The sequence below is a fragment of the Geotrypetes seraphini genome, chromosome 3 (genome assembly GCF_902459505.1).
Source record: "Geotrypetes seraphini chromosome 3, aGeoSer1.1, whole genome shotgun sequence".
Taxonomy (NCBI): Eukaryota; Metazoa; Chordata; class Amphibia; order Gymnophiona; family Dermophiidae; genus Geotrypetes; species Geotrypetes seraphini.
The window spans coordinates 95,088,585-95,160,673 of NC_047086.1; positions in this window are offsets into that span (position 1 = coordinate 95,088,585).

Sequence of the window (72,089 nt, forward strand, 5' to 3'; positions counted from 1 at the left end):
GATTGGGTGGAGAAGTTGAATGTCATCTGCATAGGCGAAAATAGTGAAACCAATAGATTGAGCTAGTGTGAGGAGAGGAGAAAGGAAAATATTAAATAGTAGTGGGGATAAAATAGATCCTTGTGGAACTCCGTAGGTCAGTGAGATAGGTTGAGAAATTTCATTTTTTACCTGTACTGAAAAACTACGTTCAGTAAAGTAAGAGATGAACCATTGATAAGCTGGACCTTTTACTAAGGCGCCCTAAATGCATCCATAGGATATAATGGGTGTGTTAGCATTTAGCGTAAGCATGCGCTAAATCAATTAGCGTGCCTTAGTAAAAGAGGAGGTAATTTTGTTTAAAGCAAGATGGTAAAAACACAGTAGCACCCTCATGATCCATCCAGTCTGCCCAACAAGGTGGCCAGAGCTGCACCAGCTACTCTGTGCAAGCTCCAGCCACCATGTTCAAGTGTTAGTTGTGAAGTCATTAATATTTTAATATGATAATCACATTTTATTGCTGATTTGATAGCTATAATTTTTGTAATGTACTTTGGGCTTCAAGGTTAAAGTGGAATATAAAATTCACAAATTAAATTATATTAAATTAACTATTAACATCAAGAGGTACAGCTAACTTCTTATCTATACTTTAGCTGTGGCACAGAAGTGACTTTGTGTCTGCATTAACTGCATTGCAGCCCTTCCCAGAATACCAAAAACTTCAAAAACAGTTTACACAGCGAATTTGCGATCACCACACATTAATGTTGGCAATTAATCTATGATAACTGTGAAACCTTAGTGCCCCTATACTAGCAAATGCTCAGAAACAGTATATCTTATATAGAATGGTCAAATTAAGGTTCTAGAAAAATCCTACAATGAAAGAAAGAGGGGAAAATGTTCATGATAGGCTGAGAATACTAACTGATGTGGAACTACAGGTTTTAATTTAGCCTGGTAAAGCTGAAGAGTAACTTATTTTTTGCTCTAAGCTAAGTGCAATCTCCTTCAGAAGTCAATTGCTTACACTCTTCATATAAGTAATAACAGAAGTAATATTAACTGTATTGGTAAGGCATTCCTCCTAGGTTTTATTGAATATACAGAACATGCATATTGCAAAATTTAACCTACTCCTAAATTGCTTTTCTTTAATGCCAGTTGAATTTGACATGCCATATGCCTCAAGTGTTCCAAAGCTATTCAATTTAATATCTACATGTACTGTATGTTAATGAGACTAACCCTCTTTCAGCAGATAATGTGATTCCTCATGGAAGGTGGAAGTGACTGTTTTACAGACAATCCACATGGCTGGTTCACACTTTTTGAATCCAAGTACAGCTCATTGTGTTTTGCTTTCAGCAAAACTACAGTCGTTCTGGTTACTTCTTTACTCACCCATATTATTATTGTATTACTCCTTGTGCATATGGCATAGCCAGATTTAGAAACAATGTTAAAGGCTGATTCAATTATAAGTTTTTTTTTAAATCTACCATGCTATTTAAATCTAACACATGGATTTAATAGACTTACTAGGTGGACATGATACCAGTAGTCATAGATTTAAAATGTTTTTGGTACAGGAAAGTTCATTCAGTACTCTTTAAAATTATGCTAGGCTTCATTTGGCTGATCAATGAGGCCTTCTTATAGGCCAGTTCTTAACTCAATCCTCAGGATACTTACAACCAGACAAGTTTTCAAGATATCCACAATGAATATACATGAGATAGATTTGCATACAATGGAGAATATGCATACAACATTATCTCATGCATATTTGGGTATCCTGAAAATTTGACTAGCTGGTGAGTCATGAGGACTGGGTTGAGAACCCCTGTTGTAGACCCTTGGCCATAACTTGGAATCCTCAAGGGCTACCAGCAGTTCAGATTTTCAGGATATCTTTAATTAATATGCAGGAAAGAGATTTGCATACAATGGAAGTAGTCGACATGGAAATCTCCTTCATGCATATTCAACAGGGATATCCTGAAATCCTGACCTATCAGCAGCCTTCAAGGACAGAGAATGAAGACCAAGGCCATAGACTCTTAGGGCCAAATTCTGCAAAGTGCACCTAAATTTGAACATAGTTTGGACATCCTCGTTAGGCTGAGCGGTGCTCAGCTTCAGGAGGATGTCCACCTTTTAAGATGTCCTTTACATAATCGGGAATGGCCTTAATGTTACAATTCTGATGTTATTAGAATGTAGAATTTATGCTATTTTTTATTATAATTGTAAAATGTTGGCACTATACCATGTTTAGTCTAATGTTTTCATTTATTTACTTTCTGTCAGAGGTACTGAGTTGGATTCGAACTACGAACATCAATGTAGAAGGCTGTAGCTTTAACCAGTGTGCTACAGAGGAAGATAACAAGCTGCATATCCAGGGCCAGATTAAAGGGTTGGGCCCAGTAGGCACGTGCCTAGGGCCTGAAATTGTCAGGGGGGCCTGCTGAAAGAGGACAAACAGATGACTCACCTTTCCAATTTTTTTGTCAAATGGCAATGGCGACGCCCCCTGGCATTGATGGCAACGCGGCCCCCCCCGGCATCAATGGCAACACGACCGCCTCTGCTCCAGAACAACTGATGTCAGAGGAGGGTGGATCGGAAGCCGCACTGAGGTGCAGGAAGGTCCCATGATGACTGCGTCTGCCAGCTCTTCTCGAAAGAAGTAAGTGACGTTGGAGGGGGATGGACCGGCAGATGCAGTCATTGCGGGACCATGCAGCAACTCCCCACGTTTGCTGGTCCACCCCCTCTGATGTCACTTACTTCTTCCAGAGCAGAACTGGTAGCTGCAATCATTATGGGACATTGCATAGCATTGGTTTAGAGGGTGAAAGAAAGGAGCATGGAAGGGTGGTGGAGGGAGAGAAAGGGGGCAGGGTGGTATGGAAAGATGGTGGAAGAAAAGAATGGGGGAAGATGCTGATGGAATTGGTGTGCAGGGAAAAGAGTGAAAAACATAAGGGGGAAGGATACTGGATGGAATTGGGTTGGAGGGAAAGAAAGGGGGCAGATGCTGATGGAAGTGGAGGGAAGGGAGAGGAAAGAGTGAAATGCAGGATCATGGGGGTGTGTGAGAGGGAAGGGAAGGAGAGGAGAGAGATGCAAGACCATTGGAGAAGGGAAGGGAAGAAGTTGGATGCCAGACCAATGGGGGTGAAGGGAGAGATGGAAGGGGGAGGCATACAGTTTCTAGAAGGGGCATAGAAGGAGAGAAGGTGCCATATAGAAGGGGCAGACCGTGGATGAAAGGAAGAGAGTGACAAGAAAATGAGGAATGCATAAACCATAAAAGACAAAAGTAGAAAAAAAATTATATTTATTTATTTTTTTGTTTTAGGGAACATGTGTCACTGTTTCTGTGGTGTTGCATTGTATGCAGAGTCCAGCTTCTTGGTGGTTCAGTTTAACCTTTCTCTACGTATTTCTAATTTATCCCCCCTTTTACAAAACCGTGGACTGTTTTTTAGCACTGGCTGTGGTGGAAACAGCTCCAATTCTCAGAATGTTATGAGCATCTGAGCTGTTAACACCATTGCTAAAAACTCCACTACAGTTTTGCAAAAGGGGGCAGGTTTAGTTTGTGATTACATATTCCATACTAGGCAAAGGTGTTTTCTGTATTCTGTGTGTTCGAAAGACATGGTTTTCTTATAGGGATTATAAGAAAGTATACTTTTGAGCATAGTTTGAGCTTTAGATAGACGTTAGTTTGATAGATGTGAGTTTCTGGATGGGACTTAGGCAGGCTTTGGATGTTTTCAATGCAATCTTGTAAATAGGGTTTAGGGATTCTATTTATGCTTTATTTAGCTCAAAATACATTTAATAAGCTGCACACCTCTATTTGCAATGAACTAGAAGCCATGCTAAGGTCTGTATCTCTTTTTTCTCTTTTGCAAATGAAGTTATCTATGCAATATATAAATTATTTTCAAGTGGTTTGCTTGCTGAATGTACCTGTTTCAAGAATCAGCTGATTGGAACACTTTTTGGTGAAATAATTACCCCCTTTTACAAAACCGCATTAACATTTTATAGCACAGGCTGGTGCGTTGAATGCTCTGTGCTGCTCCCAACACTCATAGAGTTCTTATGAGCGTCAGGAGCAGCGCAGAGTATTCAGCACGTCGGCCTGCGCTAAAAAATGCTATTGCGGTTTTGAAAAATAAGGGGGGTACATTAGGCCCCCTGATTGGCTAGGCATGCCGATCCAGGTGCCTAACTTTAAGTGTCATTTATAGAATCAGGACCTTACCGCACATGTACATTAGCGTGTGCTAAGAATTAGTAAAGGGGCCCCATAGTGAGTGTCTGGGGCTTTAGCAAAAGAGATTGCTTGGAGCTTCTATGAGGAACTCAGAGCAAGTGATTAAAGGGCTTCCTTTAATATGGGTTAGTTTACTATTAACCCCAGTTATTTTATTTTTTTAAGTTCAAAAAGTTTTATTTAAATGTTTTTATAACACAAACAAATACATAGTACAAGATCAGAGGATACAAACTGATGATGCATTGAATACAATGATCGATATGAACTACATATTGTCAGTTATAATGTAATAATAAGAGCAAAAGAGCAATGACCTTAAATAAAGAAAGAGGAAAAGAAGATAAATCTTGCAGAAGAGCAACATGGCCTAATAAAGAACTTTGGCATAAACAGTATATCAGAATTGGTAGCCATGAAAAAGCTAACAAAAAACAACATTAGCAGCTCAACCTGGATGTCAATAAAGTATACTAGCATTCTCATGAGTAAAAGAGAAAACCAAGCAGTTAAGTGGTTAAGATGATTAGTAAAACAACAATGTCAAAGGATAATTGTAGGTGACCAATCATACATCGCAGCCCGCAGACTAGTATGGAGATAGAGAGAATTCCAAAAGTGGAGACCACAATCTTTCAAAATGACGAAGTGCGTGAGATCTTTTAGCAGCCACTCGTTCATATTTGGCTATTAGACAAATAGTATTCCACCAAGTTCCATATTCTGCAGCAGCCAAATTTTTCCAATTAGAAAGGATTATTTTGATAGCTATTAAAAGAAACAAGTGTAGTAAATCATTTTCATCATCCGATCTCTTTATGTGACCCAGATCATCTCCAAATATAAGTATAGTGAAGGAGAATGGGTGCAATATATGTAGTATCGAGCAAACATCAAGCCATATTCTTCTCCAATACTCATGTAGTAAAGGTAAAAGTGTAGCATGTGACGCAGCGACCAGCATTGGTCTACCCCTTTGGGATTGAGTTTAGCTAGTCTTTGAGAAGTCCAGTAAGTTCTATGCATCAAAAAGAAAGATGTCTGTCTATAAGTGGCAGAACGACATATTTTTGATGTCCTAGATCAAAGGATTTGCCATATATCATCAGCGATATCCATGTCAACCTGTTTCCATCTATTTTCCAGTTCTACTAACCTCTGCGCTTTCTTCTGTCTAATTAATTTGTACCACTGTGATGCTTCTTTGTAGTGAAATGACATAGCTGAACAAACATTAAGAATGTCAGGGATTTCATCTTTCATCTTCATTTGTTTCAGCATCAATTGTAGTGAGTGACGTAATTGAAGCCATTGATATTGGCAACTAGATGGTAAGTTATATCTCATCGCCAAGGTGCTAAAAGGGATCCACTCAAGACCTTCCATTAATTGATTAACTCTCCATATGCCAGCATTCTGCCAAGTTTTCCAAGCGATGGTATTGTTCTGTATCCTGACATCATCATTGTGCCAGATGGGCGCGTGTAATGTGGTCCGCAAATGGACATGTAGTAGAGATTCAATTATCTGAATGACTTGTTTCATGAAAAAGAGTATGCGATCTGTAGCTCTTTCTGATTTAGCAATCGACATGAAGGGCAATAGGGGGAGAAAGAAAATCCCATATTTCCCCTCCTCAAATTTGTACCATGCAGTATTTAAATCTGGTAGTACTCCATTTAAGATCCATCGAACATCTTGTCTCATGAGGAAGGCACAATGGTAGTCAAAAAAATCTGGAAAGTTAACACTCCCTTCGGATTTAGCAATCTTCAGTTTTTTTAAGGCAATCCTTGGTAAACCTCGATGAGAGGCCTAGATGAGAGGAGAGAAGACACCCCTGCAAATTCAGAAAAAACTGAAGCTGAGGTAGGGGACGACCACACACCAGGAGGAAGTGGCCAACAGGATCTCCAGGATCATAGACAGTGCAGGGGGGAGAGGACACTGCTGTGCTTATCCACGTGGGAACCAACAATGTGAGCGGGCAGAAGTACGACAGGGAAGAGATGAAGGGCCAGCTCCGCTCACTCAGAAGAAAACTGAAGATCAGGGAGGTGAAGGTGGCTTTCTCCAAGATCCTCCCAGTACCAAGAGCAGACGGTAAGAGACAAGGGGAATTGCAAGCAATCAACGCCTGGATGAGATGATGGTGTGAAGAGGAAGGCTTTGATTTTGTGCGCAACTGGACGGTGTTCTGGGGAAGAAGCAAGTACTATATAAAGGATGGACTACACCTCAACAAGGAAGGAGCAAGAGTATTGGCAGGCAACATGAAGAAGGCCATTGAGAAGGCTTTAAACTAAAAGACAGGGGAAAGCCAACAGTCAATGGCCTGGGCGACAGGATGCTCCGAAGAAGGAACCACAGGCAACTACTCAGACACAGAAAGGGACGACCTCACAGCAAATAAGGGAGACAAGGCAGGAAGGGACAACTCAGATACTAGAGGGGACGACCACACAGCAAACAAGGGAGACAATGTAGGAGCAGAAAAGGATACCATGAAAGAAACAGTAGAGACAGCTAAGTGTAGAAAGTCCAAGAAGGTAACACAAATGTATGTATATGAATGCTAGAAGTCTGGGAAACAAAATGGGTGAATTAGAGACAATAGCAAGACACGATGAACTGGAAATCATTGACATAACAGAAAAATGGTAGAATGAAGAAAACAAATGGGACACAGTACTACAGGGATACAAACTATACAGAAGAGAGGTGGAGGTATAGCCCAATATGTTCAGGAAGGAGTAGAATCTGTTGCAGTGGTTACGGATCAAGATTCTTAGAAACAATGGCGCAGACACAAAAATTGGCCTTTACTATCGACCCCCAGGACAGACGGAGGAAACAGACTCAGAAATGATAGAGGAAATCAAACAAGAATGCAAGACAGGCAAGGTAATAATCTTGGGAGACTTCAATTTCTCGGGGATAGACTGGAAACTGGGAACCTCCAACTGCGGCAAGGAGGCCAAGGAGGCCAAGTTCCTGGAGGCGCTAGGGGATTGCTTCCTGGAACAAATGGTAAGAGAGCCAACAAGAGGCAACGCCACCTTGGACTTTGTCCTATATGGCCTCACGGGACCGACAAAAGAAGTGGAAGTCATGGTCCCGCTGGGGATGAGCGATCACAACATTATCAACTTTACACTTGACATCGGGAAAGGAAAACATACCAAAACCTTAACTACGACCTTAAACTTTAAAAAGAGTAAATACGAACGCATGAAAGCCATGGTAAAACAACGGCTCAAGAAAAAGATGGACAAAATTAAAACAGTAGATCAGGCATGGTCCCTACTGAAAAATACTATCAAGAAAGCACAAAATCTCTACATTCCGTGGATTTCCAAAGAAAGTAGAACTAATGGCAAAGGAGAACCGGCATGGCATACCAGACAGGTGAAGGAAGCCATAAAAGAAAAGAAGGACTCTTTCAAAAATGGAAACGCACAAAAACAACCGAAGCTTGGAACAAACGTAAAGATGATTAGAAGAACTGTCACAAGGTGGTGAGGGATGCCAAAAAGGACTATGAGGAGAAAATAGCGCAAGAGGTCAAAAACTTCAAGCCCTTCTTTAGATACGTAAAAGGGAAAAAACCCGCAAAAGAGGCGGTGGGACCGCTGGACGACCAGGGAAGAAAAGGGTACATCAAGGAAGACAAACAAATTGCAGACAGACTAAATTCCTTCTTTGCATCCGTCTTTACGAAAGAGGACACCGCAACAATACCAGAAGCAGTAGAAGTGTTTAAAGGAGTAATAGAAGACAGTCTCACCACAGTAGAAGTGGACCTGGACCATATATACTAGCAGATTGACAAACTTAAAAGTGACAAATCCCCTGGACTGGATGGAATTCACCCGAGAGTCCTAAAAGAATTGAAGGTTTAAATCGGAAAACTATTGCAAATATTTGCCAACCTAACAATTAGAACTGGACAGATACCAGATGACTGGAAGATAGCAAATATTACGCCAATTTTCAAAAAAGGATCGAGAGGAGAACCGGGCAACTACAGACCTGTGAGCCTTATGTCTGTCCCTGGAAAGATGGTTGAAGCACTGATTAAAGATAGCATAGTCCGGCACTTGGATACACATGACCTTATGAAAGCCAGTCAACATGGCTTCAGGAAACGGAAATCATGTTTAACAAATTTACTTCCATTTTTTGAGACCGTGAATGAACAAATTGATAGTGGAGAACCGGTGGACATAATATACTTAGACTTCCAGAAAGCGTTTTGACAAAGTTCCACACGAAAGACTTCTCAGGAAATTACAAAGCCATGGAATAGAGGGGGATATACAAAGATGGATAGGCAAATGGCTAGAGAACAGAAAACAGAGAGTGGGCATAAATGGGAAGTTCTCTGACTGGGAGAAAGTGACTAGCGGTGTGCCCCAGGGCTCGGTACTTGGGCTGATCTTATTTAATATTTATATCAATGACCAAGAAGAAGGAACATCCAGTGAAATCATCAAGTTTGTAGACGACACAAAGCTATGCCGGGCGATCAGATCACAGAAGGATAGCGAGGAACTCCAGAGCAACTTATGTCAGTTAGAGAAATGGGCAGAGAAATGGCAGATGAAGTTTAATGTGAAGAAATGCAAAGTAATGCATTTAGGCAGAAAAAATAAGGAATATAAGGTGCAACTCTGGGTAAGAGCGAACAAGAAAAGGACCTGGGTGTATTGATAGATAGGACCTTGAAACCATCAGCACAATGTGCGACGGCGGCAAAGAAAGCAAATAGAATGTTGGGCATGATAAAGAAGGGAATCACGAGTAGATCGGAGAGGGTCATAATGCCACTTTATAGAGCAATGGTCAGACCCCACTTGGAATACTGCATCCAACATTGGTCTCCCAGCCTAAAGAAGGATATAAAACTGCTAGAGAGGGTGCATAGATGAGCAACGAAGCTAGTACAAGGTATGGAGAAACTGGAATACAAGGATCGACTTAAGAAACTAGGATTGTTCTCCCTTGAGAAAAGGAGACTACGAGGGGATATGATCAAGACCTTCAAAATACTGAAAGGAATCGACAAAATAGAGCAGAAAAAATTATTTACATTGTCCAATTCGACAAGGACAAGAGGACATGGAATGAAGCTAAGGGGGGACAAGTTCAGGACAAATATCAGGAAGTTCTGCTTCACGCAGAGAGTGGTTAACACCTGGATTGCTCTCCCAGAGGAGGTTATTGCAGAATCGACCGTCCTAGGTTTCAAAAGCAAACTAGATGCACATCTCCTACGAGAGGCATAGAAGGATATGGGTGACAAATAATTATGCCAGGTGTACACCAGGCGGGGCCTCCGCATGTGCGGATCGCCGGACTTGATGGACCGAGGGTCTGATCCGGAGATGGCGCTTCTTATGTTCTTATGGTTTTTTTTCCAAAGATATTGGGATAGAGCCATGTCAACCCTTTGTAGAACGAAAGCGGCAAGAAGAACGGGAGCATACTCAGTGTATAGTTAATTTTAGGCGTGATTATCATCTTAATGGATTCAAGTCTCCCCCACCACGATAGATGTAGTGGAGACCATCGATGAGATAGAGAATAAATTAATTGCAAAATGTGCGTTGTGCATAAATCAGCAGTCTGATCAATAGTGTTGCCAAAATTCATGGCCCAAATATTTGAGTTTGTGTGGAGACCACTGAAAATTAAGATCCGCAACATCTGATTTCTGGACAAGGTTGTTTAAAGGCATAAGCTCTGTTTTGGACGTGTTGAGTTTGTAGACAGATTCTTTTGCATATACTGCTATTGTTGACAGCAGAGGTTGTAGAGAGGCAGGAGTGGTATATACGATAACATCATCAGCATAAGCCGAAAATTAGACTTCTGTGGAGCCACTCTTGATTCCTTCAATATCAGAATTAAGTTTTATGGAGAGTAGTAACGGTTCTAAAGCCAGATTAAAAAGTAATGGAGACAAGTGACAGCTCTGTCTCGTGCCCCTTGTGGGATGAAAAGGAGTAGAAGTCTTCCCGTTAATACGTACGTTGGTAGTAGGAGCTGTATATAAAACTCTAACCAGCTTTTGATGAAGTCTCAATTAAATCCAAACCAAGCAAGGGTATCAAACATAAAATCCCATTCCACTCTGTCAAAAGCTTTTTCCGCATTCAACGCCAAAGCTAATAGAGGTGAGTTACTTTGATTCATTTGTTCTATCACATTCGCAAATATTCTGGTATTGTCGCTTGACAGTCTACCAATCATAAACCCATTTTGTTCGATCCCAATTAATTTTGGTAGTATCGTCTGTAATCGAGAAACGAGAATCTTTGCGTATAACTTAGCATCCACATTGATCAATGATAAAAGCCTGTAGTTGGATACATATAGCGGATCTTTACCAGCTTTAGGGAGAACTATGATACTCGCTTCAGTGAAGGTGCCAGATATGTGACCAGATTCAATCATGAAGTTCTACAGCTCAAGTAGAGGAGAGATCAAGAGGTCTTGAAAAGTGCTGTAAAATTCCGATGTTAGACTATCGGGGCCTGGCATCTTCTTTTTTGCCATAGTCTGAACTGCAATCTGAATATCATTCACTGAAATAGAAGCAGAAAGAGTGCGATTATCTTCCTCAGTGAGGGTTGGATGAGGCAGCTAATCTTGTAAAATGTTTGACTTTTTGGTAGTCACCCTGTCCGAAGTGTAGAGGTGTTCACAAAACTGCTGACAGCATTGCAGAATCTTAGCCGGATCAGATGTTGGATGTCCTTCCTGATCAATAATAGTATGTATGTTGAGTCTCTCCTCCCATACACTTCTCCCTCGTTATTCGCGGGGGATACGGGCAGAGCCAGACTGCGAATGGCGAAAAACTGCGATTATCCGGCTCTGACCCACCCCCACCTCCCTGCCGCCTTCCCGGCCTTACCTGGTGGTCTAGAGGGCTTTTGGGGCAAGAGCGATCTTCCTACACTCCTGCCCCATGCAGATCGCCATGAGGAAATGGCTGCTATGAGTTCCCGTAGTCTCTCGAGACTACGACGGGAACTCCCTACAGCCATTTCCTCATGGCGATCTGCACGGGGCAGGAGCGTAGGAAGATCGCTCCTGCCCCGAAAGCCCGCTAGACCACCAGGTAAGGCCGGGAAGGCAGCAGGGAGGTAAAAAATATGTTTTTTTTAAATTTTCCCCTCCCCAGAAAAAAATCGCGATTATGTGAAATCGCGAGTGCAGAAACTGCGAATGGGGAGAGGGAAGTGTACTTTCAAATAATTGGCAAGAACATGTCCATTCTGATTATTGCCACAATAATAGCTAGCAGATTGTATGAAGATGTTCAGTCTTGCTTGGTGTAGTTGTTGCAGGACATGCATATCCGAAGGGTTAGTTTGATGACAAGATTCAAGGTCTTTGATTGATTTAACATGTTCTGATAGTTGTTTTTCCATTTCTTTTTTTTTTTTGCGGGCGTGGTAAGATATGGCGACTTCTCTGAAGTAGGCTTTGAACGCATCCCATATACACGTCTACTTCATATCTTCAGGTGTATTAAATAAGAAATATTCCTGTATAGCTTTGCAAGCATGTTGCATAAAAGAGGGATCAAGTAGAAGAGAGTTGTTAAATCTCCAAGTGTTGCTCTTCGTAGCGACAATCAGATCTGATAGAGTCAGTTCAATAGAAGCATGATCAGAAATTGATATTTCATTTATAACTGAATGCGACAGGTTGTTGTTAAAATTGTTGCTTATCAGAAAAAAGTCAATCCTATCATCCACATGCATTAGTCGCCACACGTCCACCAATTTTAATTGTGTAATCATGTTGTGCAAACTGTGCCAGGAATTCGTAGGCTTATGTGTCGCCTGTGATTTTCTGTCGCAAACAGGGTCCAACACCAGATTAAAGTCACCAACCACTATGTGCGTCTGAGATTTGTCTTCTAGTAAAGTAAGCAGGATCTCTTTAAAGAATTCTGGTTTATCTAGATTAGGCGCATATATATTCACAAGTGATAATGAGGTTTGACCTATCAGTAAATTAATTTTAATCCAGCGTCCCTCAGCGTTATTGGATTGTGACACTAGCTTTATACCTGGACCTAACCTTATCAGTATCGCTGTAACATTTATGGGTTTTTTTGAGAGCCGGAGAAAAAATGACTGGTGATAACCATTTAGTTTTCAATTTGGCTGATTCAGTTGCATTTAGATGTGTTTTTTGAAAGCATACTATGTCAGTAGATTTCTTTGATACATAGTCTAATATTTTTTTCCATTTTATAGGATTGTGAAAACCCTTGACATTTAATGATAGAATTTTTAGCATCTGAGTATGGAGTGATGTAGATTCTGGAAATGATACAGCAAAAGAATTTGAAAGTAGATGTCCAAAACTGCTTGGAAGTTATGATTTTGAAGCACACACATAAAGGGATTGAAATAAAGCATGACATCCAGGTGGACCATACAACTGACCAGTCTAAGCAATGACCGGTAACAGAAAAACCCCATGGGTGGAGGACGTTTGGAGCAACCGCTCAACCACTGCTCCAGCAAGTAACATGGAAGGTGTTTTACAATCAACAGTGTTAAACTATTGTATTGAAAGTGTTTGTAACAATATTGATATATATATATATATATTTTTTTTTTCCTTCTATTTTTACCACGTATAACAAAGCTTGTCACATATCATAGATTTGATACAAGAGAAGAGGGTACAGGTAAAATAAGAGAGGGCCCAATTAACAATTCGAACCAACAATCATATAGAAGCAGAAGTAGTAAGCAGAAAGTGATATCAATGACTATAAGTATTTATGAATGACCCATCCAAAAAAGGAGGGGATGGTATGATCAAACTCTAGAGCAGAGGTAATGTCATCGAAACCAATTGTTCTATATAACCAAACAAATATATGTGAAGGCCAAATATTCAAGCAAAAATTCAGAAATGCATAGACATAAGAACACAGTAATTCTATCCTATCAGACATACATTAAAGTGATTCAATTGATAGTTAATAATTTAAAAAAATTGATAGCATATACATATGAAAGAGGAACAAAAAAAAAGTAAAGGATATAAACACAGCATCAAATCATAACACAAAGTAGATAAATAAAGAGATGAAGCACAGCAGAGCATCGGAGCACCTAGGACACTTCATGTAAATAAGAAACAGAAGAGAAATAAAAATCAGTAGTGCAGTTCTTAAATATCACATATTGTGTGTCTATAATGAAATACATAAGGGAGATAGCACACAGAATGTACTCTAAGATAAGAAATTAATGACATTTCATTTAGCTGTTGGAGAGTAAAGGCATAAGAATAAACTAAAATCAGTAGTCTAAAGCACAAATCTATGAGCAGGTAAGGTAAAATAGAGATCTATTAATAAAACAATATGCAACAGGAAATCAGTAGAATGAAAGGTGATTCGAGAAGATGAAAACATAAGAATATAGTAAAGGTAATAATAATAAAACATAGTATACTAGTTAGTCCCAACCAATTAATGTGCTAAAGTTTGTGAAGACCAAATATGCAATCTGAAGTTCAAATATTCATAATAAGTAAGATACAATAAATTCATTTTATCATATATTTGATAGGGTTACTACAAGTATTAGACATTAGCCTAAAAAGGCAGCACCAGAATTATATTATGAGGGGATAAAAAGAAAGAGAGATGATCACAACATGGAAACAGACTACAAGACGAAGTGCAAACATAGGTACAAAGCATAACAATTCATTAGATCAAGGTATAGCATTACAATTCATCTGGGAGATAACCCAAACAGGACATCAAAACACATAAGGGGCATAGCATATATATTAGTACTAGAGGGAATATATGAGACATTAGTGCAGACCACAAAATTGCGTGCAGTGTGGCTGTAAGAGGAGGCAAAGGAGAAGTAGCAGCAGTGTGCACCCTGAGTTAATGAGTCGATACAAACACATTTAATAGCAGACGATTACAGATATCTGCTATGATCAATGATCTAGTGCATGAGTAGGGAGCAGGTAAAATAAATACAATCCATTAAAAAGAAAACCAAACTGCATACAACTGGAAGACCTAAGTGTAAAAATATAGAAGACAACTTATGAATAATAGCGAGATATGACGCTAAAGCAATACATAGGGAAAACTGAAGACACATAAAGGAAAGGGGAAAGAATATAGAGCTGAGAACAAAGAAAGATAACAAGTAGTCTGTCAGACAAATCCATAAGAGAAAATAGAGCAGGTATGGATTGAAATTCATAAAAAAAGAATGAGATAGTACTGGAGGGAAATAGTGATTGCACCTGAGAGAAGACTAAAATGTAGCAATATATTGTGCAGATATCTGCAGATAAAAAGGTAGTCAATTGCAGTTCTCATACTAAATAGACGTACAGTTCATACCAGTAGATGCCAGTAGATGTAGGGACAAATTAAATATTCATAAATACTAAGCGAGGAAATAAAAATATAGATGCATAAGTTAGCTGAGCTATAACTGTATACATATTATCTATCATGTTGTGTTATAACGCTAAAAGATTAATAGAAAGGAATGCAGATCAGTTCAAAAGTAGATAAGGTGAACCCGAAAAAACTAGAAGAAAGTCAGTGTTTTATATCCACAATTCATCCGAGAGAGGCAGCTTGAAAAGTTAGGCTAAGAAATACACAATCCGCAATGGCCGGCCACGTGGTAGAAGCAAGATATGGCGCCAGATTATTAAACAAGACAGCAACCAGAGCATGCAGTCAGACTCGATCAATACTAGTCGGAAGATGTTCTTCAAGAAATTCTGCCAGTTGCTTTGGATCCGTGAAATTTTTGGTGGCGTTATTGAAGGTTACCCGCATGGTGGCTGGGTATAGCATGCCAAACTGCGCTTTCAGTTCACGAAGCCGCGGGCGAAAGGCAATTAGCTGTTTACGTTGGTGAGCTGTGTATTTGCTCAAATCAGGCACGATGAGTATGTTGTGTGTTTCCAATTTGAGCGGAGCTTTTAGTTTCGCTTTCATCATAACCTCAGTGAGTTGACTATATCTTAAGAAGCGGACAATGATAGACCTGGGGTAACGTGTGTTCGCTGGTCGAAAAGACGGTACTCAGTGGGCTTTATCAAGCTCAAAGTCTCTCGCGAACTGTATATCCAGAAGCTTTGGAAGGAAGGATTCCATAAATTTAAGTGCATCCGACTCCTCCTTACCTTCCGGGACCCCGAGGATATGAAGATTATTTCTTCTAGATCATAAGTTTGCTTCTTCGAGTTCTTTTTCTAGCAATGCCACTCTTTTAATTTGATGTTGAAGTGTAGAGACGGAGGCTTGTGTTCCAGTGTGTTTTGCCTCCAATTCGTCCATGCGCAATCTGATCTGTGAGAAATCTGCTCTAAGCGATGCCAGGTCAGATCTCATTTCAACAACTTCATCTCTCATCTCGTTTAGTATGTCCTGCATGTTGCGTAGTTCAGACAGGACCGTATGGATGTTTTCGGCCTCCTCTTTGTCTTTGGATTTTTTGCCTGGAGAAGGTGGGTCGGGCTTATGTCTTTTATTTATTTTTGAAGTAAACATATTGATACAGCCATAGGAGCAGGAAAAATCAGTTAGAAGAAAGTTTAAACACCGATGATTTATCAATTTCATTTTAAGTTGCTGGAGCTCTGTGATTAAGCAGCCATGTATCTCTGCGCCCTCCAGTGCCCAACCCCAGTTATTAATAATTAGGTTTCATTTCAAAAATTGGAAACTGTGCTAAAATAGCATGAGTTAGTGGTACAATAACATATCTTTAAGGCAGTCCACGCTGATAACTATGCCCCTTTGTGTTGCTTCTACCAGGGACATGTATTTCTGAATTGATTGTGCTCTATTTCTGTTTATAACAGGGACGATTAATGATGTTGTTTTGACATGTCTATGTTATATGTGGTAATCACAGGATATTATGTATGCGATATGGAAACCGCATAGTTATATGCGGTATATAAATTTGTAAATAAATAAATAATTTTCATTCACTTCACTTTTAGATTTTTCAGACTTTTTCCTGATTTTTAATCATTTTTTTATTGGTTTATTTCATGCATTCATTTTAGTACAAAAAATATTGTAATGCACATTAGAGCTTTTTAATGCATGCAAATGTATGCATTTTTATTTCAACACATTTATAAACTGCACATCTGGCAAAAACTGATCTGACTGATAGATAAAACAGGCAGAGTAAAAAATAGACATAAGATTTCTTTAAAATCCAGATTTTTCTACCCAGGTGAACAACAGAAACCAACCCCAATTACAAAATATTATTCTTCAAAGGCCAGTAAAGTTGATGCTCCCCAAACTCAAAAATTATGTTGGGGGGAGGAGTTATGAGATAGTGAGTCTCCAAGATGGTCATCTAATCACCCAATCCTGACATTTTAAGTAAACTATCCCCACTTTTATGAAGCTGCATTAGGCTTTTTTATCACTGGCCACGGCGGTTATAGCTTCCACGCTCACAGACTTTCTATGAGCATCGGAGCTAATACTGCCATGCCCTGCGATAAAAAAAGCCTAATGCAGCTTCATTAAAGGGGGCCTATAATTCTCAAAAATTTATGGAAGATATGTGTTTGATTTCAAGTACTTTTTGAGATGGCTGGCAGAAAGATTTCTGACAACTGGAATAACAGGCACGAGAAAGTATTTGCAAAGAAGAGCATGAATATTTAGGGTGGAAAAAATAGCAGAGTGCTTGAAAGGATTTAAATTTTGGAGATCCATTTGGGGTCAAGTGAATGAAGTATTGGAAAATCCAGTGGCATTGATGTACGATACCGTGCTAATTGGCACGTTAATGAGGGCTAAAAGCCAAATATCTTCTCATAATAATAAACTTCTCTTTATTATGACAGGGGTTGCCATATAACTTATTTTAAGGAATGGGAAAAATTGGGATCGGTTAAATTATACTTTCTGGTGGGAATCTCTATGCCATACTTTTAAAATGGAACGTATGATGGCCATGTAACAGGGACATTATAGGAAATTTATGGATTTTGGGAGCCACTGACAAAATTCTGTAAGGAGTGATTGTTGATTTTGCTCTTGGATCATATACATCCAGAGTGCAATTGTTGGATATGTAGAAAGGGGGGATGATATATGTATTTGTCATAAAATAGAATTTGATAGAATTTAAGTGCTGTTAAAGTATAAAATGTCTGTATATGTTGCACTTATTTTTGGCTTTAAAATGAATAAAGACATTAAAAAAAAAAAAGAAAGTATTTGAAATGTCATATTATTTATAAAAAATGGAAGAAGATGTAGGTTTTGCTTTGAAGTCCCAAATAACACAAGATATGCAAAAGGGTCCATGCTTTATAAAGATATTCTTCTCTGTCTGAATATCTAGGCTGGAAGGTCTGTAAACTATGGCCATATAAATTGCTGTTTTTTTGAATAATTCATAGGTGCTAAAAATTACATGAAGAAATAATTGAATGCCAGATAGAGTTGACTGTTCCTCAGGACAGCCTAAATTATATGATGCATTAAGAAAAACTCTCGAATATCTACACATATTCAACCATTTGTTAGCTCTGAATTTTACCAAACCTATTATGCAGACATGCAATTACAGGTGATGTGATAACTTCTGTCTTACTATGTACATATTCCACATTGACCAACATCAAAATAGTTCCATATGGCACCTCTGGGGCTATTGTATCTGGAAATAAGGTAATGAAAATGGAAATAAGAATCTTTTATTGGAATAATTTTAATACATTTTTTACTAACTTTCAGAGACCAAAATCCCCTTCCTCAGGTCAGGACCGGATACCTTAACAATAGTATATTGTACTGACTTGAAGAAAGAGGTTTTGGCCTCTGAAATCTATTTATAAAATGGATTAGTCTAATAAAATGGTATTTTCTATTCTATTTTTTCTATTTCTATTTGCTAATGTGTAAAGTGGTGTTTGTTATGTGTCATTTATTTCAAACTTATATCTGCTATCTTTATATTTTGCACAGTCAGTGGATATGTGTCACTGTTTCTATGATGTTGCATTGTATGCAGAGTCTGGCTTTTAGGTGATCCAGTTTAACTTTTCTCTAATATTTCTATTTTTAGTTTATGATTATTTATTCTATACTGGGCAAGGGTATATCTGTGTTCTGTGTGTATAACAAGGACATGATTTTCTGTTAGCTTTGACTGTGCAGGATCAATCTGTACGTAATAACCTGGCTTGTTTAGTTTTACAATGGGTGTATTGATGTTCTAGTACTCATTACATTGCTTAAGATGGTACTTTTTCCAAGGTGCACCCTTGTTGTGCAACTCGTGAACTATTACTAAAAATATTTTGTATAAAGAAGAGGGGGTGTTAAAAAATTATCAGCCCCAAGTGTCAAATATACTAGGTATGCTACTTCACCTACTTTGTTTCATTTTTTATTGGATTCTCAGACAGTGATCAAACCCACTTTTACTAAGCTGTGGCAAGCATTAGGGCATACTTACTGCAGTGAAAAGTGCTTATTGTAGTGCACACTTATGTGTTATGTGGTAATTTTGTATTCTGTGCATGCTTTCCTTGCACTAAAAATTAAACTAAATTTTAGTGCTGGGGGATTTTCAGGATTTCCCCAATGAATATGCATTGAAAGCAGTGCATGCACATAGATCTCATGCATATTCACTGGGGAAATCCTGAAAACCCAACTGGATTGCGGCCCTCAAGGAGGGACTTTGAGATCCTTGTACTATTTATTACTAAATACATGGTATACAAAACACAAGGCAACATGAGGTAGTAGAGGAACTAAACATGTAATGTGCTTGGATATCTACATAAGATATATCAGGAAGCTGCATTAGGTGTATGGAAGGTAGAGTCCTGCAGCAGATGTAACAGCAGCTCATGAATAGGTTTGCAGACATGGGAATATCCACGGTGGGTGAGATGAAGGTAGTCATACATGTCGTTACCCTGGACATTTTTTTTAAAGGTTTGGTTATCCCTCCTGAGTGTCCAAGTTCTAAGCCTGTCTTAAGCCCACCCAAAACATACCTCTAATACACTCCCTTAAGATTTAAATGCACTGGAGACAAAGCAACCAAAAAGATGCCTAGAAAGTCTGTTTTGAGAATGCCCACTTGGACATTTTGACTAGTAAGATGGCCAAGTGCTGATTTATGCTGTCTTTTGTAAGTCTATCTTTTTATGAAAATGAGCCCTTTTGTATTGAACTTGCCAGAGCTTATGTTGCTTTTTTTTATTTTCAAAACAAACAAGGGGAAGACCCAACGAAGTCTGCTTTTTTAAATTTTCTTCATTCGGATCCTTTCCCCGTTCCTTGACAGATATTCTTTTGGCTATCATTTGCTCTTCTTTTCACCCTTGTTCAAACATGGAATACATCTGGAATGTTTTATCAAGTTCTCAAAAAACTTTTTTCTAAGCTTAGCAAAAGTGGCTTTACTTATCTTAAATATGTTCCCAAAATAGGGAGCTTCTTTCAACATGATATCATGTTTCATTAGTCTGCATTAGGATTGAGCCATCTCCCAAAAATGAGTAGAAATTCAATCTTCAAAACTTTCCTCAAAAATTCATAAGCACTAAAATTTACTTGACAAAGAATATTGCTAAGGCCAAGAGCAGTATGAAAAATACAGGTCCCGATATTCAGCCAGCGACAGGAAGTGCTTTTGTTGCCTGCTGTTGTCATTAAACCCAGATATTTAATGCAAGCAGTTTCCAGCAATCATCATTGAATATATGGGGGGTTTTAAGCATTAAACAATATTCAGCACTAATCAGTTAACTTATTTGACTGCTAAACTTATCTGATTAGGCACTGAATATCAGTACCTTGTCAGATAAGTTGTGCGATATAGCCTGTTATATACTAAGCTCTAACCACTAATATTAAGTAGGAAATAACCAGTTATCTCCTGCAGAATATTAACAGTTAGGCACTGGTATGCTACGTATCTGATCAGTGGCTGTGTACGGCCAGCTAAACAGCTCTAAATATCAGCAAGACAGTGACTAACTTGTGCAAACCCATATGGGTTTGATCGCTGAGGATCCAACCAAACATTAAACTAAGTAGGGAAGATTGTTGTTCTATGGTATTTTATAACATACACAGGTAAACCATCATTTTACCGATGATTTGCCCAATATCTGCCCTTCTGTAAGCCTAATTTACAGGAGCACAGTAGTTTGCACTAGGGGTACTTCTTTTTTTAAGTTCAAATTTTTTATTGAAAGATTTTTAGTTTAAAACAAAAGGCAAGTAGAATGAATCTGCAATGCGCACAGACAATAATAAGTGACAATCAGATCAAATATATGCGATCTTTGCAAAATGTATAATACCTAATATTGAATAGAGAAACATATATTCATCAGAGTGGGAAAAAAGGGAAAATCAAGAGAAGAAAAATGAGAAAGGAAAAGGATCTCTGCTATGATATGATATCAGAGGCAGCTGAATAGAACCTGTTAAGAAATTTCCAAGGTGAATTAGACAGTTTAGAAGATATGGTAGATATCTGACGTTTTTCATATATATATTGTTCATGTTTATTGTACAAACAAAGGGAGTTCCACCAAAAGGTGTAATCTAAATGAGAGGCTGATTTCCAATTTCTAAGAATATGCATAAGGGCAATAACAAACATGGCATCAATCAATTTTTGAGGACAGTCTGTAGTATCAAAACAAGGATGTTGAGAGCGAAGCATAATAATATCAAAGGAGATGTCGGATTGACAGGAGGTGATACATTTGATTGTTTTCCACACGTTAGACCAGAAGGGACGTATGCTAGTGCAGTGGAATAGCATGTGGTCCAAGGAGCCATCCGATCCCTGACAATGCCAGCAGGAAGGGTCCGGTCTTAATTTAGCTTTCCACATACGGTAAGGAGTCCATAGAGCTTGCCATATAATAAAGTACATAGATTGAGATATTCTTGATGACATTAATGGACGATTAGTTTTAGACCAATAAATGTTCCAGTTGATGTCAGAGAATGAGGACGGTAGCAGCTTTTGCCAGTGAGACTTAGCTTGTGGTGAGAAGAAGTATTTGTGGTCTCTCATAATTTTATAAAATAGAGATATCGCTTTGCCCTGGATATGAACTGATTCGCTCCAAGAGAGAAAGGAAGCTTTGGGGAAGGAAGATGATAGGGCGGGTAGCACCGCAGATATACTGGTGATCAGTGTCAACCATTGGGAGTGATAATTCTTTAAAGTAGGAAATTGAGCACTGAAAGACTTAAAAGGAATTATTTTATTATCACACATCAGCTGATCTACACGCCAAAGACCAGCCTTTTGCCATCTTTTCCAAAAAAACATCTTATTATTGTTTTTCAATTTTGGATTATTCCAAAGGGACATGTTAGCAGCATTGTAAAGTGATATTTCAGCCAGGAGATCCAGATGTCGTATGGCATGTTGCGTTGCACTCAGAAGACCAAACCTTTTCAACCGTAAGGGGAGTGTCATAGTACATAAAGCTGAAATGGGCCAAGGATGGCAAATATGTCTTTCCATTTCCAGCCAAGGTGGTATATCTTGAGCTGAGTATAATAAGGGCCAAGAAGCACCATATTTAGCCAAAGAGGCCAAATGGTAAAAATAGAAATCTGGGAAGTTTAAGCCCCCATTTACCTTAGAGGCACGTAATTTGGTCAAAGCAATACTGGGTTGTTTATTATTCCACAAAAAGGAGGTAAGCTTTTTGTCAATCCAAGAAAAGAACGAACATTTGCAAAGAAATGGCAGCATAGCCAGAATATATATTATTCGTGGCATTAGATTCATTTTGATGGAGGCAAGACGTCCCCACCAAGATAGAAATAAAGGGGACCAGTTGGATATGGTATTTTGAATAAGCATTTTTATTTTAGATTGGTTAGTTTCCATGACTTGATCAGAATCTTTATGTATCATTATGCCTAAGTATTTAACAGGTGCATTCGTCCAGAGAAAAGGTAAGTGGGATATATCTGCTTGGAAAATAAGATCATTTAACGGAAAAACTACTGATTTCTCCCAATTAACAGAGTAGCCAGATAAGTAGGAATATTTCTCAATAAGAGCAATAAGAATTGGGAGGGAGATTGTGGGGTTTCGAATGAAAAAGAGAATGTCATCCGCATATGCTGCTAATTTAATTTGACGTTGATCAGTAGGAATACCCTCAATATTTCCGGCCTGACGTACAGCAGTTAAAAGGGGTTCCAAAGCAATATTAAATAATAATGGGGAGAGGGGACATCCCTGACGAGATCCGCGGTGTAGAGTGAATCTGTTCGAGAGTGTATTGTTAATTAATATACGTGAAGTAGGATTCCAATATATTGTTTTAATCCAATTGATAAAATAGTCCCCAAAATTGTACCATTTTAGAACCTTCATCAAGTAAGGCCATTCAACCCGATCAAATGCTTTCTCTGCATCAATGGATAGTCCTACCACCGGTTCCGGAATAGATTTAGTATGTACATTTATGTGATGAAATAGTCTCAAATTATCCCCAATGTAGCGTTTTTTAATAAAGCCAATCTGGTCAGGATGAATCAGATCAGCAATAACAGTATTCAATCTTGTAGCAAGAATCTTGGTTAAGATTTTATAATCTAAATTTAATAACGATATGGGGCGATAGTTTTTAATCATGGTGGGGTCCCTATCTGGTTTTGGGAATACTACAATAGTAGCTTCTGCGAAATTGAATTGTTTGTGAGGCGAAGTATGTATGAAATTATAGTAATGGCAAGAATGTCATTGAATTTTTTGTAAAATTCATTTGTAATTCCATCTGGTCCGGGAGCTTTATTTTTAGCTAAAGATATCGTTGCAGAGACGATTTCTTTGATTGTGACAGGAGCTTCCAGAGAATTTCTAGCAGAGATTGTTAGTTGAGGGTGTTGCAAATCTTTTAAAAAGGAATCATAATCAGGGTCTGACGCATGAAGTTCAGAAGAGTATAATTTGGAGTAGAAAAGTTCAAATTGAGATTTAATAGAATCTGTAGACGAAACTATTTGTCCTGTAGGAGTACAGATGGAAGAGATGACCATTCGTTTAGATTTAGTTTTAAGGTAAGTAGCTAATGGTTTGCCAATCGTGTTATCGCCTACATAGTGACTGGAGGCAAGAATGAATAATTCCTGCCTAGCTTTGTAGGAGATCAGGGAATTATATTCATATTTGAGTCGTAGTATTTGATGGTAAATGGATGGGTCATGTATGTGATTGGACATATGTTGAAGTTCCAACTTTTTAATATCAGATTCTAGTTTTCTCTCCTTCTGTAAATATAGTTTCTTTTTCCAAGCAGATAATTTGATTAATTCTCCACGTAGCGTAGCTTTGTAAGCCTCCCATATGATGGACGGGCAGATTTCAGGATCTTTCGTGTTAATATCGAAAAATTCTGATGTGAATATTTTAATTTTTTCTATTACGTCATCATCAAGTAGAAGATGATTATTTAGTCTCCACGAGGGACGAGTTGTTGGAGGAGGAGAAACAAGTAGAGACATGGATATTAGAGCATGATCGGTAAGGCTAATAGAGTGTATTTTGGTATTGGATAGGAGTTGAGACATATGTGAGGACATAAGGAAAAAAATCAATTCTTGTATAAGTATTGTGAGGTGGCGAAAAATGTGTGAATTCTTTGCCTTTGGGATTAAAGAGTCTCCAAGGGTCCATTAGAGAAAAATTTCGTATGAGATTATGTAATTCTGTATAAGTCTTGGATTGAGTAGGCTTACATGAAGAGGATCTGTCAAGGATCAGATCTTGTATTTGATTAAAATCTCCACCTATGATGAGAGATTTGGTGGAAAATTCAAGGAGTATCGATTGTAGATGCCTGAAAAATTCCGGGTGGTCAGAGACTGGAGCGTAGAGATTTAAAAAAACATACTCAACTGAGTGCAATGCAACATGAGCCAAACACCACCTGCCCTCTGTGTCCGCTTTCTGTGAAATAATGTTTATAGGAATCCCATTTTTAAAGAGGATAGAAACACCATTTTGTTTTTTGTTTGGCGCAGGCGAAAATATATGGGATGAGTATCCCGGAAGAAAAAATTTGAGTGCAGGACCAGAGGGAAGGTGCGTCTCTTGGAGAAATACGACATCTGGATGTTTAGTGGATATATAATTAGCTATTTTTTTCCTTTTTATAGGGTGATTTAGCCCATTGACATTAAAGGATACAATATGGAGATCAGCCATAAAAGGGAAAAAATATCTCATATTGCCACAGAATCAGCTGCAGGACCTTAGGAGAGAAAATAGTTAAATGCATACCATACCACAGCAGAGTGAAAGGACAAAGAAAGCGGGAGAAAAGAAAAAGGGAAAGATAAGAATCAACATAGAACACACATGGCATTGCTGATTGCAAAAGCATGCACAAGTGAACAATAAAGGCAGCAATATGTGGGAGAACCAGTGTAACAGTGAGTGAACACAAGGAGTACCAAGCCCTCCTCGGCTAATATGAAAAATAAACTACTGTATGTCATTCCATCAGAAACAGTCAACATGAAGAAATCAAATGGCATATGACCTCTGTGAAGTTGCTGGTTCAGGTCATGGCATTATGTATGGAGTCCAGGAAGGATTTTAATTCCGCCGGTTCCAGATAAGATGTTGTATGGTTATTGTAAGTGATCTTCATTCTGGCCGGATACATGAGACCATATTTTGCTCCTAAATCTTTCAATTGTTGACGATATGAGAGGAATTCTTTCCATTTGAGTGCGGTGGTTTTGGCAAGGTCAGGCACAATGTAAAATTTCTTTCCTTGGTAGAGAAGTTGAGGATGAGATTTCGCCGCGTTGATGAGCTGCAAGGCATGTTGGAAACGCAGGATTTTCGCTACAATGGGTCTGGGCTTAGTAGACATCGTAGAGAGGTGAGAGGGAACCCGATGTGCCCGCTCGATTTCCAGCGGGGGGGTGAATGAGAGACCCAGCATTTTGGGGAGAAAATCAGTGAGGAAGGATATAGCATCAGAACCTTCAGCTGATTCAGAAATACCAATGATACGGATATTGCTTCTCCTACCTCTATTAGACAAATCCTCCAGGTCTCGTTGTAGCGCCATGATTTGTCTATCATGTGTCTCGAGTAGGGAGCATTTTTCAGTGAAGATTTGTGCTTTCTCTTCTAAGGCATCTAGACGATGCCTTGCGTCCACGAACTGGTCATTAATGTAATGTAATGTAATGTAATTTATTTCTTATATACTGCTACATCCGTTAGGTTCTAAGCGGTTTACAGAAAATATACATTAAGATTAGAAATAAGAAAGGTACTTGAAAAATTCCCTTACTGTCCCGAAGGCTCACAATCTAACTAAAGTACCTGGAGGGTAATAGAGAAGTGAAAAGTAGAGTTAGAGGAAAAATAAAAATAAATAAACATTTTAACAAGACAGCATTGATCTAAATACTTTGGAAGGTAGAAGAGAGGAGAGAAAGGAATAGAAGCAGAAGGGGGAGCCGTTGCACAGTAGAATTCTGGAGAAATTTAAATGATAGAAATAGAACAAAACAAAAACAAAAGGCAAAACAAAAAATTAAGAGCCTCAATTTCAGCCCGGACTGACTTGGTAGTGTCAACTTGTTCCTGCATTATGTGTCTGAAAGAGCGCATTTCTTTTACTAAGGTGTCGAGTGTTGATTCCTCGTGTTTGGCCGCCATTTTATCTGGGGAGCCAATATCTGTTTTGGGCCGCTTACCGCTAGGCTGTGACGCGGCGGTTTCATTTTTTTCAGTTTTCGGCGGCGGCATGAGGAAAGGAGAGAAGTGCCAGTATTTCAAAACCGGAGCTAGTAGGAATGACACCGATAATTCTTTTTAACGTGCCGGTGAAAAGGAGCTCTCACTCCATGCGTCCTCTCTCTACCCGAGCTGGCTCCGCCCCCCACTAGGGGTACTTCTAAGTTTGACCTACATTTATAACAGTGGTCTCAAACTCAAACCCTTAGTGGGGCCACATTTTGGATTTGTAGTTACTTGGAGGGCTACAGAAAAAATAGTTAATGTCTTATTAAAGAAATGACAACTTTGCATGAGGTAAAACTCTTTATAGTTTATAAATCTTTCCTTTAACAGTTAAAGGAAAGATTTATAAATTATAAAGAGTTTTACCTTATGCAAAATTGTCATTTTTTTTTAAATAAGACATTACCTATTTTTTCTGCCGCCCTCAAAGTACCCTATTTTTTCTGCAGCCCTCACATTTAAAAGTTTAATATCTTTCCTTTCTCAAAACTGACACATTTCAATCATTATATTGAAAATAAAACATTTTCCTACCTTTGCTGTCTGGTGATTGATTTCATGAGTCTCTGGTTGCGTTTCCTTCTGTCTGTGTATCCTTTCTTTCATTTCTTTCTTTCTGCACTTAGGCCCAAGAATTGTCCCTTTCTATTCCCTCCCTCTTTCCTTCCAATGTCCTTAGTGCCCCCGGTGCCTCCTTCCCATGTCTTTAGTGCCCCTGGTGCCTCCTTCCCATGTCCTTAGTGCCCCTTCCTGTCTTTAGTGTCCCCAGTGCCTCCTTCCCACGTCTTTAGTGCCCCAGTGCTTCCTTCCCATGTCCTTAGTGCCCCTTCCTGTCTTTAGTGCCCCCAGTGCCTCCTTCCCATGTCTTTAGTGCCCCAAGTGCCTCCTTCCCATGTCCCTCTCACTGCCTTCCACACTTTGTCCCACCCCCACCCCCGAAGCTTGCCTGCCTGCCTGTGCCTGTCTACCTTTCTCCCTCCCTAGCCAAAGCCAGCCTGCTGCCTCCCTGCTGCTCAAAAAAAAAAAAAAAAGCCTCCGTCCTTTTCCCCTTCTCTTACCGCCATGCTGCAGCTGCTAAAGCCGGAAGTCTTCTTTCCGACTCAATTCTGAAGTCGGAGAGGACGTTCTGGGCCAGCCAGGCAGTGATTGGCTGGCCCAGAACGTCCTCTCCGACGTCAGAATTGACGTCGGTAGACTTCCTGTCGGCTTTAGTAGCTACAACATGGCGGTAGGAGCAGGAGAAAAGGAGAGGCTTTTTTTTTTTCTTCGCGCAGACTGGCAGAAATTCAACCGGCGGTGCTCTTCCAATTCAAAGGTGAGGTGGAGGGAGGGAGGGAGATGGTGGTGACCGCGCGATCTTGATTGCCTTACTGCGGGGACAAGTCCATTCACCGCTCCACGAGGCGGTGAATGGCCTTGTCCCCGTCCCGCAGAGGCCACTATTTTTTCTTCCCCGTTTTGGCGGGTTACCCGCTGCTAAACACGGCTAGCCGCGGGTAACCGCCACCGTGTCATTCTCTAATGCAGAGTCCAACTTCTTGCTGGTTCAATTTAACCTTTGTCTATGTATTTCTATTTTATCCCCCCTTTTACAAAACTGTGGAGCGTTTTTTAGTGCCAGCCGTGGTGGTAGCAGCTCTGATGCTCAGAATTTTATGAGCGACAGAGCTGTTACCACCGTGGCTAAAATCCACACTACAGATTTGTAAAAGAGGGAGGGGTTAGTTTGTGATGACATATTCCATACTAGGCGAAGGTATTTTCTGTGTTCTGTGTGTTCGAAAGACATGGTTTTCTGTTAGGATTGATGGTGTAGGACTGATCTGTACTAGTCTGGCTTGTTTAGTTTTGCAATGGGTGTATTGATGTTGTACTGCATATGTAAAATGCTGCCTTTTCCTAGGTACTCATGTGTGACGTGTAGCTTGTTACTAAAAATCATGTTTTTCGTACAGATGGGGGGTGCCAAAAAATGATAGGCCCCGGATGTCACATATGCTAGGTACATATGCTATTCTAACATATGCTAGGTACACCACTGTCCATGTCTTACCTTCCCTTCTATTTCTCTCTTTTCTGTCCCTATTTCCATGGTCTGACATCTCTTTCTTTCCTTTCTCTCCCTCCCTCCTTCCTTCCTTTCCCCTGGTCAGGCATCTGTCTCCTTCCATCCACCAACTTTTTATTTCTTTCACCCTGCCCCCTTCTTTCTTTCTCTCTCTCTCCATGCCCCCTTTTTTTCTATATGTCTGTTTTTTTCTCTCTCTCCTTGCCCCCTTTCTTTCTTTTTTCTTTCTCCATGCCCACCCTTTCTTTCTGTTTCTCTCTCCATGCCCCTTTCTGTCTGTGTCCCGTCTCCTTTCTTTCTTTCTGTCTCCCTGTCCTCCCCCCTTTCTTTCTTTATTTCTCCCTGCCATCCCCCAAGCTACCACCATTGGGAAACAGGCCGCCACCGACGCAATCGGGGAACAGGCCAGCGCCGAGGTCTTAGCTCTCCCTGCTTATCTTCCCCAGTGCGGGACCGACCAATTCTCACCACCCGACGTCAATTCTAATGTCGGAGAGGAAGTTCCGGGCCAGCCAGGCAATCGCCAAGAACTTGGTCTCCCTAACGCTGCTGGAGGTGCCTAGGTTCCAGTCTATTCCTGGATAGTTGAAGTCACCCATGATAACTGCGTTGTCTCCCTTACAGTTGGGTTTAATCTCATCCATCATTTCTCCGTCAATTTCTTCGGACTGCCCTGGGGGTCGGTAGTAGATGCTGATCTTCATTTCCAGGCCATTTGTTCCTGGAATTTTGACCCATAGAGACTCTAACTTATCCATCAGTTGTGGCATGTTCTCTCCGGTAGATTCAATTCCCTCTTTGACATATATGGCAATGCCCCCACTTTTTTAGGCCACTATGTCTCTGCGGTATAGTTTGTATCACGGTAGCACAAACTACAGAACTCCTTGATGACCTCCTTGATGTCCTTCCGGAAAGCAGTAAAGACCCTTCTCTTCAACTGAAATTCCAACTGCATTAATCCCTTGACCCCCTTATATTCCTCCCTCCTTCCTGTACCCTCCTCGCCATTCCTGACCCATATTTAAGTTGCTGTATAGTCTTTGCACTATCCAAATGTATTCCACTATGAATGTTTGCATGTAACCCGTTCTGAGCTACTTGGAGGACGGGATAGAAATTGAATTAAATAAATTTGTTCTGTCCATCTGTCCTAATTAGATTGTAAGTTCTTCTGAGCAGAGATTATTTATTACATATGGAATATACAACGCTGAGTACTTCTTTCAGCACCTAAGAAATGATAAATAGTGTAACCGGCACTAGAACTTGGCCACGGGACTCCTCAGTGCCCGTAGTGGTTACAGTTTGAAAACTGCACCGGCGTGTGACCCAGTATGGAGTCACCCTGCAGACACTGTATTAATATGTGTAAAGCAAACAAAAACCAGAACCAATGCACACAGCTCTAGGGCTGGTTCTCCAAAAGAAAATTTAATTGTCAGAATGGTAAAATTCAAAACAAATAATGCAACTTGCAAAACACAAAGAAAAAATACCCAAAAGGAAAACTCTGGGTAAAGTTCAGGATTTTCTCCTCAGCAAAGTCAATAATGTTCCTTGTAGCTTAACTCTCCACAGAGCTTCTTGTAACAAGGCTTGTTCCTTAGCAGGTTGCAAAATATTTCAGTTGTCTGCTATGCTGCACCAAACACTCAAACAGTTTTTTAAATAGCAAAGCCTCCAGAATATCTTTTAACACTGCTGGGAATAGGGGAGTGCCTCAAGTTTCCCTTTCACAAGCACACAACAGCTTTAAAAAAAAATCCCGCCCAGTTGTTGGCAAACTTCTCCCCACAGAAAGGCATTCTCAGCTTCTTAAACAAACTGTGCAGAGAACAAAACAGTGCAGTAACAAAAACCCCACAGTTCAAAGTCAATGTCCCAGGCTGACAAAAAACACAAACTCAGCCCAAAATAGCAACCACAAAGAAAACTCACAGTTGTTCAGCACAGGCTTTGAAAAGGGTTGCTAAGCCTACTTCCATTGGCTCAGGAGCCACTCCCAAGTCCTCCATTGGTACCTCCTGGTCTGCTTCAAGCCACTTTGAAGTGGGACCAGCTTCTTCCACTTCCATTGGGTCACAGGTGTTACCCGTGCTTGAGACGGGGAGCTCTTCTTTAGGGAGAGACCTGAGCTTCCTCCCTAACCTGCCTAATAGCTTGTTAACCTCTACTGGTCTTTCAAGAGGGGAGCCACACCCTGCTCTAGCTGAGCTTGCTCTCACCTGGGCTTCTCTCTGGCTCCCCCGATGGACAGTAGAGCAATAGTCTAGAGGTCTGCACGGGAACGGGGATCGCGGGGATCTCGCGGGTTCCCCCCCTAGCCCACGGGACTCCCACGGGGACGCCCCCTGGCCCACGGGACTCCCACGGGGATGCCCCCCTGACCCACGGGACTCCCACGAGGCGCCCCCTGGCCCACGGGACTCCCACGGGGATGAAAACAGCCTACCTAAATTCTGGCGATGCAGGCATGCAGCTTACAAGTCCGGCGTCGCGGCGGGAAATAGCCATGCTGAGCAGTGAGCTCAGCACGTACACAGATGAAAGCCTTGCTTGCTGATTGGTCCGGCGGCACGGCAGGGCGGGGCCGCCGGACCAATCAGCAAGCAAGGCTTTCATCTGTGTACGTGCTGAGCTCACTGCTCAGCATGGCTATTTCCCGCCGCGACGCCGGACTTGTAAGCTGCACGCCTGAAAAATAAATCATCCTGGCCGGGGTCAGTGTCATGCTCCGGAGCTTCTACAGCCTTCCTATCTCCCTCTCCCTTCTACCTGCTTCCGGCCACACCCCCTGCTCCGCGGCTCTCTTCGGCAACTCAGCAGCAGCGATCGACACAAGCTTTTGACGTCGGGGCCTACCCTCTGCGAGTCCCGCTTGTTTCAACTTCCTTTTTCCACAAAGGCGGGACTCATAGAGGGAAGGCCTCGATGTCGGCAGCTTGTCTTGATCACCGCTGCTGATGAGTTGCTGAAGAGAGCCGTGGAGCAGGAGGGTGTTGCCAGGTGCAGGTAGAAGGGAGAGGGAGGAGAAGAGAGAGAGAGAGGGGAGGGAAACAAAAGGAAATATTTCATACTGGGCTGGGCCGGAGTGGAGGGAGGGTGGAAAGATTCTGGCTACTGGGTGCAGTATCAAAGGAAAAGGGGGGAAAGCTGAAAATGGAGATAGTAACACAAAGAAGAGAAAGGGTAAGCAGGACCTACTGAATAAGGATAGAGATACAGAGGGGACATGAAGAGGAGGTGAAATAGAGACATAGAAGTAATGCTGAAAAAGTGTGGGGGGGGGAGATAAAGACATTGAAAGGGCAAATGGTGAACATGGGGTAAAGACAAGGACAGAGACAAATGAAGATTCTGAAAAAGTGGTGAGATAGGGATATAGGTGAGATGGACACAAAGAAGGGTGATGCTGGAAAATAGGTGGAATGGTAATTCTGACAAACACAGAAGGGAAATGCTGGATCAAGGAGAGATGGGGCTCAGGCTGGATGGAATGAGGAGAAATGCCTTGTTGGCCCGGAACTTCCTCTCCTACGTCAGAATTGACGTCAGGGAGCGGAATGCTGGTCAGCGCGACGCTTCTGCAGGGAAAGCTTGGGACAGCGGTGGCTTGGGGGCTATTCCCCGATGGCGGTGGCAGCAAACCGAGTGGCTTGGGGGAGGGCATGGAGAAAGAAAGAAAGGGGGCAGACAGGGAGTCAGAAAGAAGGGGGAACAGGGAGACAGAAAGAAAAAGTTGGGGGAGAGAATGAGGTCTGGAGGAGAGGAAACATACAGGAGGCTGAAAGAAAGGAAGAAAGATTGGATGCACATTCAGAAGAAGAAAGTGCAACCAGAGACTCATGAAATCACCAAACAGCAAAGGTAGGAAAAATGATTTTATTTTCAATTTAGTGATCAAAATGTGTCTGTTTTGAGAATTTATATCTGCTGTCTATATTTTGCACTATGGCTCCCTTTTACTAAACCGCAATACCGTTTTTTAGCGCAGGGAGCCTATGAGCATTGAGAGCAGCGCGAGGCATTCAGTGTAACTCCCTGTGCTAAAACCTACTATTGTGTTTTAGTAAAAAGGGAGGGGGTGTATTTGTCTATTTTTGTATTTTGTTACCGAGGTGACATTGCATAGAGTCATCTGCCATGACCTCTTTGAAAAAACCCGGAATATGAATAATTAACATTTTCTCTGCCTTTCATTGTGCTTTGTGTTTTTTTAAATTTTTATTGTTGGTAGATCATTTTGACTTAGTCATTATAAAAGTAGCTCGCAAACCCATAAAGTGTGGGCACCCCTGCTCTAAGTCTTCTTACTCTGGGGCACCAGACCTCCCTCATACAAAGGCCGGGAATGCAGAGTTGGTTCCATTCTCGGTAGGGGATGCCTTGGTAGGCTCACTGCTCAGCCACTGGAAACCCAGATTCGGTCCTGTTCTGGGTGGAGGACACTTGTGGGGTAGGGTGGGGTGGGGGGCTAGTTTGCGCCATCGTGCAGGCTCACCACTCTGCCTCTGCTGGCAAAAGCACACTGTCCCAATCTAGGGGGAGAAAACCTAGCAGGGACCATGCTGCACCACAGTACTGGCTTCTAGAAAGCACAATGGACTGGGGGGTAGTCTAGCAGTGTGTGGCACCATTTGGACTCATGTAGACTTGCACGGCCATTCAGATGCTGACCTGAGGTCCCTTTCCATCCACCATCTGCCCCTCCTCCTCTTTCCATCCAGCATCTGCCCCTCTGTCTGCTGCTTCTGCCCAGCATCTGATCTGTCTCCTCTCTTCCTCCTTTCTGCCCCTTCTGTCATCCCATCCATCATCCACCCTTCTTTCTCTCCCTTCCATCCAGCATATGCCCATCTTTCCCCCCTTTCAGCCCAGCATCTGCTTCATTTCTCTTTCTCCCCTTCTATTCAGTGCCTGCCCCATCTTTCTCTTTCCTCCCTTCCATCCGTATCCTCCCCTTCTCCTCCTTTCCATTCAATGTCTTCCTCCCCTCTCCTTTTCTTTACATCCATCATCTGTCTTTTTCTCTCTCCCCAGGCATTCCAGCTTGTCTTATCTTTCCCTTTTCATCCAGTGTGTCTGATCCCTCCCTATTTCTATCTACAGTCTGTCTCCTCTCACCTCCTACATCTAGTATCTACCCCCTCCCACCTGACACCTCAGCCACCGCCAGATGCAAAGCCTTCCCTCCGATGTCAGCTCTGACTTCGGGGGAAGACTTCTGGGTCAGCTACATATGGCTTGCTGTAGGCTGCCTCCAACCCCTGCTGTTATCTGGACTCGAATGAAGTGGTGGAAGGGAGTGCATTTTTGGACACAGAAGTCATGAACTGGGGAGAGAGGAAGGGAGGGAAAGAGATGCTGAGGTGGGGGAGGGAATAGAAAGAGAAAATTGGGTGTGGGTGTGTCAATGAGCGGGAAAGAGAGATGGTTGCGTACACACGGCAAATGGAAGAAAGAGGAGAATTTTTGGTCGTAGGGAGGAAGGTACAGAATGTGATAGGGAAGAAAAAGATGAGAGTGAGAAATGTGGCAAGGGAACAATGGGACAGATTGAAAGGGATGCAAGAGGGAGGAATATTGGACAGTGGTGAAAGGAATGGAGGGAGAGATGTGGCATAGTGTTGGAGAGGGCTGATAGAAGGAGAAATGTTGGGCATGGGGCTGGTGGGCAGGCATGAAAGATGAGAAAGAGATAAATGCTGGACCATGGTAGGGGGAACCAATGGACAGCAACAGAAGAATTTACAGAAGATGGGAAAGTGGAAAAAAGAAACTGGGACCAACTTTATGGAAAAATAAGTCTCCAGACAACAAAGGTAAAAAACGGAATTTATTGACTAAAATATGTTAGCTTTGGGAAAATGTATATGGCAGATGTCTTTGTTTTGTGTTCAAAAGAAAAGGAAATGCATTTCTGGTTTTATTTCTACAGTGTTGAAGTACTTGTTGACCCTTGCTGTGACTGGTGGGGATCCCCAAGCACCGCCAGCAGAGGACCTCCTCTAGAGATGGCCAGAATTCCCCTCCACCAAGCGCAGCAGTCGCTAGCAGCATCCATGAGCCACTGAGGTGCCAGCATCTGTGACTCAGGGACGCTACTGCTGCCTGCCAAGCTTGGCAAAAGGGACTCCCGGCCAACTGCAAAGGAAGTCCTCAGCTGACAGTTTGTGGGTTCTCATCAGCTGAGTATTTATATTTTATATTTACATTAGAGGTTCTGGTAGAAACCCATTTACAAAGTATGTATTCTTCCCAATTAATATTTCCAAATTAATAAAGTCTCTTTGCTTATTTGTAAATGGGTCTCTACCAGAGCCTTTAATTCAGTAGCATGATTAAATAAAATAACAATTTCTGAAGTTTATAGGGAAAGATGGTGACGGAGGGGATTCCTCACGGGGACGGGTGGGGACGGAGGGGATTCCTCACGGGGACGGGTGGGGACGGAGGGATTCCTCACGGGGACGGGTGGGGACGGGTGAGATTTTGGCGGGGACGGGTGGGATTTCTGTCCCCGCGCAACTCTCTACAATAGTCTTCCTCACTTTTCTTAGGACTAGGTTTAAAGTCTATGTTCCTAGCCCTCATGTGAGGATGGTAATCATTGTGTAGGGTTTCCTCTCCCCCTCCCCCCCCCCCCCCCCATTCTAGGTCAGTGGCATCCTCAAGCGGGGCAGATTGGTACTGGGAGCTAGCCTTGGCAATCCCCTTTTTGGGCTTCTTGACACCCTTTCTTCCCGCTTTCATAGTGACCTTGGCAGGCCCGAAGCCTGACTGGTCACAATAGTAGTATCCCTATGTTATTTTCATCACACTTGGAGCCAGTATTTAAAGCATATATAATAATTAACTCAACTAGATTCCATGAAGCAAGCAATATTTTGTTTCTGACGAGGGCTGAACCAATCACCAGGACAAAGATTTATAAATCCACTCTAGTGAATCATTTGAATACTTACACATGTTAGGAAAATTTATATTATATTATATTAATTTTATTTTAGGTTTTGGGGGTGGTGGTAGTATTTCTTGTTAATAGTAACCTATGTGTATTGTCTTTATTATGCACACTTTCTGGTTTATTTATCAATTCACCAGGCATAAATACATGAGATCTGGTTCACTACCAGGGGGCCATCAACTTTTTGTGTCAGGCCAGTTTTTGTTCCCAGTCCGACACTGCGTGCTTGGCCTAGCTTCAGTTGGTAAAAGGTTCTGTCATAAATCCATTACGGAGAACTGGCACTGTCATCAATAATAAGCCATTGCTTGTGGCCTGCTCTGAACCCCTGCTGGATCACCCACAAACCACATCCTGCAGCTAAGAGTGGCTTTATTTTTCTTTTGTCAGTGTTCCTTTTTAGATAATAATACTATTCTATGATTTCAAGGCATCATGGTCACCTCATAACGGCACAGCAGATATTAAACACGGGCTAGAATAAATGTTATTTAGAAACCAAAAGAGCTTATACTTTTATGTCCTGTATTGCTGTTAGTACCAAACTGCAAATTTCCAGTTTGCTTAAAGGGATATGCTCAGTCCTGAAGAGAAACCACTTTCTCTGAATATATCCTTCATTAACCTCATCTGAATTCACTATTTAATGTCACATTCATCAATTTGTTAGTCCTGTTAAATCTCCATAGGACTACAATTCCCTGTTTTCTCTATAAGCGGCTGCTGATAAGTTCTCAGCCCGACCAACAAAGCCGGAGCAGTCTCCATCGAAGGTTATACAGTGATTTTCATAGAAACATGATGGCAGATAAAGGCCAAACAGCCCATCCAGTCTGCCCATCCGCACTAACCATTATCTCTTCCTCTCTCTAAGAAATCCCACGAGCAGGGACTGTTTTCTTATTCTTTGTGACTCTGTGCAGCACTGCGTACATCTGGTAGCGCTATAAAAATAATTAATAGTAGTAGTATCCCATGCTTTCTTGATTTCAGACACAGTCTCTGTCTCCACGCATCTATCACCCTTTCTGTAAAAAAGTATTTCCTTAGATTACTATGGAGCTATCACCTCTTAACTTCATCCTTATATAAGGTGACCATACATCCCGTTTTGAATGGGACCGTCCCGTTTTTAGATCCCCTGTCCCGTTGTCCCCACACACAGCTTCGGGACGCCAAAATGTCCCGTTTTCAGGGACAGCGTCCCGAAGCTGTACGCGGGGACAATCGCTTCCTTTCCCTCCATGCCGCGCATAAAAAAAGAGCCTCCCTCCAGGCCCGATTTAAAAAAAAAACCGTTCCGCCACTGCCGCTGCTGTCCTTACCTCCCTGCTGCTGCTAATCGCTGCTCAGAAGCCTTCTTCCCAACGTCAATTCTGACGTCGGAGAGGACGTTCCGGGCCAGCCAATCGCTGCCTGGCTGGCCCGGAACATCCTCTCCGACATTAGAATTGACATCGGGAAGAAGGCTTCTGGGCGGCGATTAGCAGCAGCAGGGAGGTAAGGACTGCAGCAGCGGTGGTGGACTGGGAGTGGGGGGGGGTTAAATCGGGCCTGGAGGGAGGCTTTTTTTTTTTTTTTGCGTGGTAGGGAGGGAGGTAGGTAGGTTGGCAGGCAGGCTGGCAGGCTTCGGGGGTGGGACAAAGTCTGGAAGGCAGTGGGGACATAGGAAGGAGGCAGTGGGGATACTAAGGACATAGGAAGGGGCACTAAGGACATAGAAAGGAGGCACTAGGGGCACTAAGGACATAGGAAGGGCCACTAAGGACACTAAGGACATGGGAAGGAGGCACTGGGGGGCACTAAGGACATAGAAAGGAGGCACTGGGGGCTCAAGGACATAGGAAGGAAGGAAGGAGGGAATAGAAAGGGACAATTGTTGAGCCTGAGTGTAGAAAGAAAGAAAGGATACACAGTGAGAAGGAAGCGCAACCTGAGACTCATGAAATCACCAGACAGCAAAGGTAGGAAAAATGATTTTATTTTCAATTTAGTGATCAAAATGTCAGTTTTGATAATTTATATCTGCTGTCTATATTTTGCACTATATTTGTCTATATTTCTATAGTTACTGAAGTGACATTGCATATTTTAAAGTCATCTGCCTTGACATCTTTGAAACCCCCCAAATATAAATAATTAACATTTTCTCTGCATATAGTGTGCTTTGTAGTTTTTTTTTATTTTATGGTTACCATTATGAATTAATAAGATATTATGTGAACATGAAAAATGAATGGAAGAAATTGGGGACAGGATTGGGGCATGCCTAGGGCAGGATTGGGGGGCGGGAATGACAATTAATAGATGCCCCCTTTTGATGAAAAAAATAAATGGTCACGTTATCCTTATACCCTCTCATTCCAGAGCTTCCTTTCACATGAAAGAGACTCGACTTATGAAATGAAAAAAGTGGAAAATCACTGGACTAAGGCTCTCTTTTACAAAGGCGCACTAAGCGTTTTAGCGTGGATTTAGCGCACACTAAATCAACGCGTGTGCTAACCGCTAACGTGTCCATATGATAACATGCATATGTTAGCGTTTAGTGCATGTTTAGCGCATACTAATATGTAGCACGCGCTAAAAAGCTTAGCACACCTTTGTTATAGAAGTATATAGCCCTTGATGGAAACTGCCCCAACTTTGTTGGCTGGGCTGACAACTTTTCAGCAGTCCTTTGTACTGCTTCCGTTCTGGGGTTTTTTGTTTGTTTGTTTGTTTGTTTCCACAATTCTTTTTGGGACAGATTCTCTAACCAGCACCATTGTTGGAGGCTGCCTTAAAAGCGGCCACCAATCGCATGTCAATCATGTGATAGCGATGGTTACAGAATTGCGCCTCTGGCAAAGGGAGGTGCAGGAAATGTGGGCCAGGGTTTTCCAGGCCTACATTTATAGTGTCTGCCTTTGATGTGACTCACGCCTCCGTAGGGGCTTTAGGCCGCCTAATGCCATTTCTGTTGATATCCTCTTCAGACACTTAGTGATTTTAGTAAATTCAAAATGATCAATACACTATCTCAGAGATATAGCAATTCTGATTTATTATATATGGGATGTCAGATTGACCTTATGAGTTTACTAACTCGTCGGGTCTGTCAATTCTTCATTCATCTCTATTTACTAGAGTCTTCATTTCATCTTATTATCTTACTTCATCTATATATATAAAATCGGATGTATGTATGTATGTGCCGCGATCACGCAAAAACGGCTTGCCCGATTTGAACAAAACTTGGTATGCCGATCCCTCACTACCTGGGGTGATATGTTCTGGGGGTCTCACGGCCCACCTGCACATGTGGGCGGAGCTACAAACATAAAATCAGATTTCACCCATTCATGTCAATGGAAAAAATGTAAAACAGCTGCCTCCGCAAAACCGGCTTGCCCGATTTGAACGAAACTTGGTATGCGGATCCCTCACTACCCGGGATGATATGTTCTGGGGGTCTCGTGGCCCAACTGCACACGTGGGCGGAGCTACAAACATAACTTCAGATTTCACCCATTCAAGTCAATGGGAAAAATGTAAAAAGCTGTGGGACCGATTTGAACTAAACTTGGCATGCTGATCCCTCACTACCTGGGGTGATATGTTCTGGGGGTCTCGCGGCCCACCTGCACACATGGGCGGAGCTACAAACAGAAAATCAGATTTCACCCATTCATGTCAATGGAAAAAATGTAAAAAACTGCCATTCTCACAGTAATTCCAACTACCTGGGGTGATATGTTCTGGGGGTCTCGCGGCCCACCTGCACACGTGGGCGGAGCTACAAACAGAAAATCAGATTTCACCCATTCAAGTCAATGGAAAAAATGTAAGAAGCTGTGGGACCGATTTGAAAGAAACTTGATATGCAGATCCCTCACTACCTGGGGTGATATGTTCTGGGGGTCTCGCGGCCCACCTGCACACGTGGGAAGGGTGGGTTCACCCAAGAATGTATATGTTCTTGTTCCTGGAGGTGAAACTAAAAATGTTGTTTATAATCAATTTTTGTGTTAGTTGAATTGTATTCATTTTGTCAAATATTTCACATTATACTTTGAATATTTTACTTTTTATAAAGCTGTAACAAAATTATTTCATTCACCACTATAAAGTATCTTTATTTAAATCCATTTACAGTGTTATTGCTATAATTAAATACCCGTGCAACGCCGGGGCATCAGCTAGTTTGCAATATTAGTTATAAATAATTTAGATTCAAACAGTTTTATTGATGCAAACATCATCAAATACAACAAATACAGCATCATAGCACATCAATAATGCATCAATTTTATAATATAATATACATAACTAGTATTTTAGCCCGTTACACTAACGGGTGCTAGAATATATGTCTGTCTGTCTTTATTTCCGTCTCTCTCTCTCAGTCCTGCTGTCTGTCTTTCTTTCAGTCTGTCTCTCTCCCTGGCCCCCTTTGTCTGTCTGTCTTTCTGTGTTTCTCCCTGTCCCTGTATCTTTCTTCTTTTCTTTCTGTCTCCCTTCCTCCCGCTGGTGGTAGAATATATGTCTGTCTTTCTTTCTGTCTCTCTCCCTCCCTGGCCCCCTTTGTCTGTCTGTCTTTCTGTCTCTCTCCCTGCCCCTGTGTCTTTCTTCCTATTTCCTTCCCTACTTCCCTGTCCAGCAGCCGTAGCATTCCCTTTCCCTCCATTTACCGCGGGAGACCTTGAATGGTGAGACCTTAGCTAGAACTTCAACAGAACGAGACTTGGGAGTGATCATCAGCGCAGACATAAAAACTGCTGCTCATGTGGAGAAGGCTTCATCTAAGGCAAGACAGTTGTTAGGTTGCATCCGCAGGAGTTTTGTCAGCCGGAAGCCTGAAGTCATAATGCCATTATACAGAACCATGGTGAGACCTCATTTGGAATACTGTGTGCAATTCTGGAGGCCACACTACCGAAAAGATGTGCTGAGAATAGAGTCGGTGCAACGGATGGCCACCAGGATGGTCTCGGGGCTCAAAGATCTATCGTACGAGGAAAGGCTGAAAAATTTGCGGCTGTTCTCACTCGAGGAACGTAGGGAGAGAGGAGACATAATCAAGACGTGTAAGTATATTACCGCCGTATCAAGATGGAAGAAGATATTCTCTTTCTCAAAGGACCCTCAGCCACAAGAGGGCATCCGCTCAAACTCAGGGGCGGGAAATTTCATGGCGACACCAGGAAATATTTCTTCACTGAGAGAGTGGTTGATCCTTGGAACGAGCTCCCGGTGCAGGTGATCTAGGCAAACAGCGTGCAAGAATTTAAGAGCAAATGGGATGCCCATGTGGGATCCCTTAGAGGGTTAAGCCAAGGGAACCTGTCACCAGGATGCCTTGGATAGTAGACTTTGGGGTGGGTCAATAGAGTGGGCAGACCTGATGGGCTATGGCCCTTATCTGCCGTCATCTTCTATTTTTCTGTGTTTCTATATGGGGTATAAGTGTAGACGTCTTGAGGGTGTACTTGTAGATGTAGTGGTTGGCTGGGCCTTTAAACAGCTGAAGGTAGATGCAGGCCATAATCAAAACAAGGACGTTTGTTTTGGTTATGGACACTTTCCCTGCTTCTGCTTTCAACGTTTAAGGCCTTAGGCCAAAAAAGAGACTTAGACGTTTTTTTTTATTATGCCCTTCCATGTTTACAAATCCTCTAAAGTCTAATATTTGAAAATGACTTACCTTAAATAAGACTACATCGCTGTCTGTTATGCCGCCGGCAACCAAAAGATGGCTGCGGCATCCTTGCAACCCACTGAAATATACACCACCTCTGACGTCATATCCGGGACCCCAAAATCAGCTGAGTGGGTCCACTCAGAGTTAAACATAAAACATAGAAACATAGAAACATAGAAGATGACGGCAGAAAAGGGCTATAGCCCATCAAGTCTGCCCACTCTGCTTACCCACCCCCTGTCTATGCCCTAATGACCCAATTTCCTTATCTTGACCCTCATAGGGATCCCACATGGGTATCCCATTTATTCTTAAAGTCTGGCATGCTGTCTGCCTCGATCACCTGCACTGGAAGCTAGTTCCAATGATCAACCACTCTCTCTGTGAAGAAATACTTTCTGGTGTCGCCATGAAATTTTCCGCCCCTGAGTTTGAGTGGGTGCCCTCTTGTGGCCGAGGGTCCCTTGGAATGAGGAATGAGGAATTTAAACAAATTAAGGAAAAACTAAGTCACTGATCAACCTGGGTTAGCCAGTCTGACGTTTCATTTAGCCCTTCCGGAACCATAGATTTCAGCATAAACATCCACCGCAATTCTTTTAAATTAAGGCTTCGCTCAATATTACCTTCCTCCCACCCTACTGTAACTACATCTAATACTTTACACTTAAGGTCATATAATATTTGATCACAAAGCTTCCAGTCACGTACCAAAGGGGAAGCTTCATTTTGGGTGTTCACACGAGATTTATGTTCGGTCAAACGTGTTTTAATTGATCTTAGCGTTCGTCCCATGTATAATTTTGGGCACGGGCATTGAATGATTAGAGTTACAATTAGTCACCGATCTAGAGCGATATACATCTCCTGTTGGGTGAATCCATATTTCGTCAGACATGGTAAAAGGACACCACTGACAGTATCTACAAGGTGAGTGATAACCTACAGCTCTAGTAGTGGAATCCCTGAGAATACTATGATTTACATATTCTCCTATATTTTTCTTTCTTTTGTAGGAGAAAATTGGTCGATCTTCCAGGGTGGGGTTGGCTAACTTCGCTACATGCCAATGTTTTACAATTATTTCAGTAATATTATGTGCTAGAATTGAATATTGTTGAATGAAAGCAATCCCCTCATTGGAGTTGAAATTCTTTTGCTTCTCTTGTATCAGCCATTCCCGATGGGCAGTGGCGTACCTAGCATATGTGACACCCGGGGCCCATCATTTTTTGACACCCTCCCCCCCATCTATATGAAAAATATGATTTTTAGTAACAATCCACATATCGCACAAGAACGTACCTACGAAAAGGCAGCATCTTAAACACTGCAGTGAGCACTAGAACACCAACACATACATTGTAAAACTAAACAAGCCAGATCCTGTACAGTCAATTGATCTTGTACAGTCAATGCTATCAGAAAGCCATGTCCCTTTCATACACACAGACAGATACACCCTTGCCCAATATGGAATAATCACAAACTAAAAATAGAAATATGTAGACAAAAGTTATACTGAACCACCAAGAAACCAGACTCTGCATACAATGCAACACTACAACTCCACAAAAACAGATACATGTCCTCTAATACTGTGCAAAATATAAAGACAATAGATTTAAATTTGAAAAAACTGATACATAACAATCACCACTTTACAAATTAACAAATAAAAATAAAACAAATAATGAGAAATAAGAAAATACCATTTTATTGGACTAATCCCCATAAGCTCAGTCTCCATCCCCGCAAACCACCCGATTCCATCCACACAAGCCTTGAATTGTTTTATATTGAACTTATTATATTAAAGTATAAAAATAAATAATATTCTGTAGAATTGTCAATTTATAAATCAGCGTCTTCTCCCCACTCTCTCTTCCCCATTTCCCTTCAGCGTCCTCAGCCCACTCTCTCTCCACTTTCCTTCAGTGCACACACATAAACACAAGCAAGTAATTTTATATCATTTTCATTCTATTCATTTATAGAAATTAAAGTCTAAATAATGCCAGTCACATAACAAAACATGATTTTACAAAAATAATTCCCTGCACAGTCAAGCCTGCAAGGATTACTAGATGTCTTTCAGCAGCTCCCCTCCCTCCCTTCCGCTTACCTTTGTGGCCAAGTCAAAATTATCTACCAACAATAAAATTTTAAAAACACAAAGCACACTATACGCAGAGAAAATGTTAATTATCATTTATATTCCGCGGGTTTTCAAAGAGGTCAAATCAGATGACTTTATGCAATGTCACCTCAGTAACAACTATACAAAAATAGACAAATATACCTCCTCCCTTTTTACTAAACCGCGATAGCGGTTTTTAGTGCAGGGAGCTGCGCTGAATGCCCCACACTGCTCTCAATGCTCATAGGCTCCCTGCACTAAAAACCACTATTGTGGTTTAGTAAAAGGGGGCATAGTGCAAGATATAGATAGCATATAAAAATTCTCAAAACGGACACATTTTGATCACTAAATTGAAAATAAAATCATTTTTCCTACCTTTGTTTGGTAATTTCATCAGTCTCTGGTTGCACTTCTTCTGACTGTGCATCCAATATTTCTTCCCTTCGTTCAGCCTCCTGTATGCTTCCTCTCCTCCAGACCTCATTCCCTCCCCCAACTTTTTCTTTCTTTCATCCTGCCCCCTTATTTCTTTCTCTCTCCATGCCCCCTTTCTTTCTGTATGTCTGTCTTTCTCTCTCTCTCTTCGTGCCCCATTTCTTTCTTTGTTTCACCCTGCCTCTTCTTTCTTTCTTTCTCTCTCCATGCCCTCTTTCTTACTCTCTGTCTGTCTTTCTCTCTCTCTCTCTCTCTGTGCTCCATTTTTTTCTTTTTTTTTGTTTCACCCTGCCCCCTTTCTTTCTGGCTCCCTGTCCCCTCCCCCCCCATTTCTTTATTTCTCCCTCTCCTCCCCTATGCCACCACCATTGGGAAAATGCTGCCACTGCTGCTTGGGAATAAGCTGCCACTGCCGCAATCGGGAACAGGCCGGCTCTGAGTACGCCCTGCTTCTCTTCTCCGCAGGGCCGACCAACTTTTTGCTGCCCGACGTCAATTCTAAAGTAGAAGAGGACATTCCGGGCCAGCCAGACAGCGATTGGCTGGCCCATAAAGTCCTGTCTGACATCAGAATTGACGTCGGGTGGCGAAAGTTGGTCAGCCCTGCAGGAAAGAAAAGAAGGAAGAACTCAACCAGCTTGTTCCCGATGACGACAGTGGAAGCCTTTCCACGGTGGCAGCCTATTTCCCGGTGGGTGGCCAGCTGTGCACCCCCTTGGGGCGTGCACCCAGAGAAGACCGTCCCCCCCGCCCTCCCTTGGTGCGCCACTGCCGATGGGCATACTTTGCCTGAGTGTATGCTCTTTTCACCACCTCTCGAGGATATCCACGTTGGTAGAACCTTCATTTAAAGAATGTTTTAAAAGCTTCTAAGTGCTAAAAAGGTGCCCAAACTGACCAGGTGACCACAGGAGGGATTAATGCATGACCCCCCCCTTTACTCTCACAGTGGTCACTGACCCCCCTCTCACCATGTAAAGATGTGGAAAAAAAACAAGTACTGTCCAGCCTGTATGACAGATTCACATGGCTCACATACATTGGCACAGCAGAGCAGAAGGGCACTCTCAGGATTACCACAGTGAATGTCATATTAAAAATCCTAGGTACTAGGACTATAACTTGCTTACATTGTCTGGTGAGCCCTCCAAAATGTGCTGTACCTACATAAAGATGACACCTTCAGGCATAAGGGCTATGGCTGTGGTGTACAGGTGGGCTCAGTAAGTTTTGGATGGGTTTTCATACATGAGAGAAGCCTTAGGCATCTGAGCCAATTAGGGCCTTGGGCCCCTCCCCATGCATCCTAGGATGCACCAGGAAGTAGAAGGCTCACCATTTTGGAGTGGCTAGCCTACAAGCAGGTGGGACTGGGCATTCCTCCTGTTGTCATCTTAATGTACAGGTACGGGTGTAGTTCAGGAGGTATGGGGTGTGGTTTCCCTCCTTCCAAGTTTTTGTAAAGTGGGGATGGGGAGAGGAGGGGTCAGTGTGAGGGATTCTGGTGGGGGGTGAGTTTGGTGGGGGGTTTTATGGTGGCAGGATGGAGTGGGCATTCCTGTATGTTTCTATGTTTCCTCGTATTGAAGTACGAGAGGGGGGTCTTAGCAGGAAGAAGAGGTGTGGTTCAGCGGCACCAGGAAGGGGGGGCATGTGGCAGTAGGAGGAAGTGGGCATTCCTCCTGCCTCTATTTTTGTTCCAGGAGTCATGGGGGGGAGGCAGCTCAACTTTTTTTTTAATGTACCAGATGCATGTGTTACACGCATACACTTCAATTTCCATAGGTAAAAAAAACAGGCAGACCTGTCGGTAACACAGTTACCTAAACCTGTTGGTTTTTTCAGTTGGTATTTGTGGTCCGCTTATGGCACTGCAAATGTTAGGTCATCAATCGTATGGCTCATTTTAATATTAATGACCTTATTTTAAAAGTAACGAGGTCATTTGCATGCCAGAGTCGGACTTTTGTACGACCACACGGAAAACCACGCAGCGAGCTGTTTTTCATCATCAGGCTGGCAAATTCCAACAGTCGCTAAACCCGATTGGAGCATTTAGTGCATCTAGTCCTTTGTTCTTTATCTTATTTTCTTTTAAAGCAGGTCTAAATCTGGGTGTTTGCAGACACCCAAACCACCCTTTGTTATCCATTATGGTGGTAGGACACACATTCCCTGATGCCGCCCATGTCACACCCATGAAACACCCACTTTGAACGCGTCTTGATTTTGGTGACTAGTGCTATGAGACTTCTTCGATGTGGGGGGGGTGGGAGTTTTTATTTTATGCTTTACATGCTTTGTGGCCAGATATGTGTTAATCTGTCCATTGTGGAGCGTGGCCTAATGGTTAGATCAGCTGCCTCAACCCCCTGAGCTTGTGGGTTCAATTCCTGCTACAGCTCCTTGTGACACTTAATTGTCCCATCTAAACCACACAAAAAAAGCAGTATATCAAGTCCCATACCCTTTATTTGGATTTTTTTTTTTTAATGAGCCTCTTTGTGTGAATTTTCATAGCATATATTCAAACTTAAAATTTGTAGATTTTTTTTGCATTTTACATAAAGGATAAGCTCCATAATTGTAGACTACCTGCTATTTAACAAATCCCAAGATATATAGTGCGATGTTCATTTTACCGCCTGTGAGCACTCTGAGCTCTTTTTTTTTTTTTAAAGACCCACTTTCACATCACTGTGCTAGCTATCAGGAATTCCATTAATGTACAATTACCAAATAAAGTGCTAATTTAAAATAAAGAAAACCATTAGAGTAGGGTTGTTGAAAAGAAAAAGAAAACACTTTACATTCAGTCTCCTAATTTTCTAGTGAATCTGATCTAGCTCTTTTGGCTGATTAAGATAAGTGATTCATTCTATAGTCCCCCTCATGCTGAAAGGAATCTTTGCCTAGCAATCATAAGACTATTTCTGCTTTCCTTTTCGCTGCTTTCTAAACCAAAATAATTTTTCCCAGTTACGTGATTTATCTGAAACCTGCCCCCATGCGATCGCCATACAGCAAATACAAATTCAGTGCTGACAGAGACTAGTAGCACAGTTTAAATTATGCACAGACCAAAGTACGTGAGCTGGAGTGCAAAACTCGGTCTAACAGTTGTTCCATTCAGTGGTTTATTCTTCAAAAATGGTGACTTTGAAAAATACCCTGTGAAGCTATTAGCTCAAGCCTGTTTTGGTCAATATTCAGTGTTTGCTCAAGGCCTCAGTTTAGGGATTTAGACACCCCCCCCCCCCCTTTTATCAAGTCGCATTAGGGTTTTTTTTATTGCAGGCTGCAGCGGTAAAAGCTCTGACGCTCATAGAATACCTATGAGCTTCGGAGCTTTTACTGCAGTGACCCGTGATAAAAACCCTAATGCAACTTGATAAAAGGGGGCCATAGTTATTAATGTGGGCTGCACTTTACCTATAATGTGTGTTATTTTATAGGACCCATTTTATGCAGTGAGACATAGTTACAGATAAGTAGGGGTGGCAGTAATTAAAAGAAATGCCTTAATGGCAGCCCACATTGATAATTTCCTCCCTTATGCATCTAACCCCCTCTTTTACTAAGAAGACTTGAGGCGGTCCAGAGGAGGGCGACGAAAATGATAGGAGGCTTGCGCCAGAAGACGTATGAGGAGAGACTGGAAGCCCTGAATATGTATACCCTAGAGGAAAGGAGAGACAGGGGAGATATGATTCAGACGTTCAAATACTTGAAGAGTATTAACGTAGAACAAAATCTTTTCCAGAGAAAGGAAAATGGTAAAACCAGAGGACATAATTTGAGGTTGAGGGGTGGTAGATTCAGGGGCAATGTTAGGAAATTCTACTTTACGGAGAGGGTAGTGGATGCCTGGAATGCGCTCCCGAGAGAGGTGGTGGAGAGTAAAACTGTGACTGAGTTCAAAGAAGCGTGGGATGAACACAGAAGATTTAGAATCAGAAAATAATATTAAATATTGAATTAGGCCAGTTACTGGGCAGACTTGCACGGTCTGTGTCTGTGTATGGCCGTTTGGTGGAGGATGGGCTGGGGAGGGCTTCAGTGGCTGGGAGGGTGTAGATGGGCTGGAGTAGGTTTTAACGGAGATTTTGGCAGTTGGAACCCAAGCACAGTACCGGGTAAAGCTTTGGATTCTCGCCCAGAAATAGCTAAGAAGAAAAAAAAAAAAAAATTTAAATTGAATCAGGTTGGGCAGACTGGATGGACCATTCGGGTCTTTATCTGCCGTCATCTACTATGTTACTATGTTACTAAGGCGTGCTAGCAAATTTAGCACATGCTAAATGCTAATGCCCCCATTATATCCTACAGACACATTAACATTTAGCGCACACTAATTTTTAGCGCTTGCTAAATCGGCTAGCGCGCCTTATTAAAAGACCCCCTTGAGTTAGGTCTATAAGAAACCTATTTTTAATCAGTCTTAGGTTCTTTAGAATAGGGCTACAACTAGACATAAGAACATAAGAATAACCATACTGGGTCATACCAATGGTCCATCTAGCCCAGTATCCTGTTTCCAATCCAGTTGGCAATTCAAGTCATCACCCAAGTCTTGTATTTCAAACATTCATATAACTTTAGCTTTCACTATCCCCCTCTTTTATGAAACTGCGATAGCAGTTTCTAGCACGGGGAGCCGCGCTGAATGGCCCGCGCTGCTCCCGATGCTAAGAAGTGAGTTGCTAATATTGTTTGTGTTGCAATCTTTACTACTATTACATTTTGTCTTTTGCTGGGGATGGTCTCTATAATTATCCTTCATACATATGCCACCCCCACCTAATTTAAATGCCTAGAAACATTTATGTATATTCCTTTTCTATGGCTTTCAATTTACACATTGTCTGACATGCACATAAGATGGTGAGTTATGATTCTCGTGTAGAAATTTCCATTTTAAGTGTATACCTTTTGTTCAATATTTTAAAAGTTTTTATTTGATATTTTTAACCTTTCAATTCATACATTGATTTTAAATCCATTTTTGACCATTTATTTTGTATAGATCTTTTATCCTTTCTTACTGAGAATGTTGGTTCTGTTAAGATATTTTTACTTTTAGTTTTTATTACATCTCTTTTGTTTATCCATTGTTGCTTATTTCTTAAGATATCCCTAGAGACACCATTTTCATTCATACTAGTACGGTACTCATAATCATCATATATCCAATGTTCGGGTATGTTATATTTCCTTCTCCTTATGTTCGTCTCCCCTCCTAATGTAGTTATCCTTATATCTTGAATTTGATACAGATTGTAACCTTTAAAGAACTTTCCTATTGTTTCTATATTGTTTGTGTTTGAAATATTGAAATATTTTTTGTCTATGTAATAATTTACCTATGTTTTTATATATTTGTACTATTTTGTACATCGCCTAGAATATAGATTAGGCGATTAATCAAATCGTATAATAAACTTGGTATAAACTTGGTATAAAGTCAGTATTATTTTTATTGCACTTTGGCATGTTCTCAGACTACTCATGTTCATGTTCCTTTAGGTCTCTCACTTTTGCATATATTTCCACTTCTTTATCAAAACAGCATGCACATGGTACAGTCTAAAATTTTTCACATTTTTTTCACCATATTTCATTTTCACGACTTTTCCAAATTATTCACATTCACAGTTGTTCTTTAGTACCCACATATTTACTCAATATGCATGACACCACAAACACAATTTAATACATTTAGATTTATATTTTCTACTTCCTAGGACCCCTGAGGAATGCTATCACAGCCAAAACACAGACCATGTCACTTCATGTGGAAGAACTTGCATTTCACAGATATCCAATAAACGTTTTTGAAATCATTTCTTCATTTGGATGAGTGTATAATTTCTAAGAACTCATCTTACACTCGCATCAAGAACATCCATTCCACAGTCTTTCAACTGATGAAACCCACCTTCTCAGATGGCAGCATGTGATTGTTGTGACATGTGCACTGGTGCTTTGTCGTGAAGAAGCAGCACACCTGCTGTGAACTTTCCTCATCATTTCTCCTTGATTCATTCCCGCAAAGTAATCATTGTGTTGACCTCCCCGGTTATGGTTGTTTTGTGTGGCACGAACTCCAGAAGCAAAAGTCCTTCATCATCCCAGAAGACAGTTGCCATGACTTTGCCTCCAGAGTTTTCTTTTTGAACTATTTTGGGGTAGGGGATGACATGTGCTTCCACTCTATTGACTCCATTTTGGACTCAGGATCTCTGTGATAGGCCCAAGTCTCATCTCCAGTCACCAAATGATGAAAAAAAAAAAAATCACTTGGTTTTCACGGAGCATCTCCAAGTTCTCCTGACAGCACCAGAGCCTCATGGCCTTCTGACATGGCGTAAGTATTCTTGGAACCAATCTTGCACTAACCTTGAACATGCCCAACTTTCCATGAGTTATTTTCTAAACTATACCTACCAAAATGCCCATTTCTTCAGCTATTTGGGACACCTTAATTTGTCTGTCTGACAAAAATTAAATCCTCAATTTTCTTGCACATTTCTGTGGAAGTTGCTTCCACAGGTCATCCAGTGAGAGGGTCATCTTCAATGGACTCTCTACCCCACTTAAACTGTTTGATCCAAAATTTTACTTTGTAGGATGATGGGGCAGACTCACCAATAACTGCAGTGGTTAAAGCTACAGCCTCAGCACCCTGAGGTTGTGGGTTCAAACCCACGCTGCTCCTTGTGACCCTGGGCAAGTCACTTAATCCCCCCATTGCCCCAGTCATATCAGATAGATTGTGAGCCCTGCTGGGACAGACATGGAAAAATGCTTGCACACCTGATTAAATTCATATAAATCGTTCTGATCTCTTCTGGGAGAATGGTATAGAAAATCGAATTAATACATTTTGTGAGAAATTTTATTACGGAATGGTGCTCCAAATCTAGCAGTTTCTTACTTGACTTGCATGAGGATTCTCCTGACATCCTGTCTTTTGAAATGTTAGACTCACACTGAGCCACAACTGTGCATGAGTAACCTTGAGACATGTCACACAACATGCACAGATTTGTTTCAACACACTTGCTGCATTCTCAGATGGTTAAATTATTGAACATCGCTTGTACAGTAGGTGCTTCTTTTTCTTTATAGAGCATTGGTATAAGTGGCATTGAATTTCTGTTCAGTTTAGGGAACACTTGATTTGAAGAAACCGAGAAACACTGGTATACAGGCTGTAATGGGATGACAGAAATTTTTTTTGCTATATATTCATCTGCACACTGTCTTTTCTTGTTTTGCGTGAGATTGTATTTCTATAAAGAGTCCACAAACAATACACTAAAGTGATATTTCCCCTTGCTGTTTAAATATTGATGCATTTACTATGTCAGATGTGTTTTAATACAAAAATATAGTGAAATGGGCATAAAAGTAAAAATACAGTTAATCTCTGTTGTAGCAAGAACATTAGAAGTTTCTGTCATAAAGGCAGAAACTTTTTGCAGTGACTCATTCAAATTGCTTCCTGTAATGTACATAACATAAATACTGCTCTCCACAATGGCATTGTTAAACCTGTCACCACCACTGCCTGACCATAATTTATCAAAGGCTTTTTTTTCCCATAAGTGAAGAACAAGGAAGAAAATACTTCATAAATGTGCTTAATAGTCTTAAATTATAGAGATCATATATATAGCTACTGGGTAGTATTGATGAACATCTGCTCTGACTGCAGTGACACTTTCAGGTTAGTCAAACCAAAAACTGGGAAACTGAGCTTCAAAATTAACAAATCTTAATAACAAACAAAAACCCAAAGCAACAATTGTGTATACCTTGATAGGGTGAAGCAGTGTTACTATACATTGGAATTAAATGTGCTCAAAGTTGTTGATTGTTGCAATTGTCCGTGTCTCACTGCATTGACCTTTCAGCCATCATGCTGTGACCTGCTGTGACCGTTGGTCATAAATATGAATTTTGGTGGGAAAAACAAATTTGAATTTTGGTGGGAAAGGCCATTGGTCACAACTTTAAATTCTGACAGGAAAGAGATTGGAAAATTAATTGGAACAGTTTTGATTATGGGGAGGGGAAGATTTTCTGAGGTCATATTTTAAAACTTTGAGAGGGAGGAAGAAGGCGTTTATCCTAGTCCCCAATCCTTTTTGTGCTAAATTTCTTTTAGATCAGTGGTTGCCATGCTTTTTTGGAGAGCCCTTTATCTCCACCGAAGTTATTGGGTATCTTACTATCTCTGTTGCCTCTTTGATTCTTCTCAGCCACCAGTAGTCTTCTTTCTCCAGGACTTTTGTGTTCTCAAATCTAATCATATGACTAGTTTCCCTGCTATGGAGGGCCAAAGCTGATTTTTCTGTGTTGCACAGCTTGTGATGTCTCTTGTGCTTTTTTAGCCTTCCCTCTACAGCAGTGTCTTACAAACTTTCAGGCCGGCGGCACACTAAATCCAGTGCCCTGGCTAGAAGGCACCCAAAAGTGCACCGATGTCAACGTGATGATGTCACATGCATGCATGATGTCATCATGCCAATGTCCATGCATGTGTGGAGGCCCATCTGTCCGCAACCCGCTTCGGTGGAGGGATCCAGGAGGTGCAAGGAGAGGAAGAGATACACCAGCCAGGAGGAGAGTCATTTGCACTGGCTGACTTCCTACAGGACGCACCTCTCACTGCGAGAGGCACGTTCTGTAGGCAGTCAGCCGGCATGGACGACTCTCTTCCTGGCCAGTGTGTCATGGCACACCTGAAATCTCAGGAGGCACACTGGTGTGCCGCAGCATACAATATGCGATACACCGCTCTACAGTGTGTCCAGTTTCACCAATGTAGGATTGGCCACAGCTGCATGGGATTTCATACACCCCAGGGGTTTGGAGCAGAAGTAACCCTTTTTTCACATGTGTGAGTGTAGATGTGAGTTTCTGTGTTGCACTGTAGGCTGTTTTGTTATTATTTTTACTTAGTAGTTTCCCTATGCGATTTGTTACATAGAGAAGAGTGATGGCTGAAATGTCAAGTTCTACCTACCCAGACGTGGAGAGACTCAGAAAACAGCAAAAAAATGACACCAGCTGCAGAAGCCTAAAAGAATATGCACAGACTTGTTTCAACACATTTGATAAGAACATAAGAATATAAGAATAGCCTTACTGGGTCAGACCAATGGTCCATCAAGCCCAATAGCCCATTCTCACGGTGGCCAATCTAGGTCACTAGTACCTGGCCAAAACCCAAGGTATAGCAATATTCCATGCTATAGATACAGGGCAAGCAGTAGTGCTGCCCGATTCACAATTCGAATCAGGTGAATCGATTCGAATCGATTCAATTAAAAAAAATTGGCCTCACGATTCAATGGCTGACTCTTCCCCCGTGCCTTCCTAAAGCAGGAGCTGCTGGCCATCCGCTGCTGCTCCTGCTTGAGGGGGGAGGGTCGGCCAGAAAGGCCTCCCCCAGCATGCCCGCTCTTGCCTCCCCGCTCTTACCTCCCCCAGCTTACCCGCTCTTACCTCCTTTATGCTAATAAGGCAGCTTGCAGGCTCGCTGGTGTTAGAGCAATCTATGCAGCTACCCATGGTCCTCAGCAGCACGTTCTCTCTGCCGTGATCCTGCCCTTGACGTCAGAGCAGGGGCAGGACGTAGAAGGAAAAATGTACCGCTGAGGACCACAGGCAGCTGCAGGGATTGCTATAACACCATCAAGCCTGCAAGCTGCCCTATTAGTGGTAAGGGCTATAAAGGGCTCTCCCTATTAGCAGTAAGGAGGTGGGGAAGGTGCAGGCTTGCAGGAGGAGCAGCGTTCGTTCCCGGCGGGGGAAGGGGAGGAGAAAATGTGCCTTCGTGGCAGGGGGGAGCAGCGTTCATTCCCGGCGGGGGGGGAGAAGAAAATGTGCCTTCGGGGCAGGGGGGAGCAGTGTTCGTTCCCGGCGGGGGGGGGAAGCAGGTCTTCTCAGCGGGGAGGAGGAGAGAAAGTGCCTTCCTGGGGAAAGTAGGCCTTCATGGGGGGGGGGAACAGGTCTTCGTGGCAGGGAGCAGGCCTGTGCAGAGGGAGGAGTAGGATGAGTTCCTTTGGCGGTTCATAGTCTTAACTGCGCGAGACAGACGCGGGCCAACAATTCAGCGCGCTGCAGAAAAACCTTGTTTTAAAGGGCTCCGATGGGGGGTGTTGGTGGGGAACCCCCTCCACACACACACACTTTACTTAATAGTGATCGCGCTGGCATTGGGGGGGATTTGGGGGGTTGTAACCCCACATTATACTGGAAACTTAACTTTTTCTCTTTTTTAGGGAAAAAGTTAAGTTGTCAGTATAATGTGTGGGGTTACACCCCACACACCTCCCAACATGGCAGCATGATCCCTATTAAGTAGAGTGGGGGTTCCTCACCAACACCCCCCGTCGGAGACCTTTAAAAGAAGGTTTTTCTGTGGAGCGCTGAAGTGTTGTACTGAATTGTCGGCACTCGTTGTCGACACGCATTTGTCTCGCACGCTTAAGACCCATCACCCCTTTGGCAGCGGGGAGGCAGGCCTGTGCAGAGGGAGGAAGAGGAAGGAGTAAGAGAGGGGAGGGGAGATGCCAGACCTGGGGTGAAGTGAAGGGAAGAGAGAGACCAAAAAGAGGTGGAGGAAAGCAAAGGAGAGATGCTGGACTAATGGAGAGAGGGAAGGGAGAGAGAAATGCAAGACCACAATGGGAAGGTACAAGAGGGACAGATACTGCTCCAAAGTAGGTGGGCAAGGTGTAGGATGGCAGGAGCAATAGTAGGAGAAAGCCTGTACCTGGGGAAGGGGATACAGGAGGTAAGGAAGAGAGAAAGAAGAAGCTGGATATGTGGAGATAAGATGCTGGGCATGGAGGGAGCATAGGAACAGGGACACAGAAGAGAGATGCTGGATGAAAGGATAGATGAGAAAAGGAGAGATGGTGGATCTGTGGATGGTGGGGTCCATCGCTGAAGCTGCGGGGCGATGGAAATGAAAAAAAGGAAAGATGCCAGACCTCCGGGAGAGGAAAGGGAAATAGAAGGGGAGGTCAAAGATGGAAGATGGATGGTTAACACGGAGAAAGAAGAAAGAAGGAGAGCCTGATCAGAAGACAACCAGAACAACATGGGACCAACAAGATTTGAAAAATGACCAAACCACAAAAGGTAGGAAAAAATAATTGTATTTTCTGTTTTGTGATTACAATATGTCAGATTTGAAATGTGTTTCCTTCCAGAGCTGGTGTTGGACCGCAAACGTGAGCTAGGATTTAATAGAGAGAGGAAAAGTCTTTTATGTTTGTTTATTTTGTTTACACCACAGGACCAGTGTGGGTAGGAAAAATGGAAAGCCTACTACTCCAAAATGATAGGCACGGAAACCCTAGACACAAAAAAGCTATTCAATCTGGTAAAGAATCTCACCAACACCAAACCTCACCTAGCTACACAAGGAAACTACCCACCGACAGCTATCCAACTATCAGACCATTTCAAAAATAAGATCACCAAGATCAGAACCGCATTCAACAATACCCACAATACCAACAATACCCACCTTGACAAGATAACAACTAACCCTTCAACAGGAGAAGCCATCGCCGCAGACAGAAGCTGGACATTCTTTCTCATATTACATTGGTCGGATATTAATCGACTCTACAAAAAATACAGCCAAGCTTCTTGTGACCTAAATAACTGCCCCACCTACCTGTTATCAAACTCCTCCACCACATTCAGAGCCAACCTCATGCTATAGATTCAAACCACATTAACAGAAGGTGAATTCCCTCAAGACCTTGGAGAGATCATAATCACCCCAATCATGAAAGACCACAAAGGCCCAATAGATAACCCCTCCAACTACAGACCAATCTCTTCAATACCAATATACGTTAAAATAATAGAAGGTCTAGTTGCACAATACCTCACCAACTACCTGGAAGACCATAACCTACTTCACCCCTCACAATCAGGATTTCGAACCAACCACAGCATGGAAACACTACTTGTAACACTACTAGACACAGCTCAATAGCAAATTAGCAAAGGCAAAAAGATGATGCTAATCCAACTTGACCTTTTCGCAGCATTTGACCTGGTCGACCACTCCATACTGCTACAGATACTTGACGCCATTGGGATCTCAGGCAAGGTCTACAATTGGTTCCAAGGATTCCTCAAATCAAGAACCTAAAGGGTAAAGTCCAATAATATCAAATCAGAACCATGGTCCAACCCATGCGGAGTTCCACAAGGATCACCTCTATCACCTACGCTCTTCAACCTCTTTATTTCCTCCCTTGGAGCCACTTTAGATAACTTAAATATTACATCCTTCAGCTACGCAGACGACATCACCATACTCCTCCCCTTCGACCCATCAGAGCCCACCACTACAGCAAAACTGGAAATAACCCTAGATGCAGTGGAAAAATGGATGGTAGACCACAAACTGAAACTAAACTCAGATAAAACAAAATTCCTTCTGCTCGAAAAGGCCCAAACTCCCACCATTACAGAACTGAAAATTAAAAATACCGAATACCCAATACAGCCCGAACTCAAACTCCTAGGAGTAACGATAGACAGATGCTGCACAATGCAGTCCCAAATCAATAAAACATCCCAGAAAGCTTTTTTAATTATGAGAAATCTACGTAAAATAAGAAAATTCTTTGACCCAGCACAATTCAGGCTAATTGTCCAATCCCTAGTCTTAGGTCTACTGGACTATTGCAATTCCCTCTATCTACCTTGTCCTGCCAACATGATAAAACAACTTCAGACTATACAAAACACTGCCCTCAGACTGATCTACTCCCTGAGAAAATATGATCATATTACAACTGCCTTCCTAGACTCTCACTGGCTACCTATGCAAGCACGAATTCAATTCAAATTCTACTGTCTATTATTCAAAGCATTAAACGGCTCCACCCCCCTTATCTAAACAACCACCTAAACCAGATCCTCACCTCAAGACAAAGAAGAACTCCGAACCCTTTTGCCTTCCCTCCACTCAAGGGCACTCAGCGCAAAAAGATTTTTGATAACCTTTTGGCGACGAGATGAGAGTGTCTTATTGATTGGTTTATTAGTACGATTACTATATAAAACAGGAATAGTAGATGGATAGTTCTCCATATTTAAGAGTCTTAGAATTATTTAGAGAAACAAATAAATAATCGCTATAATGAAGAAACTGATGGTAGGCAAAGAGAGAGCTGAGGGTAAATAGAATAATTAAAAAAAGTTTAGTAAAAAACTTACTTGGAAAATTATTATGATTTGTTCTGCCGTTCGAGAGTCGCGCACAAAGGAGCGCAATAAGGAGCATAAACTGCTCCTTAAGCGTGCTCCTTTGCGGCGTGCGCCGCAAAGGGAAAGAATTTAAAGAGCATGTACTGGCTGTAAAAGAGGGCGGAGTCCAAACGCGCCACCGCACAGCGGCGGCAGAGAGATTGCAGGTAACAGCTGTAAAAGAGGGCGGAGTTCAAATGCGCCGCTGTGCGGCGGCGCATTTGGACTCCACCCTCTTTTACAGCCGGTACATGCTCTTTAAATTCTTTCCCTTTGCGGCAACGCCACAAAGGAGCGCGCTTAAGGAGCAGTTTATGCTCCTTATTGCGCTCCTTTGTGCGCGACTCTCGAACGGCAGAACAAATCATAATAATTTTCCAAGTAAGTTTTTTACTAAACTTTTTTTAATTATTCTATTTACCCTCAGCTCTCTCTTTGCCTACCATCAGTTTCTTCATTATAGCGATTATTTATTTGTTTCTCTAAATAATTCTAACAGACTCTTAAATATGGAGAACTATCCATCTACTATTCCTGTTTTATATAGTAATCGTACTAATAAACCAATCAATAAGACACTCTCATCTCAGGTTAGAGAATGTTACAATATCCCGTTATTTCCTAAACAACATGACTCTACTAAACTTGACAATCCAGTCCGCCTAAATCACAAACGAATCAAAATTGGTCTACTTAATACCCGTTCTCTAAAGACCAAATATCATTTAATTAAAGACCTTATTATTCAATCTTCCTATAATGTTCTATGTTTAGTTGAAACATGGCTCAATGAAGGAGAGGAAGCTTACCTCTCCTATGCCTGTCCTCCTGGCTTCTCTTATCTATACAATCATCGTCTTTCTAAACGTGGAGGAGGACTAGCAGTTATATTTCAGGATTCCCTAGCAATAGGAATTGATTACTCTCCAATAAATTCTCCAATTGAATTTTTACAATTTACTGTTAAAACTAAACCTAAACTTGATGCACTTCTTATCTATCTCAGTCAATCAATAGTACAAATCAATAGTACAAATCTATCTCAGCTTCAATCACTTCTCTTTGATTTTGCATCCTCCACTACAAATCCTTTGATTTTAGGAGATTTCAATATTCATTTTGAAGACCAGAATAATAATTACACTATGGATACTCTCTCTCTCTTCAATGATCTAGATTTGCATCCCTTATTAAATGTTCCAACACATCAAGCTGGTCACACTATAGATATGATTATAACCTCTCTTGTTACTAAAGCCAATTACCAATTCGACTCCTGTCTTCCAATTCCTTGGTCCGATCACTTCCTTATATCAATCTCTTACTTAACTTCTTTGACAAAAACACATTCAATATCTCAAACCATTACATATAGAGATTATAATAGCCTATCATTAGAATTAATCATTGACAATTTTAATTTAACCTTTCAGGACTTAGATACTTTTTCCGTAGAAGAGCTCTTATAACAATGAAATTCCTCCACAAAACATTTGTTAGATTCTTTAGTTCCACTTCAAATTAAATCTATCTCAGCAAGAAAAAAAGCTAATCCTTGGTTCACTTCAGAACTCTGCCTAATTAAAAAACAACTTAGATCATTGGAAAGACATTGGAGGAAAAATAAGAACCAGATAAATTTGGATAAATTCAAAGAGCAATCAAACATATATAAAAATAAAATTAATCAGACAAAAATGAAATTCTATTCTAATCAAATTTTTAAAGCCAAAAATGTCTCTACGCTTTATGCCATTCTCAAATCGATTTCACCTGCTTATAAAAAACATATTCCAGTCACAAATTCAGTTCCTTCTGCGCAAGAACTTGCAAATTACTTTTTAAAAAAGATTAAAGACATAAGAGAAAATCTTATGAAAACAAAAGCCTCTACTTCAATATCCGAAATAGAACCTGGATCATCATTGTCTGCTAAATGTTCTCACTTTAATCTTCCTACCTTAGGTGAGCTGGAATCTCTCATTAAAACTATTAATAATAAGGGGACTCAGGCTGATATAATTCCCCCTTTCATTATTAAAAGATATTTTTCAATCTTTGGCCCTTTATTATTAATTTTGATCAAAGAAAGTCTGAAGCAAAGTATCATGCCATCTGATTGGAAAAAAGCCATTATTCGTCCTATTTTAAAAAACCCAAAGACTAGCTCTGAAGAAAAATCAAACTATAGGCCTATAGCTAATATCCCTTACTTAGCCAAATTGACAGAAAAGATAGTATATAACCAAATTTCAGAATTCATAGAAATGACAAATGTTCTTCATCTTGACCATCATTCATCTGTTCTTTTGATCTCAATTGATCTTTCATCGGCCTTTGATACCATTGATCACACTCTTTTACTTAATAGACTCCAATCTATCGGTATATCAGATCAGGTACTTTCTTGGTTTCACTCTTATTTTGAAAATCACTTTTCTACAGTTAGCTTTAATAACACCACTTCGGAAAGTTTTTCAGTTCCTTACGGAATTCCACAGGGCTCTATCCTATCTCCTCTCTTATTCAACATTTTTCTGGCTCCCCTCATGACCCTCTGTCAGTCTATTGGTTTCACCGTATTCGCATATGCGGATGACATACAACTTCTTCACCCCCTGGATCCCAACAGTTCTTCAGAAATAACTAACATTAATACCAAACTTGAACAGATTCATAATTGGCTCGAAATAAATAGATTAGCACTAAATATTGACAAAATAAATGTACTGCTATTCCCTTGGAAAGACAATTCTAGCCTTTCCTGTCCAATATCTATTAAAAGCATTTCTTTGAAACTTATTCATAAAATCAGGATTCTCGGAGTTATTTTTGATGAAAAACTAACATATCACGATCATATTAGTCATGTCGTGAAATCTTCTTTCTATAGTCTCCGTCAAATTCGCTCAATGAAAAATTTTTATGCCCAAAATCCCTGAATATATTGATACACTCCTTAGTTATTTCAAAGATTGACTATTGTAATGCCTTATTTAAAGAAATAGCCCAAAAAGAAATTAAACGCTTACAAATTATACAAAATGCCTCAATTAAAATTATTGAAAACACTAAGAAATTCGATCACGTTATGCCTTTGCTAGAGAAAGCACATTGGCTGCCGGTAATATATCGCATAATATACAAATTAAATTTACTCACTTTCAAATCTATAATTTTTAAAACTCCAGCATTTATTTATAAATTTTTAATTCCCTATAATACTTCGAGAGTATTACGCTCAACTGAACAACACTTATTAGTTGTTCCGTCGTTAAAAGTTATTGGTACACGACGTCACTCCATTTTTTCAGTTACGGCCCCTCTAGCCTGGAACGCTTTGCCAATTTATTTGAGAGAGGAAAAAATGCTAGATAAATTTAAGAGTAAACTTAAGGGATTCCTTTTCAAAGACGCATTTAGTGACTAATTGAATTTTTTCTTTCTTACATCTTATATTAAATTTCCCCCTGTTTCCTAATGTTTTTAACCTTGAATGTTTCTTTTATATTGAATTGTATTTCTCCCCATAATTTTACCCTTCTATGATCATACATGTTAATCAGTCTTGTTGCCTTTGTCTAGTCATGCGATTTTATGTTAAGTACTTTTATGTTATTTTAATCTGTTTAATTTTAAGTTATTTTAGTATGTATGTATACCCTAATTTTGTAAACTTATAGATGTACATCGCTTAGAATATGGAATAGGCGATTTATCAAATCTTATAATAAACTTGGAAACTTGGAAACTTGAATCGAATCAATTTTTTTTTTCCTGAATCGGGCAGCACTAGCAAGCAGTGGCTTCCCTCGTGTCTTTCTCAAAAACAGACTATAGACCTTTCCTCCAGGAACTTGTCCAAACCTTTCTTAAAACCAGCTACACTATCCACTCTTACCACATCCTCTGGCAACTTTCTTTCATACCCAGGTAGATAAATTATTTAGTGCCCCTTGTAGATGGCATTGCACAGGTGCTTCCTAATGAACCTAGGTGGACACAAGTTAAAAAAGGAAGACATTTTGAGCAATGAGACAGGAAGTTATTTCAATTGCAGCAACCTTTCAGCTGAGGTGTTCTTGTACTGTAAATGTTATATTTCTTTTCAAAACAATTAATACAGTATGGTTTTAATCTTTTCAACAGACTTTTTGTTGATGTAAAGTGGGGGAGGGAGTCCTCACCATGTGACTAGAAACTTTCTGAAATCACAATTTACACATGTGTGCAATCAAGAGCAGTAATGGCTACTTATTGCATGTGGAGTTATTCTAAAATATGGACCTTGGGAGGGAAGTTATCAGTATGAACTACCATTAAAACATGTTATTAGTAGACAAGAGCAAAGAAACTGACCCTGTAGAATCCACAGAGAGAAGGTCCAAGAGAAAAAAAACCACTATGGAGTGATGATGTTCCTGAGATGGACTTTATTGATAAAACAACTTAGTAATCCACATAAAAACCTCTAGGACCCAATCCGATGGGAAAGTTGGACCGAACACGGTCCGTGTTTCAATGAGAATGTCTTCCTCAGGGGTCCTTGCTAGTCCTTAGGTTGAAGATATGTGTAAAAAACTAAACAGCCCAAGTTAACTGATTTGCAGAAGCTCCACATATGCCGGGCTCCAATATCCAAACAGTTAAATTGGACCTTTAGTTTCACATATCTTCAACCTAAGGACTAACAGGGACCCCTGAGGAAGACATTCTCATTGAAACATGGACCGTGTTGGGTCCAATTTTCCAAGCATACTGTTATTGGTAACCAGATTTCATTATATAAAATAAGACCTATGCTCAAATAGCACAAAATAGTGGAAAATAGCATGTTCTAATAGTCACCCATATTGATAACTCTACCCCTTAAATAAAATAAATATTATTTTTAATTGTGTGGTTTATTTGAATGTAAGAGGTCATTTTCTGAAGCCATGGCAAAAAAGTAGCCTTAGCGTGTCCTTATGAAGAATTTCCCAATGTTTAAAGGCTGTACTTAGCCGGAGAATAACCAATTTTCCATTTTCCAAATTATTGGCTATGGGCTAATGTTGCCATTACCACACAGCCATAACCAAAAATTAGTGTGTGAGTCCTTACCACCACTTATTTAGTAGACAGTAATGGTTCACACACTACTCCCTTGCTAATCTGTTATGTCCCGATTCTATAAATGGTGCCTAGCGCATGGCAATCTTAAGTTAGATGCTGTTTATGGAACTGTGCCTAGTGGCACCTAAAGTTTATTTAGGTGCCGGAAGGTGTCCTAACCTTAGGCAAACCCTATTTATACCAAGGTTTTCTTGACCTAAATAATGGTGTCTAAGTCCAAGACAAGCACCTACATGTCAAATATTCCCATGATCCGCCACCTATCCAAGCCTATTTTCGGATAGGCACCTTGAACTAGGAACGCACCTGAAAGTGGTAGGTGCCTACTGAGTTAGGCATATACCATCCAATTAATTTTAATTTAAGCCAAATATGAGGTGGTAATTGCTTCTTATCAGTGCCAATTAAGTTTTTGAAATAATCAACCTTCCTTTTTACTAAGCCGTGGTAGAAGTTTCTACCATGGCATGGAGCGCTAAATGCTCCAATGTTGCTCCAATTCTTCTTAGTGTGAGAACAGCATTGGAGAATTTAGGGGCAAATTCTCTAAGAAGCGCCCAAAAGATAGGCGCCGGTATAGGCACCTTTCAGCACGATTCAAGTAAAATTGGGCGCTATTTAGTGAATCGCGCTGAGTGGCACCTATTTGGGCACCTATTTTGGAGGCGCCCAATAAATAGGCCAGCTCTAGGCACAACTAAAAGTTAGGCAGCCATATGAGCGCTTAAGCATGCTTGAGTGCAGCGATTCTGTACTAAGGCGTCAAACACATAGCCACAGCCATGCCTAACATGCATAGCGCCTATTTTTTGAAGGGCACCTAAATTTTTAGAGGCGCCTTGTTACAGAATCACTCTTTCTTGATAGGCGCCTAAGTTTCAATTATTGCTGATTGAAAAGCTTAATTGGGCTTGTTGGTCAATTCAGATAGGCGCCTAACTAGCTGAGCACCTCCAAAATAGGTGCCTAACATTAGGCACTGGTTACAGAATTTTGGCCTAAGTGCCCTGGGCAGTGGTAGAAACCTCTACCGCAGCTTAATGAAAGAGGAGTTCCTAGATCAGTTAGGCGTGTCGATCTAGGCACCTAACTTCAGGCATCTTTTATAGAATCTGGTCCTTAGTGCTCAGGAATATAACTGCACTGATTCATGCTCTCATGCCAACTCAACCCCAGACCCTCCAAGAAAAATTAAGAAAAAATTTAGCATGTGGTTTGTGAGCACTCATTGGGCATTTACTGCAGAATGCTTCAGCGTGTCCCACGGTAAGTTGTGGTAAGTGTACATTAGTGCTTGCTAAAGCTTAATGAAAGGTTCTCTAACCCCCCCCCCCCCTCTTTCACAAAACCGTGGAAGCAGTTTTTAGCACAGGCCAGTGCGCTGAATGAATGCTCTGCGCTTCTCCTGACGCTCATAGGAACTCTATGAGTGTCGGTAATAGCGCAGAACATTCAGCGCGCTGGCCTGCCCTAAAAAACACTTTTGTGGTTTTGTAAAGGGGGGGGGGCGGAGGTAAGTTAGGACTAATATCATATTCCCTATAGATTAATGATGAATCGTCCAGTATATAAATACAAAAAAAGCTAGAGCTATGGAGGCATACAAAAAAATATTTCCATTGTTATCTTCTGACCATTGCACTTTTTTTTGTTCAGTTACAAAGATAAGGGAAAGTTACATGCTGAAAACAGAACCCATAGAGTGTCTTTGCTGAGACAAAAAAAAAAAAAATAGAAGAATTCATAATTTGAAGGACTGAGAGATGGCCTAGTTATAATAAAGATAAGGCTGAAATGTGAATGGGGGGCAAGAAAGGGATCAGAGAGCAAAATGGAAAAAAATATGATCATGAATAAAATTAGGGGGGGAGTGATAGAACTCAGGTAAAACTTTAACAATTGAATGAAAACTGAATACTTTCCTCTCAGCTACAATGTATAAAATGAAAAATACATTTCATGTTGCCACACTATTATACTTTTTCCCATTTCCAGACACCTATTATTTTCCTATTTCAGAATCTGACCTTACACCTTCTGTCTCCTCTGCATAACAAGTGACCCTTTCAGAGGTTTCACGTGCTGATCTACCTTTCCATACTCTTCTGTAGGTTTCAATTGTATGTTTTAAAAGTTTTCTTCTTTTTTCAGTTTTTTCTTCTTTTTTTTCTTTCAGTTTCCTACACGGAGATAATGCTTTATTTTAAATTCTAGTATATTTTGATTGCTTACAAATTCATAATCACCACGCTTTTAAATGCCGATAATGCACATGTATTTGAAATTTACACAATGCTGTTAAATACCTGTAACTTCCAATTTTGTTTAAAAAATGATTTTGAATATCTTCCTAAAGGAGAAGTCTATATGCCATTATTAAGAGTTTGAATCTTTTCATCTGCTGCTACTGTGTGGGGTGCTTTGGGGCAGCATGTTGCTGGACTGTGTGTGTGCCGGTCTGCAGGGGGTGGGAGCAAGCTCCGCCCCTTTGGAGGACCTGAGACGCCTGGCTTTTTATCCAGAGCACCATCCGGCACACTAGCTAAGGTGCAAGACAAAGCGAGCGCCTTAGTGAGCACCTTTCTGAAGAGCCTGGTGAAGAGTCTCTGCAGGGAAAGAAAAATATAGGAGCGGTTTTCTAGGATAAGATTAGAGAATTTTAATTGGTTGATAAATATATCCTTATGGAGATACACACTATTGATGTGATTTGGGGAGAAAAAAGGAACAAGCGAGAGTTTGTAGAAATAAAGAAGTTTTAAGGCAGCCGGTATTTATGGAAGATAAACATTTAAAGATAGACTATATTAATGCTAGATTGATTAAGAAAAAGTTGATGTTAACTAATCTGACAATACTAATATAGTTTCTCAATATCACCTTTCCACAAATGTAACCCTTCTTGCTGTAAGCCACAATGATTCTTTGTTGAAAATTGTAGAATATAAGAAATTGTATTGTATTATATTGTATTGTATTCTGCATTTGGATCTTCAGTTCTGGCTGTAGACTTATCAGTCCTACCCTAAATCAGAGAGACTGCTTTGTTATGTCCCACTTGTTCAGGAACTGAGTGGAATTGTACAAGAAGGAACTATTAGGTTCTTACCTTAGTAATCTTCCTTCTTGTAAATCCACACTCAGTTCCTGAAGCCCGCCATGGGAGTTGATGATTCGCCAATTGTCTGCCTCAATAAGTGTTGTTAAGTTGGGCTTCTGATTCTGGGGACCAGCATAGTGCACTTTGTTCCGGGTGTCTTAAAATACTGGGCTCCCACACTGTTAGTGCAGTCTGAGTCTCCTTATTTTCAATGTTTGATTGTTATTCTGTTTATTAATATTAATATGAGATGATTAGACTTGTTTCTTGGGAAGTTTACCCAGTCCCCTCTCTTTTTTGTGTCCTCTACAGGAATGACTGACTGTTTTATCATACACTGGAAGTTGGAGGGCAGTCTGGAGGTATGAGAGGAAGAGTACAAAGCTATGCTAATGAGGCTTCCTACAAGAGATAGAAACATAGAAACTTGATGGCAGATAAAGGCCAAATGGCCCATCTAGTCTGCTTGTCCACAGTAATCATTATCTCTTTCTCTCTCTGAGAGATCCCATGTACCTATCCCAAGCCCTTTTGAATTCAGACACAGATATTGTGAGATGGAATGCATAATCTTCTTGTTCAGGAATTGAGTGTGGATTTACAAGAAAGAAGATTACCAAGGTAAGAACTTAATCTTTCCATAGATTTTGGGGTGGGGGATTAGACAGGGAGTGGTGGAACCCTAACATTAAAAATAGAGATCAGGGTAGAGAGATAGAAGGAACACTTGAAACAATTATTTTTAAGAATTCAGAGGAACAACCAAAGAGCTAAACACAACCCCCCACACACACACATACACATACACACACAAATCACTACTCCAAGCCCTATATCCAAATGAGCAATAAGTTTACATTTATAACTCAAAGTAAGGTGGAATTCATCAAGGAGTGTTAACTGATTTAATACATGCTAAATGCTAAGATGCCCATTATATTCCTAAGGGAGTCTTATAGTCCTAAGGGAGTGTGATTCTATAAAAGATGTCTACAGTTAGCCGCCTAGAACAATGAGCCTAATTTAATTTTTTTTTGTTGGCTTAATGAGTGCTGATAATTGAAAGCACCATTAAAAACCAATTAAAAAACCAATTACAAAAATTAATTTGCTAGTAGGCGCCTACTACTTCGATGTAGGCACGTACACCAAGACACCTACAAGTGCTTACTGGCAAATAGTCATGGTTAGGGGTGGATTCAGGGTGGAGTTTGGATATGGATTGAGTTAAGCACTGGTAGGTGCCTATCTTTGGCACACTCATTTAGACCAAGAAAACCCTGGCCTAAATGGAAGTGTGCCTAAGGTTTTAACACCTACCGGTGCTTAAGAACACTTAGGTACTGCTAGGCACAATTCTATAAATGGTACCTAGTGGTTGATTGATAACTGCACTGAATGGTACCTAGGAGTTAGATGTTGTTCATAGAATCAGGGGCTTAATGTGTGCTAATCGTTAGCATGCACTAAATCAGCTAGCACCCCTTGATGAATTTCCCCTTAAATACTATTAAGGACATTTGTCAAACTATATGTGTTTTCATTTTCAAAAAAATGAATTACATGTACTGTATATAGCACTGAATGTACAGTAGGTCCTGATTCTATAAAGGGTGCCTAAGTCCTACCTAATGCTGAGCGGGACTTAGGCATCCAAACTAAGTGGTTAATGAGCCATTTATGGATCTTAACGAGTGATAATTGGCACATGTATGTCCAAAAGATGTGGATGTCACTTTGTAGATGCCTCCACAATTTCATGGACACCCATTGGGAAAACTTACAACTAACGGAATGGGCGTGGTTTCACATCTATGATAGCTTAAGGATCTGCTAAGTTATGATCTTCTCAGGTATTTTCACCTTCACATGACTAGGATCACTAAGCTCTCGTGGTTGGAACCCCCATAACCAAAAGGAAGTGGCTGTGGCTTACCAAGTAAAAGCCCTGTGCTCATCTTCCAGAGGTCATGGGTTTAAATCCCAGCACATTTAAATTGTGGCATTCTACCTTGCATGTACATCTGGTGATCTCACAATGAGGTCAGTATTGTGCAGCTGCACACCTCCATTTGCAATGAAGTAGAAGCCATGCTAAGGTCTGTATCTGTTTTTTTCTGTTTTTAAGCTTTTGCAAATGAAGTTATGTATGCAATCTATTTTTTTTTCATGTACTTTCTTTGCTTTCAAGAATGAGCTGATTGGAACACTGTTTAATCAGAAAAAAGGTAGCTTTTTAGCATGAAACCTAAAGCTGTGTTTTTTTCATGTGCTGTGCTTCAGTTAATATATTTTTTCCCTCTAATTAGCAAATAGCATTGCTGTTTGTCAAAAAAATAGGTTTTGCATGCAATATATCTGTTTTGATATAGCAAAAATAAAAACCCAGAGAGCTATTTAGCAGATCGCATTATGTGACGTCCAAACTGTGCCTAAGTTTCATCCATAGAACTCAGGTCTATCTGAAGCCCAAACTATGCTGAAAAGTAGACTTCCTTTACAATACCTGTAGGATCTAGTTTTACAATTGCTATGCAACTTGCTAGTTCACTGTGTAGCACACTGGTTAAACCTACAGCCTTCTTCCCTAATGTTGATGGTTTGAATCCCAGTCACTCTCTCTGATGGAAAAGCAAAAAATAAAAGCATTATATTCAAGTCCCAGTAACTCAATTATAATGAAAAACACCATACAATTGCCATTCTAGTAATTTCATAATAATAAAATATTATAACATTAAGGGCATTGTTTGGACGTCTAACTCTCACCTAAAACCTGATTTTCTAAAGGACACCTAAAAAGTTAGACGTCTAAACAGTGCTGAGCGCTGCTGAGTGCGATTCTACAAAGGACGCCTATCTTGGACATCCAAGTGTTGCATAACTTTAGACATGCTTTGCAGATTCAGGGTCTATATGTAAGTTTACAATCCACCCAAATCACACCCGAAACACACACTCTTCAAATGCATTAAGTAGCAGCTATTCTAAAATATTTACTTAACAGTTTACGCATAATCTAACCCTTCTATAATCATATTGTAAGAATTTTTGCATGGCACCTGCAACACTGTCTTCATCTGAAAAGACTCAAACATCAGTATCTCAGACAGGCCTCAAATTATCTAATCTAGAGGCACATTCCCCAATGTCATTGCAAAAATTGTAGCAAACAAATGTCTTAAAATGAGAAGGAAACCAATAAGGAAAAATAATCTAAGCAGCAGTATATAGTTATATGAGGAGAAATACAGAAGGAGAAAATTATTTGCTCATACAAAAGAGAAAGAGAAGCCTGGGAGTGAATAGCGGGGGGGGGGGGGCGAGCATAAGGTAGGGGGGCTCCGGGGGAACTAAGGCAGGATGGGAAGAAAGGGGCCAGGTAGGGATAGGTGGAGGGGAGGGGCAGCGGAAGGTTTTAAAATGGACTCTCCCAGCGCAGCCATTCCTTTGCGGCTCACCTGGGAGAGCAAACTGAACGCATCGCCCCTTTTGGTTACCTGAGTTAGTTCTCCCTGGCCCGGCCAACTGCCTTCAGGGTATGCAACGCAAGACGCCTTCATCGTCACGAGCTGAGGTGTGTGGGAGGCTGGTGCCTGCATCAGAGCGCCCCGTGAAGGACCAGGAAGGACCTTTGCCGGCGTCGGCCGGTGCCTGCGTCGGAGCACCCCACGGTTGAGCATGAGAGGAAGGAGATTTGTGCCGGCGTCGGCGTGCCCGGCAGCCGCGAGTCATGTAGAAAGCAGTGCTGAGGCGGCACTGGTAACCAACAGCAGCGGGAGTTCACAGGTCCGTCAGGTTAGTCGGGGGGGGGGAGTCGAGTGCGGTCGCGTGATTCCGCCGTGATCAAGACATGTCAGTTAACTGGCAATATCAGAGAATGTCAGTTAAACTAATGTGAAGAAACCTAGGTCTTTAAAATTAGAGAGAAACAAATGTACAGGAAACAGTGGGAATCAAAAGGAATATATCACCTGAGGCATTTAAAACATGCTGATTTAAAAAAAACCCAGAAACATCCTTTAATTGAAATGTAATATTCAAGGTAATCAGTTTTATTAATGTATTGTATACAATTATGACATGCACTATAAAATGACTTGAAAATTGGCAGAGCAGCACTGGAAGACAGTTTTAGTGCAAGCTGTTAAAATCAAGAGTTTTGGCAGGTTAGCATTAGTTTTCAATAATACACTTCTTCATTAATATAAGAATTGCCATACTGGGTCAGATCAATCTAGCCTAGTATCCTTTTTCCAACAATGGCCAATCCAGATCTCAAATACCTGTCAGAAACCCAAATGATAGCAACATTCCATGCTACCAATCCCATGGCAAGAAGCAGACTATAGGAACTTATCCCAAAAAATTTTAAACCCAGTTATGCTAACCAATGTTACCATTCTCTAGCAAAAGATTCCAGAGCTTAACTATTTGTTGAGTGAAAAAAATATTTCCTCATTTGTTTTAAAAGTATTTCCATGTAACTTCATTGAGTGTCCCTTAACTGTTGTATTTTTTGAAAGAATAATAAATTGATTCACTTTAACCTGTTCTACACCACTCAGAATTTTGTAGATCCCAACCATATTTCCCCTGTTATCTCTTTTCCAAGAGAAAAAGTCCTAATCATCACACGAAAGGAGTTCCATTCCCTTTATCATTTTAGTCATTCTTCTTTGAACCTATTCTAATTCTATATCTTTTTTTGAGATTCAGTGACCAGAATTGAATGCAGTATTCAAGAAAAGGTTGGCCCCCATGGAGTGATACAGAAGCACTGTAGGATTCTTGGTCTTATGTACCATCCTTTTCCAAATAATTCTTAGCATTCTGTTGGCATTTTTAGCCACCACCACCACCACATACTGGGAAAATGATTTCAGCATGCTGTCCACAATGGTACCTAGATGTTTTTCTTGGATGCTGACTCATTTTAGCTCAGCTTCAATTTCAAAACAATAATTAAAAAAAAAAAAAAAAAGACGTCCGCACACTTCCAGGTGCCTTTCGGCCAGGGCACCAGGTTTAGCGTGCCGCCGGCTGAAAAGTTTGTGGGACACCGGCTTAGGCAGTGCTAAGCATGATTTAATAAAGTGCACCTTTTATAGTATCATATGTGACAGCATCATACTAGTTGACACCTAACTTTCAGGTGCCATGTATGGAATAGGGCCCTTAATGCGTGCTGGTAACCACAGTCTTTGCACTTACCACGCCACAAGTTAGCTCTTACTGTTAAAGCACAGAAGTGAAAAAATATGCCACACTATAGTAGTAATCCCCCCAAAAATCCTATACAATTAAAGGGGTCAGCTGGACCTAACAACTCAAATTTATCTGACAACAATGCAACTGTTAGTTTTAATATATCTGTCTAGCATTTTTGATCTTTGATTTTCCTTGTAAATAAATATCCTGAGAATGAAAATCAATATCAACATGTAGAATGAGGGTTCAGTAGTAGGCTGAAAAGTACAGTGATATAAAAATAGTGTGCATAAGGACTAGAATATCTTGCAGCTCTGATACACAACAGGAAGAAATATAGTGGGTACTAAACGGAGAGAGATTAACAGTGCTGGCGTTGGAATTTATTACAGCCTGACACAGAGAGAGCCAATAAAAGATGACAGGTTGTTGTTACAATAAAGTGGGATTAACAAAACAAGAAAACGGAGAACTTGACTTTAAAAAAAATGGGTGTCAATGCCTGCTGGAAGATTCCAAAGCATGCTTAAGGATAAGACATGCTGCCAACACACCTGGACATGTACCTTCAAATTATGTGAAGTGAAAGAACATCAAGAATAGTAGTGGAAGGAAAGGAGACTCATTTAAATCCAAATTATCTTGCATTTTTCATTTACAATAATGCCTAATATACCATTTTGTTTAGAATTTATGGGGCATGTTTACTAAAGTGCAGCAAACGTTTGTACTTACCATATATAGTATACTCGATACGGGATTTGGAAGCCAAAAATGGGGGTCCCAGTTTATATTCATGCCACCAAGTTCTGTACCATGTAATCCCTCCCTACCCTGTCCATCTTACTTTCTCTGCTGCTGGAATCCCTGGTGGTCCAGATGTGTAGCGGGCAGGAGCGAGTTTTCCGCACTCCCGCCCTCCTGATAACCTGGTCGGTCGCTGCCACGAGTTCTGGCTTCAGCTACTGAACGGTACCGAGTGGGAGCATGCTTTGGCACTGCTGCTCGGTGCTGAACAGCTTCCTGAATGGCTCCCGCAAATTCTCACGAGGGAGGGAAGGAGGGCTGTGTGCAGTGCCTGGAAGGGAGGGAGTTGGGTGCAGAGCCTGACATGGGATGGAGGGGGTGCTGGGTGCAGATCCTGGTAGGGCACTTGAATATTAAGCCACCTAACTTATATTTGAGTCAACAATTTTTCATCCTTTTTGGAGAGAAAAATGGGGGTCTTGACTTATATTCAGATCGACTTATATTCGAGTATATACGGTAACTGCAAATAACAAGGTGCAGCAAGTACAAGGTCCATGTGGCAAATGCAGGGTGCATGTCCATTATCTGCCCTGCATTTAGCATACAGGGCAGACACTTACTGACCCATTTGCTAGCTCTCGTAGCCAACAATAAATATGACCCTCAGAGTGGAGGAGGAGCCTGATGTGGGATCATTCCTGATTATAAAGAAGTGTTGAAAATGTCAGATATATGGGCTGTTTGAACTTCCCTATGTGCCTTCAGCATCCTCCTCAGATGCATCCTATCTGGCTTCATCGCTTTTTCTATTTTTAGTTTAGCCAGTTTCTCACAAAAGGCTTTCTAGGCCCAATTCTGATATTTAAATTAAGATATATGTTCAGTATTTTGTACATATAGTCAGCGGCACTGATACACAGTTTCTGCCACTATTCAATTAGTTTAGGTCTGCTTTTGAGAAGGTATAAATGAAACATACAGTATACCCCTTTATTCTATAAATGGTGCCCAAAGATAGGCTTGCATTTGAGCATGCGGTTATAGAATAGGGTCATTTATGGACGTAAACCACTTGGCGATATCAATAATTGACTTAAATGCTAATTTGTTTGTTTGTTTGTTTATTTATTTATATCCTGCCCTTACCCAGGGCGGCTTACAAACTTACATACAGAACTA